We start from the raw sequence: 72,089 nt of genomic DNA, 5'->3' as shown, positions 1-72,089 counted from the left end.
AGACACATTACAATGCGAACAAAACATTTAGATTAGCATTCCTCACAATCAAATGCCGGCCATATTACCTTCCAAGAGAATTCTGGTCAGTTATCATCACAGCTGTGTACATTCCCCCTCAAGCAGACCCCACGGTGGCCCTAAAGGAACTTTACGACTCTATGTAAACTGGAAACCATATATCCTGAGGCTGTAGATGGGGATTTTAACAAAGCAAATTTGAGAACAAGGCTACCTAAAATCTATAAGCATGTTGATTGCAGTACACGCAGGGGTAATATACTCAACCACTGCTACTCTAACTTCCGCGATGCATACAAAACCCTCCCCTGCCCTTCCTTTGGCAAATCCGACCATGACTCCATCTTTCTCCTACTGTCTTATAGGCAGAAATTCAAACAGGATGTACCAGTAACTAGAACCATTCCACACTGGTCTGACCAATCGGAATCCATGCTTCAAGATTGTTTTGATCATGCGGATTGGGATATGTTCCGGTCAGCCTCAGATAATTACATTGACCTAGCGAGTGAATTTATAAGGAAGTGCATTGGTGATGTTGTACCTGTGACTATTAAGACCTACCCTAAACAGAAACCGTGGATGGATGGCGGCATTCGCACAAAACTGAAAGCGCAAACCACCACATTTAACCACGGAAAGAAGTCTAGGAATATGCCTGAATATAAACAGTGTACCGTAATTGCTGGACTATTAAGCGCACCTGAATATAAACCGCACCCACTGAATTATTAAAAAATATGTATTTTGTACATAAATAATCCGCACATGTCTATAAGCCGCAGGTGCCTACCGGTATATTGAAACACATGAACTTGGTCACTATCTTCCTCCCCTGTGCACTGAAACCACTGAAGTCATCTCCTTCGGTGTCGGAGTTGAATAGCTTCAGAATTGCTTCATCCGATGTTGGATCGTTTTCATTGTCGCTCTCGTCACTTTTATCCGGAGGCAAATACCCCGCTGAGCTCATGCTGCCCCTTCAACACGCAGCAGTCCAGCCTTTCGAAACCCGTTGATGATAGTGGATTTTTTGACAATGCTCCACGCTGTCAGGACCCACTGGCAGACTAGACCATAAGTTGCTCTTCGCATGTTTTAGTGAAGGATTTCTCCCCACTTGTCATCCAAGCCTCCCACTGAACAAGGAGCGCCACCTTAAATACACGATCTACACTGATGTCGAGTGGCTGCAAATACTTTGGGCCATCTGCTTTTCTTCCCTCTGAAAGCTTTTGTTGTCTTTTTGCACTGAGTCAGTTCCTCACGCTGCTGTTTCCAACGTCTTATCATCGACTCATTAAGGCCAAGCTCCCATGCAGCAGCTCTATTTCATTTTCCAACAGCCAGATCAATCGCCTTCAACTTGAAAGCTGCATCATATGCATTTCTCTGTGTCTTTGCCATGATGAGGGTGACAAAATTACTACCGTAATCAGAATGATGGGAAGTTTGAGCGCGCTCGATTTACGTCACATTATGTGACGGTGCTCAGTTTTTGGCGGCATGAATCTTGTGAAAGCGGGAAAAATCCATAAATTAGCCACGTCATTGTATAAACCGCGAGGTTCAAAGCGTGGGAATAAAGTAGCGGCTTATAGTCCGGAAATTACGGTAGTTATTCCCTCCACAAGACAATCAAACAAGCGAAATGCCGGTACAGGGACAAATTAGAGTCGCAATTCAAAGGCTCAGACATGAGACGTATATGGCAGGGTCTACAGGAAATCACGGACTACAAAAAGAAAACCAGCCACGTCACGGACACCGGCGTCACTTTTCCAGACAAACTAAACACCGTCTTTGCCCGCTTTGAGGATAATACAGTGCCACCATCATGGCCCTCTAACAAGAACTTTGCCCCCCCCACCTCCTTCTCCGTGGCCGACATGACTAAAACATTTAAACCTGGAGGTTCAGATTAAAAATCCTAGTCTTCAGACTAAGCTATTTTGGCTCTGGGAGTGTATTGTCCACAGGAGAACGTCATAGAAAACGCAAGTATAGAAAGACAGCCGACTGAAGAAAGGTGAAAATGAATGCACCACCCAAACAGAGACTAGAACCCTGGACCCTCAGATTAAAAGTCTGATGCTCTACCAACTGAGCTACCCAGGTTCCTCATTTTTTTATTTTCATAAACCTAACCTGCTGGGCATAGGCATGTGCTGACGAGGGGGCATTGTCAGATGGTACATTTCCCCAGAGAACCAGGCCTTCATTCCAAATGATACAGTCAATGAAATCTGAACTAACCATCCCCTCCAAAGAAACATTTTGTACAAGACCTTGTGGCACAATGGTAGAGTGTCTCACTCCAGATCAGAAGGTTGTGTGTTCAAATAATGTAATTGTCAGGGTTTTTATGTGTGCAATCTCTGCCTTCTTTACACAGCGAAGTCAATGAATCAGCACAAGTATCAATCTCTCACGAAAACAACCAAGCCAATGTTATTTTGGCTCTGGGAGTGTATTGTCCACAGGTGAACATGTCAAGGAAAGTCATAGAAAATGCAAGTATAGAAAGACACTGATGGAAGGTGAACATTAAAGCAACGCCCAAACAGGGACTTGAACCCCGGACCCTCAGATTAAATGTGTTAACCCTCGCAAGGCTGCTGGCCCAGATGACATCCCTTGCCGCGTCCTCAGAACATGCGCAGACTAGCTGGCTGGTGTGTTTCAATATTAAATCGCTCACTATCCCAGTCTGCTGTCCCCACATGCTTCAAGATGGCCACCATTGTTCCTGTACCCATGAAGGCAAAGGTAACTGAACTAAATGACTACCACCCAGTAGCACTTACTTCTGTCATCATGAAGTGCTTTGAGAGACTAGTGAAGGATCATATCACCTCCACCTTACCGGCCATCCTAGACCCACTTCAGTTTGCATACTACCCTAACAGACGATGCAATCGCCATCATACTGCCCTATCCCATCTGGAAAAGAGGAATACCTATGTAAGAATACTGTTCATTGACTACAGCTCAGCATTCAACACCATAGTACCCTCCAAGCTAATCATCAAGTTGGCACCCTGTGCTATTGGGTCCTGGACTTTATGATGGGCCGCCCCCAGGTGGTGAAGGTTAGGAAACATCACCCCCTCACTGACCCTCAACACTGTGGCCCCACTAGGGTGCATGCTCAGCCCCCTCCTGTACTCCCTGTTCACCCACGACTGCGTGGCCATGCGCGCCTCCAACTCAATAACCAAGTGTGCAGACGATACAACAGTAGTGGGCTTGATTACCAACAACGACGAGACAGCCTACAGGGAGGAGGTGAGGGCACTCGGAGTGTGGTGTCTTGAAAACAACCTCCCACTCAACATCAAAAAAACAAAGGAGATGATTGTGGACCTCAGGGAACAGCAGAGGGAGCACTCCCCTATCCATATCGAAGGGACAGCCGTGGAGAAAGTGGAACGTTTTAAGTTCCTCGGTGTACACATCAACGACAAACTGAAATGGTCCACCCACACAGACAGTGTCGTGAAGAAGGCGCAACAGTCTCAGTAGATTGAAGAAATGTGGCTACTTTTTTGTTATTTTTCACTGGCTTTTTACTGTTGTTTTTATTTCTTTACCTACCTATTGTTCACCTAATACCTTTTTTTGCGCTGTTGGTTAGAGCCTGTAAGTAAGCATTTCACTGTAAGGTCTACACCTGTTGTATTCGGCGCACGTGACAAATAAACTTTGATTTGATTTGAATGTTAGCTAAAAATACTGGTAGCCTACCCAGACTACATATTGTGTATGTAGGCTACCTTTGGAAATATTTCATTAATAGACGAGTATACTGTGTCTGATCATCACACTGAACCTTGAAGAAAGGCATTCTTGGCATTTTATTCTGATCTCTTCTTTATAAATCCTACCGTTTATTATTTTATGTTGTGTTCTTCCTCCCCTTTCTCCTCCTCTGCCCAACAACTCAACTGGCCAAGCAGAGTAAATGGTCACCTGTGAAACATTTATTTTAAAAACAATTTGTTTGCGTACTGTAGGTGGTTGCTACACGGTGACTTTCACATATCTATAATTTAACATTTACACACACTTTAAAGACATATCTGTTTTATCGTTCCAGGGTATGTATCAATGTGTTTGTGCATGCGTAGGTGGGATGTGTGTGTGGGAGGGTAAGTGCACTGATGCTTGTTACAGTGTGTCTATTCATCCATACAACATTGAAACAGATATAACTGCTTGTTGCCTGTGTGGTTGAGGATATAGTATAGATGAGGAGAACACTGGGTTTCAGTACATCTGATAAGTCACTTGCTAGTTTTCATTAATGTCCTCTTGATTACAGAAGATCTGTAATAAAGCCAAGCAGGTATTTGTGTCTAGCACAGCCACAATGGTTAAATCTGACCAGACTAAGAGTTGCTCTCAGACCTGTTCATGCTAACTCAATGACGCAAGATAAGTCAATATGATCTGTTCTGAGATGCTAAATCAATGAGTCTAGGAGATTATCTGACCCTCAAAGACCTTAGGTCACAGAGTGGGTGACTAAAACCCACCAGCTATTCTCAGCCTATACCATGTGGATGAGCTCAACTCTCTCTCTCTCTCTCTCTCTCTCTCTCTCTCTCTCTCTCACACACACACACACACACACACACACACACACACACACACACACACACACACACACACACACACACACACGTTCAATTATTTTTGACTCTCTCCCCTGCCCTCTCTCTCCTTGTTCGACCACTTCCCCTCTCTCCTTCACTTCATCCCCCGTCTACCCCTCTTTCCCTCCTCCCTATTTCTTTCGCTTTCTCTCTTTGTCACTCTCTCTGTCTCTCTCTTCCTAGTTTGACACTTCTGTAACCTCTCTCTCAGGCACTGCTCATGACTCACCTGATGAATAAATAATGTGTGAAAAAGCATTGCTCTCTCTTCCCCTCCTCCTAAAAACACACATACACACACTCAAACACAAAACACACTCATGTGTGGGTAGGGGGATGTGGGGGGTGTTTGAAGCCTAAACATCAGTGACTAATTGGAACATAAAACGGTGGTGTGAGAAAGCGGAGGAGGGAGAGAAAGACGAGGCGGGCTGTAAACAATCACCACACAAATCTTTCTGTGTAGCCTTAAGGAATATAAACTCCAGCCCTACCACTGCCTGCTCTCTCTATGTTCATTTTCTCACCCTCTTTCCTTCTTCCTCTTTCCAACTTCCCCTCCTCACACTCTCTGCCCTCTCTCCCCCATTTGTCACTCTCTTCTACACTCCCTTCTGTCACAGCTCTCTCTTTTCTCTCCTTTAGTTCCATATAGCCAGCACTATTCCCCTCTCTCTTCAACCCTGACTCATGTTTCTCAATCTCATTCCCTCTTTCTGCTTCCCCTCCCACTCTATCACAGTCCTCTCTCCTCCTTTCATCCCTCCCTCTCCCCATCTGTCTCTCTCTGTGTGAAGGTGACCTTGTTGTCTCTGCTCGTCCATCGATTTCTGCACTCCTCGTCCATCAATCGCTGCACTCTGAGGACCCGGGGACTCCCACCCACTCATTTCCGGAAGAGAGATGGAGGGAAAGATGGAGGGATGGAGGGAAGAAAGGGCGAATATGCAAGGGAGCATACGGCAGTGCATAGGTGAATTATGTGCGGGAGTGTACTCAGTCCTGCATGTGTGTGTGTGCTGTGTGCACACGTGTGTGTGTGTGTGTGTGTGTGTGTGTGCGGAGATGTATCCAGAGGTTCAAAAAGTTGGAACCAATCTGAAATGGACCTGGGGCTTTCTCACCTGGACTCAATATGCATGAATGCGTATAGAGACCCGTTACAAACGGACCCGAGGAAAAATAGATCCGTTCTGTATAGACTTGGTTGGATCCAGATCCGGTTTGATCCAATCCAAGTGAGGGAAGCAGCAGAAAAGTAATTTTTCAAGCTACTTTATTAACCAGAGTTGATACAGCTCCAGAGGTAGAGAGAGGGGTGACTCTAGTAGGCGGGGAGGGGCCATACTGTGATAGGAGGAGCGAGGGAGAGACAGCAACCAACCAAGCCGATTCACACTACAGTACACTAATAGCTGCCACAGCTATGTTATTTATCATCAAACCAGGAAGAGCTAGCTAAGGTTAGGGTGTGCTAACCAGTGCGTGTGCTTTCTCATCCTATAGTTACAAATAACAACAAGTCCATTCAGAATAGCAGCCTACCTGTTGGATCTTGGTATAAGGGCACAGGGCGAGACCCAGATGCAGACACGGGAGGCAGATGGTTCGAGTCACTGATATGCATTATAATCCAAGGGGCAGGCAAGAGAATAGTTGTGGACAGGAAAAAGATCATAAACCAGGTAAGAGTCCAGGTGTTACAGAGTGGCAGGCAGGCTCGAGGCCAGGGCAGGCAGTATGGTCAGGCAGATGGCTTCAGAGTCAAGGCAGGCAAGGGTCAAAAACCAGGAGGACTAGCAAAACAGAGACAAGGAAAAAACAGGAGGGTGGAAAAACACGCTGGTTGACTTGACAAAACAAACTGGCAACAGACAAACAGGGAGCACAGGGGAACACAGGTGACATCTGGAGATGGGCAAAGACAATCACAAAGACAGGTGAAACAGATCAGGGTGTGACACTTGGTCGTTGTAGGTACTCCTTTTCCTTGTATCTTTTTATTCAGTAATTATAATTCCATCTTTTATTGATTAGATACTGTATCTCCTAACTGTAGCCAATTGCCGCTTTGATAACTTACGATTGGCCAACAACAACAACAATCTACACGCGTTAAGTGTGCAAAAGCAACAGCAGCAGCATAAATTATAAAATGTCTCTCTCTACTGCACGGGCCCCTTCGGACAAGTCAGTTAAAATTGCACATACCTGAGAGCTGTGACAATCAGATCAGATATGACGCAGACCAGTGATATTATTTCACATTATGAATCCAGACCCGCTTGAATCCCCGATTGGGTCTCGGGTATTCAGGTACAGGTGGATCCGTGAAGACCTCTGATCCATACTGCTTTCTGTGCTCCAGCTTGCACAGAGCCATCAGATAATTGAGTCGAGCCTCCCTCTGAAAATTACAATGCCAAGCTAGCCCCTACCCTCCCACACATACAGTATACGCACATATTGAGAAGGTTTTGGGTGAAATACTTTCCATCTCTTCCAGAAGAAGGTTAGCATTAGCATCTTCACTAACGGCTACACGAAGTGTAGACATACACACAGACACATGGTCATTCCTGTGCCGTTTCAGAAAGTTGCAGGACAATGCAAATCAGTGATGCATTTTGTTTAACATTTTAGGATTAACTTGGGCAAATTAATACATTTTCAAAACTGTTGAACATCAATTAATGTTGTTTAATTCCAGTTTAAAGTCTGGATTCTGTGATTCTGTCCACATTCTCCCCAATGGCCCTATATGCCATTGTTGTACTTGGCCCCACTTTGACGGGAACAGGCATGGGCCATTTATGATTCAGTGTATTACTTATTTCACATAGGATTCATGGTATGTTGTCTGTAAAAAATCTATTTTCAAAAGCTGCCAATGTTTTAAAGAACCCAATTCTTACAGTCCCATTTTGACCACATTCTTGCCGGGATAAGCCTTTTAAACCTCCGGTGCACATGCCGGCACATTTAGGAGTGTGAGTAGGTGTGAGCCGATCTGGCTGAGCTTTTATTTGTACAAATTCAGTGAATATACACCATCATAAAGAAATCCAAATATTCGTTCTTTTAGTCAGGTCCTAAGAAACATTATAAGACTAATAACATTTTCAAAAGAGTAGAATAACATAATTTCAGTGTAATTATGTTACTGGTCTATGCAGCCTACGTGGCTGCACCATGCAAATGAAATCAATTGTTTTTTGTTTTGTTCATTAAACAGACAAGACACACTTACCTTGATCAGAGTCAACATACACATATTTTATACTAATAATATAATGGAAAATAACAGAATAAAAAATTAAAGTGTGGAACCGCTGTCATATAACAAAAGCACTGTATTTTAAAACATTTAGCAGATGCTCTTATCCAGAGCAACTTACAGGAGCAATTAGGGTTAAGTGCTCTGCTCAACAAAAAAAAAAGCAGTATCAGCTCAGGGATTTGAACCACCAACTTTTAATTACTGGCCAAATTCTCTAACCACTAGGCTAACCTACCACCCAAGCAGATGCCATTTTGATCGACGTTTCATCTCTTTCCTACCCTTAGGCCAACTCTGCTTTGTTAGGGAGCAGGCGTAGGGTCTCGCATTGAGAGTACCTTCATCATGATACCGTTAGAAAATAATAGCAATCTATATTTTCAAAAGCATGTGAGTATTGTGTTCATATTTCACAACCTGTCGCAGGCTTTCACAGTTGCCTATACGTGATCAAGCAAAATAATAGACCTACAAATGATTTAGGCTACATTATTGCATGCTAAATGTTTCTGAGCAGTGATAGATGAGAAAACAAATAGATTAGCTATAGGCCTACCACCTCTACTTATTTGCCCAGCAAGAGACCAATTAACCAAATACACAGACGGAGACTCGGTGAAACAAAATCACATTGATTGATCAGGCAAGTCACAGACTTTTGGTTGGGAGTAGACATTGGTTATTAAGCGACTGCGAGTGAAGAGCAAAATAATCCACTTGTTAATTAAGCTATATAACATACTGGCAACATTTCAGATTAGTTATAAAATAATAAAATAAATGAGCCAACTAGACAAGATGATCATGAGCATACACTCACTCACCTCAACTTAGCTAACATTTTCTCAGCCTAATTGCAGCCTATAACCAATATCCAAATGCAGATTCAGTGAAAACACGCTTGTCTCAAATCAGCATGATGGCGTTGTCCCAATCAAAACGGTGCTGAAATTATCATCTACTTGACCCACTGGAAGTTTTAGTAATCAACAATTTGATACATGCCTTCAATTTAATTATTAACCTATTTTATTCCTATAATTTAATCATTCAGTGATGTTCATTCCCACAGTAGTTCTTTATAGATCCATCAAGTTGCGATTAAGAAAACAGTGCATGCTTAGTGGTCTGCTATGCGAAGAGATGGGCAAAGTGACATGCCTCGCAATGCTTCGAATTGTCAGGAGGATGGTAGCAGCCTAGTAACGGCTGCTGCCTAGCAACCATCAAGAGCATAAGGGCATAGTGCGTGCCAATGCAGCTTCAGCATTACAGCTACATTTATACTAAGCTGTAAGCAGAACTTTACCGCAATCATGAATAGGTCGCTTGGCAGAAAATAAAGAGAAGTTGGCAAAACGTTGCAGGCATGCTAAAGTTGCTGATAAATGTATTGGTTTGAAAGGTACTATATATGATAGATGACTTGAGGCACAGTGCAAATAGAGCTGAGGCCAGTCTCTTTCTGTTTGCCAAGAAAACATCCTGTTGGGAGAGACTCCCTCATCTCTGACCACCCAGCCCCCAGTCTCAACCCTCCCTTGGAGCCCTCACCCACTATGCAACAATCACAATACACACACACACTGCATTCACTGCCTAAACTGTATTGCCTAGAAATCAATTCACGTGTTTAAAAACTTCTTATGGCTTGGGGCAGTATTGAGTAGCTTGGATGAATAAGGTGCCCAGAGGTGCCCAGAGTAAACTGCCTGCTCCTCAGTCCCAGATGATAATATATGCAGATTATTAGTATATTTGGATAGAAAACACTCTGAAGTTTCTAAAACTGTTTGAATGATGTCTGTGAGTATAACAGAACTCATATGGCAGGCAAAGATCTGAGAAAAAATCCAACCAGGAAGTGGGAAATCTGAGGTTGGTCGATTTTCAACTCATTCCCTATTGAAGATACAGTGGGATATTGGTCATGTTGCACTTCCTAATACTTCCACTAGATGTCAACCATCTTTAGAAACTTGTTTGAGGCTCCTACTGTAAAGGAGGTGCTCATAAGTGGTCTTTGAGTCAGTGGTCTGGCAGAGTGCCACAGGCTTGTGACGCTCGTTCACGTGCGAGGTAGCTCCCGTTCCATTGCTTTTCTACAGACAAAGGAATTAGAAGTCTTAGAACAACCGTGTTTACATGGTATATCCAAAAATGTACTATTATGAAAGAAGTGTTTTGCCATTTGATGCAAATGCTTCATTCTGACATGTGTTTATGGCATTTTGAATGCAGTGTTACATTTTTAAGGAGATGTGAGGCATTTTGCATTTCGTGTGTGCAGTTTTGGGAATTGTGTGTAGAGTTTTGAAAAAGGGAGACAGTTTTGAAAAGGTATATAAGCAGTTGGAAAAAACTGTATGTGACAAACTCATTCCACGGCTGGCCGAGTGTCTGGGTTTTCGCTCCTACCTTGTACTTGATTGATTTAAGGTAACTAATTAGTAAAGCGCTCCCCTCACCTGGTTGTCTAGGTCTTTATTGAAAGGAAAATATAAAAACCTGTAGCCTTGGAATGAGTGATACCTTTACGCCATCAATTTCCATAAAATAAATCACAAACATTTGCAAAATGGGATTGAAATGTTGCAATGTATTTGAGTAGTGGTTGAATGTGTCAGCATGTGTAGTTATTTGCTGGGATATTGTGGATATCACAGGCACTATGTCGAATGATGGAACTTCAAAGTAGACATTAATTCTGCAGTGCTCACTTGTATCAATGTCCCCAGTCGAGAGAGAGAAGAAAGGAGAGAGGGGGAGGAAGAGCGTAAGAGAGAGGGGAATGGTATAGGGAGAGAATATAAAGAAAGAGTGGATGGTGTATGAGAGCAACAGAGACAGATTAAGAGAGAGAAGAGGAAAAGAGAGGGAAAGGAAGACTGCTACACTGCTGGAAGGTGCGTGGGAGGATGAGTGGGTGTGTTCAAGCACATTTACAATCAATAACAAAGCACAGGAGCGGACAGAGGGAGAGTGAAAGGGAGAAGGGGAGAGAAATAGAAAAAGGAAGATCAAGAGAGGGGGAGATGCAGAGGGAGATATGCAGAGAATGAAACAAAACTTATTTGCGTTAAATTCACAATACTCATCTGAGGGAGTAGGTAAGTTCCCTCGTATGACACTAGATTATATGAGGGAAAGAGTGGTGGAGGAAGAGGGAGAGAGAGCAGGGTTGGGATATAGATTGAGTTGGAGTGGGCGAAAGGGGGAAAAGGAAAGGACGAGAGAGAGAGAAAAAAGTATTCCCCCTGGTGAAGTGCAGTGGAAAGTAGATGTATTTCTTTGATCGTGAATTTGTTTCAACAAAAGTTTTTAAAAAAGGAGCTATATAGATATCAAACGATATTCAAATCACTCAAATCATCAATCATATTCATCCATGTCTGATGACGTCGGGAGATGACGTGGAACCCGGCCACTAGGGGCAACAGTGAGAGCTGTTAGCTTCAAGTAGATTTCGGTTTTGCTGCGGCGTTGTGGACGGGTCATCTGATTCCAAAGGTTGCAAGTTTCAATCCAGCGATAGTTGTTTTTGATATTTTTGTTTTAAACCTTAAATGAAGACTTTTAGTTTTTATCAAAGATTCTCTATAATTAGTATTACGCGATTAAACTGATTAATCATGTAACTGTAACTCGGAAGTCGGATCACCAAGGAAAATATTCAGATTACAAAGTTATAATTTCCTAAAATAACTTTTCAGATATTTTATATCTGATCAAATAGTCTTGTGATTAATTAATTATTTACTTTACCTCACGTCTCATTCCAAACGTCGTAAATTGTTGGTTATCTACACGAACCCAGTCTTCACTATGAGTCATCCATACATCAGTTAATAAATACATTATTTAAGACAATTAAGTAATTCACAGAAATACATAAACAAAGTAAATATGGTTACAAGAAATGATAGGAGAATGTGCCCTAGTGGGCTAAACCGGCATGGAGGCAAGTTAGACAAAGGAGAAGTGGGGGTCAACTAAAGAAGTCACTACAGAGTTAATAATTATAACAATTGAAATGCTAATCCTTTACAAATGACCGCTCACTCATTCGGGAACAATTGCAATCAATATATATATTTACGCTCAGTGTGTCGTCTTGATATCTGTTAAAGTTTGTTTCTTTTGTAGAGTTGTCCGTCTCTCTGTCGTGGTTATAGTGGATAGTTCAGAGTGACATTCATTCATGTTGTAGAATGGATGTTTCGGCGTTTGTCGTTCTTCGTGTTCAATGATACCGAATTACTAGCTGCAGACTAGTAATTAATATCAAATACTTGTTCTTATTCTGTCGGTATCGATAGTCTAAGAGTTTAACCACATGGTATTGTTAAAAGATTCAGCAATGGTCTGCAACCTTCGTCGTCCTGGGATTGAAAGAAACATGGTCTACTTGAGGAATTCTCAAGATTGGGGTTTTATTCGGAATTGCAGAAAAGGGGCTGTCCCAGGATGCCTGACCCTAACTGGGCTCATTGACGGTCCTCTGATTTAGTTCAACTCAAAAGGGAATTGGAGTTTCCTTCATTGAACAGTCCAATATCACATTACACAATTCTACAAAGAGTATCATACTCACTCATTCATCTTATACAACAATTAGATGTAAACCTCATATCAGAGGCTATTATATAAACAGCGTTATGTTAATGTGGCCGCACCGTCTCCCATGAGCTTCCCCAAGTTGTAACAAACGGACCAGTTCGTAGCTGGATTCTTCACCAATCTTTTATACCTTCTCCGGAACGTAAACGTTGTTCGGACCTCAAGTTCTGTGAGGTGGAAGAAATTCCTTTGTTCTCTATGAAACTTCACACTATCTCTATACTGTGTGGCCATGAGGAGATCCCCTCCTCAGGAATTTATGACCTCTCTCTGACCACAGCAGCCTAGTTGAAGGAGGCAAGGGGGGCAGGGAGAGGGGGATGGGGCTTACTGTACCCAAAGAGGGCAACATCATGACATGAGGTAGTATGTACATGTAGATATGGTTAAAGTGACTATGCATATATGATGAACAGAGAAGCAGTAGTGTAAAAGAGGAGTTGGTGGTGGGTGGGACAATGCAGATAGCCCGGTTAGACAATGTGCGGGAGCACTGGTTGGTTGGCCCAATTGAGGTCGTATGTACATGAATGTATAGTTAAAGTGACTATGCATACATGATAAACAGTAGCAGCAGCATAAAAAAGGGGGTTGGGGGGTACACAATCCAAATAGTCTAGGTAGCCATTTAATTACCTGTTCAGGAGTCTTATGGCTTGAGGGTAAAAACTGTTGAGAAGCCTTTTTGTCCTAGACTTGGCACTCCTGTACCGCTTGCAATGTGATAGTAGAGAGAAGTCTGACTGGGGTGGCTGGGGTCTTTGACATTTTTTAGGGCCTTCCTCTGACACCGCCTGGTGTAGAGGTCCTGGATGGTAGGCAGTTTAGCCGCAGTGATGTACTGGGCCATACGCACTACCCTCTGTAGTGCCTTGGGGTCAGAGGCCGAGCAATTGCCATACCAGGCAGTGACGCAATCAGTCAGGATGCTCTCGAAGTTGCAGGTGTAGAACCTTTTGAGGATCTCAGGACCCATGCCAAATCTTTTTAGTTTCCTGAGGGGGAATAAGCTTTGTCGTGCCCTCTTCACGACTGTCTTGGTGTGTTTGGACCATTCTAGTTTGTTGTTGATGTGGACACCGAGAAACTTGAAGCTCTCAACCTGCTCCACTACAGCCCCGTCGATGAGAATGTGGGCGTGCTCAGTCCTCCTTTTCCTGTAGTCCACAATCATCTCCTTAGTCTTGGTTACGTTGAGGGATAGGTTGTTATTCTGGCACCACCCGGCCAGGTCTCTGACCTCCTCCCTATGGGCTCTCTTGTCATTGGTGATCAGGCCTACCACTGTTCTGTCGTCTGCAAACTTAATGATGGTGTTGGAGTCGTGCCTGGCCATGCAGTCATGAGTGAACAGGGATTACAGGAGGGGACTGAGCATGCACCCCTGGGGAGCTCCAGTGTTGAGGATCAGCGTGTCAGATGTGTTGATATCCTTCCTCACCACCTGGGGGCAGTCCGTCAGGAAGTCCAGGATCCAGTTGCAGAGGGTGGTGTTTAGTCCCAGGGTCCTTAGCTTAGTGATGAGCTTTGAGGGTACCATGGTGTTGAACATTGAGCTGTTGTCAATGAATAGCATTCTCACAAGTGTTCCTTTCCAAAAGTGTTGAGTGCAATAGAGATTGCATCATCTGTGGATCTGTTTGGGGGGGTATACAAATTGGAATGAGTCTAGGGTTTCTGGGATAATGGTGTTGATGTTGGCCATTACCAACCTTTAAAAGCTCTTCATGGCTACGGACGTGAGTGCTACGGGTCTGTAGTCATTTAGGCAGGTTGCCTTTGTGTTCTTGGGCACAGGGAGTATGGTGGTCTGCTTGAAACATGTTGGTATTACAGACTCAATCAGGAACATGTTGAAAATGTCAGTGAAGACACCTGACAGTTGGTCATCACATGCTCGGAGCACACGTCCTTGTAATCCGTCTGGCCCCGCAGCCTTATGAATGTTGACCTATTTAAAGGTCTTACTCACGTCGGCTATGGAGAACGTGATCACACAGTTGTCCGGAACAGCTGATGCTCTCATGCATGCCTCAGTGTTACTTGCCTCGACGTGAGCATTGAAGTGATTTAGCTCGTCTGGTAGGCTCGTGTCACTGTTCATCTCGCGGCTGTTCTTCCTTTTGTAGTCTGTAATAGTTTGCAAGTCCTGCCACATCCGACGAGCGCTGGAGCCGGTGTAGTATGATTCAATCTTAGCCATGTATTGCCGATTTTCCTGTTTGTTGCAGGGCATAGAAGGATTTCTTGTAAGCTTCTGGGTTAAAGTCCCACACCTTGAAAGCGGCCGCTCCACCCTTCAGCTCAGTGCGGATGCTGCCTGTAATGGGGGCTGTGCTTTGGCAAAGTGGGTGGGGTTATATCCTTCCTGTTTGGCCCTGTCCGGGGGTGTCCTCGGATGGGGCCACAGTGTCTCCTGACCCCTCCTGTCTCAGCCTCCAGTATTTATGCTGCAGTAGTTTATGTGTCGGGGGGCTAGGGTCAGTTTGTTATATCTGGAGTACTTCTCCTGTCCTATTCGGTGTCCTGTGTGAATTTAAGTGTGCTCTCTCTAATTCTCTCTTTCTCTCTTTCTTTCTTTCTCTCTCTCGGAGGACCTGAGCCCTAGGACCATGCCTCAGGACTACCTGACATGATGACTCCTTGCTGTCCCCAGTCCACCTGGCCGTGCTGCTGCTCCAGTTTCAACTGTACTGCCTTATTATTATTGGACCATGCTGGTCATTTATGAACATTTGAACATCTTGGCCATGTTCTGTTATAATCTCCACCCGGCACAGCCAGAAGAGGACTGGCCACCCCACATAGCCTGGTTCCTCTCTAGGTTTCTTCCTAGGTTTTGGCCTTTTTAGGGAGTTTTTCCTAGCCACCGTGCTTCTACACCTGCATTGCTTGCTGTTTGGGGTTTTAGGCTGGGTTTCTGTTTAGCACTTTGAGATATCAGCTGATGTACGAAGGGCTATATCATTTTTTTTTATTTGATTTGATTTGAAATCCATGGTTTCTGGTTGTGGTATGTATACACTGTCACTGTGGGGTGAGTTCCTTGATGAAAACCTGCTCCAGAGTGCTCAGGACCTCGGACTGGGGCGACGGTTCACCTTCCAACGGGACAATGAGGATCAGCGTGCGGATGTGCTGTTTCCTACCCTTACCACCCGGGGACGTCCTTAGCTCACTGATGAGCTTTGAGGGCAGTAAGGTGTTGAACACTGAGCAGCAGTCAATGAATAGCACTCCCACATAGGTGTTCCTTTTGTCCAGGTCGGAAAGGGCAATGTGGAGTGCAATAGAGACTGCATCAGCTGTGGATCCGTTGATGCAGAATGCAAATTGGTGTGGGTCTAGGGTTTCTGGGATGATGGTGTTGATGTGAGCCATGACCATCCTTTCAAAGCACTTCATGGCTACAGACGTGAGTGCTACGGGTCGGTAGTCAGTTAGGCAGGTTACCTTGGTGTTCTTGGGCACTAGCACTATGATCGTCTGCTTAAAACATGTTGTTTATTGCATACTTGGACAGGGATAGGTTGAAAATATCAGTGAAGACACTTGCTAGATGGTCAGCGCATGCTCGCAGTACATGTCCTGGAATCTGTCTGGCCCTGCGGCCTTGTGAATGTTGACCTGTCTAAAGGTCTTACTCACACCGGCTGCGGAGAGCGTGATCAGTCTTCAGTTCAGCTGGTGCTCTCATACATGTTTCAGTGTTATTTGCCTAGAAGCGAGCATAGAAGTTGTTTAGCTCGTCCGGTAGGCTCATGTCACTGTGCTTCCCTTTGTAGTCTGTAATAGTTTGCAGGCCTTGCCACATCCGACGAGCGTCAGAGTCTTTGTAGTACGACTCGCTTTTAGCCCTGTATTAATGCTTTGCCTGTTTGATGGTTCGTCGGAGGGCATAGCGGGATTTCTTATAAGCTTCCGGGTTAGAGTCCCGCTCCTTGACAGCGGCAGTTCTAGCCTTTAGCTCAGTGAGGATGTTGCCTGTAATCCATGGTTTCTGGTTGTGGTATGTACGCACAGTCACTGTGGTGATGACGTCATCGATGCACTTATTGATGAAGCCATTGACCGATGTGGTGTACTCCTCAATGCCATTGGAAGAATTCCGGAACATATTCCAGTCTATGCTTGCAAAACTGTCCTGTAGTTTAGCATCTGCTTCATCTGACTTTATTGATCTGACTTTATTGATGTAGTCACTGGTGCTTCCTGCTTGTAAGCAGGAATTAGGAGGATATAATTATGGTTAGATTTGCCTAATGGAGGGTGAGGGAGATCTTTTAACTTCTTGACGCTACCTACCCATCCCTGTCGCGGGATCATTTTCGTCAACAACCGCTGAATAGCATAGCGCAACAGTCAAATAATATTACTAAAAAATATTAATATTCATGAAATCACAAGTGCAATATTGCAAAACACAGTTTAGCCTTTTGTTAATCCACCTGTCGTCTCAGATTTTGAAATTTTGCTTTACAGCGAAAGCAATCCAAGTGTTTGTGTAAGTTTATCGATAGCCTAGCATAATTATGTACACATAGCATCAGGAAGCTTGGTCACGAAAATCAGGAAAGCAATCAAATTAACTGTTTACCTTTGATGATCTTCGGATGTTTTCACTCAGGAGACTCCCAGTTACACAACAAATGTTCCTTTTGTTCCATAAAGATTATTTCTATACCCAAAATACCTCAGTTTGTTTGTCGCGTTATGTTCAGAAATCCACAAGAAAGAGCGGTCACGACAACGCAGACGGAAATTCCAAATAGTCTTCATAATGTCCACAGAAACATGTCAAACGTTTTTTATAATCATTCCTCAGGTAGTTTTTAAAATAGATATTCGATAATATATCAACCGAGTTTGTAGGTTTTTCAATAACAGCGGGAGGAACAATGGTGGCTTTACTCTGTAGCGCAAAAACTCACTCTGAGAGCCCCCACCTATCCACTTTCGCAATGTGATCTTTCACGCTGATTTTTCAAAATAAAAGCCAGAAACTATGTCTAAAGACTGTTGACACCTAAGGGAAGACAGAGAAAAAGGAATCTGGTTGATATAGCTTTAAATGGAGGATAGGCATGCATAGGAACAGAAGGGTTTCAAAATAAGAGGCACTTCCTGATTGGATTTTCCTTAGGGTTTCGCCTGCAATATCAGTTCTGTTATACTCACAGACACTATTTTGACAGTTCTGGAAACGTTAGAGTGTTTTCTATCATTAGCTGTCAATTTCATGTATATTCTAGCATCTGGTCATGAGAAATAGGCTGTTTACTTTGGGAACGTTATTTTTCCTAACATAAAAATAGTGCCCCCTAGCTGCAAGAGGTTAATGACTCTCTGTGTGTGGAGTATAGCTGGTCCAGAGTTCTTTTCCCTCTGGTTACACGTTTAAAATGTTGATAGAAATGAGGTAAAACTGATTTCAGTTTCCCTGCATTAAAGTCCCCAGCTACTAGGAGCGCCACCTCTGTGTGAGCGTTTTGTTGTTTGCTTATGGCGGAATACAGCTCATTCAATGCTGTCTTGGTGCCACCCTCTGACTGTGGTGGTATGTAAAACAGCTACAAAGAATATAGACAAAATCTCTCGGTAAGTAATGTGGTCTGCAGCTTATGAGAAACTCTACCTCAGGCGAGCAATGGCTCGAGACTTCCTTAGATATCATGCACCAGTTGTTTACAAAAAAACGTAGATCGATGCCCCTTGTCTTACTACACTCCACTGTTCTATCCTGCCGGGAACATTGTATAACCAGCCAGTATGTTGATGTCGTCATTCAGCCACGACTCCATGAAGTACACTGCTCCAAAAAATAAAGGGAACACTAAAATAACACATCCTAGATCTGAATTAATGAAATATTCTTATTAAATACTTTTTCTTTTCATAGTTGAATGTGCTGACAACAAAATCACACAAAAATTATCAATGGAAATCAAATTTATCAACCCATGGAGGTCTGGATTTGGATTCACACTCAAAATCAAAGTGGAAAACCACACTACAGGCTGATCCAATTTTGATGTAATGTCCTTAAAACAAGTCAAAATGAGGCTCAGTAGTGTGTGTGGACTCCACGTGCCTGTATGACCTCCCTACAATGCCTGGGCATGCTCCTGATGAGGTGGCGGATGGTCTCCTGAGGGATCTCCTCCTAGACCTGGACTAAAGCATCCGCCAACTCCTGGACAGTCTGTGGTGCAACGTGGCGTTGTTGGATGGAGCGAGACATGATGTCCCAGATGTGCTCAATTGGATTCAGGTCTGGGGAACGGGCGGGCCAGTCCATAGCATCAATATCTTCCTCTTGCAGGAACTGCTGACACACTCCAGCCACATGAGGTCTAGCATTGTCTTGCAGTAGGAGGAACGCAGGGCCAACCACACCAGCATATGGTCTCACAAGGGGTTTGAGGATCTCATCTCGGTACCTAATGGCAACCTCTGGCGAGCACATGAAGGAAAGAAATGCCACCCCACACCATGACTGACCCACCACCAAACCGGTCATGCTGGAGGATGTTGCAGGCAGCAGAACGTTCTCCACGGCGTCACGTCTGTCACATGTGCTCAGTGTGAACCTGCTTTCATCTGTGAAGATCACAGGGCGCAAGTGGCGAATTTGCCAATCTTGGTGTTCTCTGGCAAATGCCAAACGTCCTGCACGGTGTTGGGCTGTAAGCACAACCCCCACCTGTGGACGTCGGACCCTCATACCACCCTCATGGAGTCTGTTTCTGACCATTTCAGCAGACACATGCACATTTGTGTCCTGCTGGAGGTCATTTTGCAGGGCTCTGGCAGTGCTCCTCCTTGCACAAAGGCGGAGGTAGCGGTCCTGCTGCTGGGTTGTTGCCCTCCTATGTCCTCCTCCACGTCTCCTGATGTACTGGCCTGTCTCCTGGTAGCGCCTCCATGCTCTGGACACTACGCTGACAGACACAGCAAACCTTCTTGCCACATCTCGCATTGATGTGCCACCCTGGATGAGCTGCACTACCTGAGCCACTTGTGTGGGTTGTAGACTCCGTCTCACGCTACCACTAGAGTGAAAGCACCGCCAGCATTCAAAAGTGACCAAAACATCAGCCAGGAAGCATAGGAACTGAGAAGTGGTCTGTGGTCCCCACCTGCAGAACCACTCCTTTATTGGGGGTGTCTTGCTAAATGCCTATAATTTCCACCTGTTGTCTATTCCATTTGCACAACAGCATGTGAAATGTAATGTCAATCAGTGTTGCTTCCTAAGTGGACAGTTTGATTTCACAGAAGTGTGATTGACTTGGAGTTACATTGTGTTGTTTAAGTGTTCCCTTTATTTTTTTGAGCAGTGTATTAGATGTTACAGTTTTTACTGTCCCGTTGGTAGTTTAATCCTCTCAATAACTCATCCATTTTATTGTCCAAGAATTGCATGTTTGTGAGCAGAATTGAAAGGATTGGGGGTTTATTCGATCACCTCCTACTCCTCAGAGGGAAGCCTACCCTCCGGCCTCTCTTTCTCTGCCTCCTCTTCACGCAGATCACTGGGGTCGGGGGCTGTTCCCGAGGGAGCCATATGTCCTCTGCCTCAGGCTTGTCAGAGTCGTGAATTGAAGAAAAAGGATTCTGCTAGTCCGTGGTGATTAATCACTGTCCTGATGTTATTTTCAGCCATAAGAGACGGTAGCGGCAACATTGTACACAAAAATAATTGTAAAGAAAGTTACAAACGCAGATAAACAAAGAATTGGGTGACGTAAAATGTCTGCCTTCTGTTCCGGCACCAAGTCTCTTCTTATTTTTGCAGTCCTATAATAGTGGTTTCTTTGCAACAATTCAAACATGAAGACCTGATTCATGCATCTCCTCTGAACAGTTGATATTGAGATGTCTGTTACTTGAACTCTGTTTTTATTTTTAAGCTTTTATTTGGCTACAATCTGAGGTGCAGATAATTGTTGATTTCTGAGGCTGATAACTCTAACTAATTTATCATCTGGTGCAGACATAACTCTGGGTCTTTCTTTCCTGTGGCGGTCCTCTCTCGCCAGTTCACCATAGCTCTTGTTGGTTTCTTTAAAAGTTCTTGAAATGTTCCAGACTGACTGACCTTCGTGTCATAAAGTAATGATGAACTGTCATTTGTCTTTGCTTTTTTGAGCTGTTCTTGCTGTAATTTGGACTTACCAAATAGGGCTATCTTCTGTATACCACACCTACCTTGTCACAACACAACTTATTGGCTCAAACTGTCAGGGTTTACCAGAATTGGACCCAGAAGCAGACCAGGACAAGGTGAGTATAAAGATGGTGAGTATTTATTAATTAATGAGAACGTGGAGGTAGATAGTTCCGGGTGGAGGAGCAGGCAGCGGAGGTGGGTTGATGGGAGTGGATAGGCAGATCCAATGGATAACAACACACTGGCGACGAGCAGACATGGATGGGGTATGGGTTCCGGGTGAATGGCTGTAGACAAAACAAACGGCAGTAAGTTAAAGGCAAGCAAGACGTACAAAACAATAAAACAAAACAAACTCTATAAACTGGAGGCTGGTTCGTGGGCACAACATACTGTTCATGGCTAATGATCCAGCAGGGAATGGATGTCAGGTCAGAGCTTTTGAAGGGGAGAGGTGATGATCAGGACAGGTGTGCAGATTACTGATGGGATACAGGTGCGGGTGAACATGATCTCCCAACAAGCTAATTCGCCCGGCAACCAGACAGGGTGCGTTCCAGGACACCGGAAACACACTCCAGGACAGAAACACAGGCAAACACAGACTCAGGAAGCGGGATTCGTGACACAAACGGATTAAGAAGGAAAGAAATTCCAGAAATTACCTTTTTACAAGGCACACCTGCTAATTTAAATATATTTTTTGATACTTAAAGGGTTCCTAAAATTCTAAATCAAATAGCTAAATGAGTTTTGGTATGACCATCTTAAAACAATTCCATATGTTAGCTTGCTAGAAGTGGGTTAAACTGGAACCCGGCTACCTTCAGGCAAGTCTTGTATGTGTTCGTGAGAAGATGCACGTGTTCGTGGGAACATGCACGTGTTCGTGAGAGTCTCATCTTTCCATACAGTGGTCATATTAGTTTGTAGATCAAACCATTCAGATGCTTCAGACATTTTCATTGGAAGACTGATTTTCGGAATGTCTCATGGTCTGACAAACACCGCTGTAGCTCGACCACCTTCCACCGCAGATGCAAAAGGCTGCCATTGGCAGATGTGGTGGATATAGAGACGCATCTCTAGCTTAGGGATGGATTGAAATTTACAGAATCGGTACCTGCATGAAAATATGGGAGGGTCATGCTTTTTCAATTTCAATTTATTAAAATCTAGACCAGAGGATTTTTATGTAATTTGTAATTGAAATGTCAATATTTCTCAGTATTTTAGAATGAGTTGCTTAGGCTATATATCGATGTATGCCCGTTGCCACCCCTTATCTCTGATTTTCTGCTGTGCGCGTAATATTCAGTGTTTCTATAGGCTATTTAGTGTGGTCACAATCAAATGATCCATAGCCTATAGGTTATAGGCTATGAAGTGCATGCTCAGAGAAGCACAGAGCAAAGTTATATTTTGAAGAAAATGTACTTCCTTCCTTAGTCTTTTGCACTGCTTGGATGGCCTAAATCAGTGGTCACCAACCTTTTCTGAGTCAAGGTAAATAAAAATGTAACGCAAAACTTTGTTGGGTTTTTTACAGAAATGTTTGCTGATCATCTGGGAATGCCTTGGAGATCGACCAGCCGAACATGGGGCATTCCTCCTTTGTTAGTGAGCATTCCTCCTTTGCCAAGATCCATCCACCTAACAGGTGTGGCATATTAAAAAGCGAATTAAACAGAATGATGATTACACAGGTACACCTTGTGCTAGGGACAATAAAATAACTCTAATTGTCTAGTTTTGTCAAACAACACAATGCCACAGATGTCTCAAGTTTTGAGGGTGTGTGGAGTTGGCATGATGACTGCAGGAATGTCCACCAGAGCTGTTGCCAGAAAATGTCATGTTTATTTCTCTACCACAAGCCGCTTCCAGCTCCATTTTTAGAGAATTTGACAGGATGTCCAACCAGCCTCCTAACCACAGACCATGTGTAGCCAGCCCAGGACCTCCACATCTGGCTTCTTCCCCCACCGGGATTGTCTGAGACCAGCCACCTGGACAGCTGATTAAACTGAGGAGTGTTTCTGCCTGTAATAAAGCCCTCTTGTAGGGAGAAAACATTGCGAATGGCTGGTCCTGGCTCCCAAGTGGGTGTACCTATGCCCTCCCAGGCCCAAACATGGCTGCACTCCTGCCCAGTCATGTGAAATCGATACATTAAGGCCTTTTTTTCAGTTGATAGATTTCCTTATATGAACTGTAATTCATTAAAATTGTAGACATTGTTGCATGTTTCATTTATATTTTTGTTCAGTATATATTAAACACAGGAAAATCACATTTTTGCCTGCACTGGGACTTGAAGTTAGAACATTTTCCTATCAATCTAATTTGCATAACATTGTGATTGGATGATAGCTGTGAGGGTTCAGGATCAAACACTTTTATGTTCATATTTGAAGACTGCCAAAAGGCCAGTCTCTGGCAAATTACAGGAGTGGCAAGGTGTGGAATGAAATAGCTGAACAGAGACAGCAGCCAGGCTAGTCAATATGGTGGGTACCCCACATCTCAGAACATTGCTTTGAATGGAAATGTCTTTTCACACAGTCTTTCTGTTCAGTTGGGTCCCTGGCCAGCAGCCACCATTCAGAAAACCTAAGGAGAGATCGCCCTCAGGTGGTGAGTTAATGCATCCACACCCACGTGGAGAGGCAATAAGAGCTGTGAAACCTTATCAATTTGGAGATTATTTGAACATGATCATATCTTAAAACAATGCTTTAATTTGACTTGTGCCAAGACGATAATTGTAATTGTTATTACCCCCCCCCCCAAAAAAAAATGAAATGCAAATGTGCCAATGACACAGAACTACACATCCTGTCATAAGCTAAAACGTCATCCCTCAAGGCCCATTTCTCCATGCAGTAAGCTAGAAAGTATGCAGATAGCCTTTTTACTTTGATATTGTGTACTTCTCATGTGTGTTGTTGTTTAGCATTTTTCAAATTACCTAGCTTGTTACCTAGAATTAATTACCCTCTGGCCTTTGTAGTGAACAAGCTAACCTAAGTTCTCTCTGTTGATCTGAAGCCAGCTGCCAGGATGGTTCTGTGCAATGTATCGGATTGTAACCACTAAATCATATCAAATTGTATTGGTCACATACACATGGTTAGCAGATTCTATTGCGAGTGTCGAGAAATGCTAATGCCTCTAGATCCGACAGTGCAGCAGTATCTAACAAATTCCACAACAAAACCTAATACACACAATCTAGTAAAGGAATGGGATGAGAATATATATGAATGATCAGTGACAGAGTGTCTAAGATGCAATAGATAGTAAAGAATAGATAGCGAAGGTAACTTTTATCAATAAGCTGATTGGAGAGTCACTGCCACTCTGATATCCATAAGTTACTCCCATAAGCACATGTGCATTTTAGTGTTTTCCGACCTCTTTAATTCAAGAGGCGTCACTGGAGCCGCATGACAAGGTAGACCCAGTTTGCTAGCTGCACAGAAGCTGTTTTGGTTATGTCAATGATCTGTGGTTAGCTAGGTGCTTATGATTCGCTAGATAACCACTAACTGTAGTTACGTGTAATACGCACTTTACCTTCCTTACAAGTAAAAAGAACCAACAAAAGCTAGCATACTGGTTTATTGACAAGTATTTAGTGAGCTAGCCAGCTAGTTAATGTTAGCGCACGGTTAGGTAGCAATTATTTTTAATGTGGTGACATGCTAGCTAGCATTAGCCCACAAGGGAAGGCATATTTAGCTAACGTTAGCTAGTTTACGTTAACTCACTATTCGTGTAGTCAGACTTGCTAGCGAACGTTAGGCCGACACCATGGCAAGGATAGTTGGTTAGCTAACATGTCACCACTTAAAAAAGTCTGACTACACATACCGTGAGTTAATGTTCACCAGCTAGCTACCTAAATATCGCCTGGCGGACTAGCTAGTTAGGCACATTTGTTAGCTATATTAGCCAAAGTTGGCTAGCTAGCTCACAAAGGACTTGTTATTACATAAAGCCGGAAATAACTTTTGGATATCAGAACGGCGGTAACTCACCAGTATTACGACTGGGAATACGGCTTTCCCGAATTGGATCCTTTGTTCGCACCCACCAGGGCAATTGAACTGATTCCGGAGGCTGATCCAAAACACTGAGGAGAGAGGCTGATCCAAATAGAGGAGAGATATTTGGAGTGGACTTCTAGTCCAACTCAGGAGGCATGCACCCCATCCATTACTTCCAAGTATATTTCTCGCTAATGTTCAGTCACTGGATAATAAGGTAGACGAGCTCAGGGCGAGAATCCCCATTCAGAGACATCAGGGATTGTAACATGGTCTGTTTCACGGAAACATGGCTCTCTCGGGATATACTCTTGGGATACAGTCTTTGTCCATACAGACCTGGGTTCTCAGTACATCGCAAAAAAAAGATCTCTGGCCTTGTGAGTGGCACAGTGGTCTAAGGCACTATTCGTTGTTAGCTGTACCACTAGAAATCCTGGTTTGAGTCCAGCCTCTGTCGCAGCCGGCCGTGACCGGGAGATCCATGGGGCGGCGCACAATTGGTCCACCGCTGTCGGAGCTAGGGGAGGGTTTGGCCGGCAGGGCCGTCTTTGTCCCATAGCGCTCTACTGACTCCTGTGGTGGTCTGGGTGCATGCACGCTGACATGGTCGCCAGGTGTACAGTGTTTACTTCAACACATTGGTGTGGCTGGTTTCCGGGTTAAGCAGACATTGTGTCAAGAAGCATTGCGGCTTGGTTGGGTCATGTTTCGAAGAACCCATGGCTCTCTGTGCGGGAGTTTCAGCAATGAGAAAAGACTGTAACTGCCACTTGGATATCATGAAAAAGGGGTAAAAGTAAAAATAAATAATTTATTATAAATTATTAAATAAATAATTTATTAATTAAGAACACTCTGGGAAGAAGAAAGGTGGGGGTGTAGGGTTCATGATAAACCACTCATGGTGAGATTGTGATAATATACAGAAACTCAAGTCTTTTTGTTAACCCGACCTTGAATAGCTCACAATCAAATGCCGACCGTATTAGCTCCCAAGAGAATTATCTTGGTTATGGTCACAGACATGTATATTCCCCCTCAAGCCAATACCATGACGGCCCTCAAAGAACTTCACTGGACTTTATGCAAACTGGAAACCACATCCTGTGGCCGCATTTATTGCATCTGGGGATTTTAACAAAGCAAACTTGAGGAAAACGCAACCGAAGTTCTACCAACACATTGACTGTAGCATTCGTTAGACCACTGCTACTCAGCTTTTCAAATTGCCTGCAAGGCCCTACACCGCCCTCTGTTCAGCCAATTTGATCATGATTCCATTTTACTCCTCCCTTCCTATAGGCAGAAACTCAAACCGGAAGTACCTGTGCTAAAGACTATTTAACGCTGGTCTGACCAATCGGAATCCACACTTCAAGATTGTTTTGATCACATGGACTGGGATAAGTTCTGGGTAGCCTCTAAGAATAACATTGCCAAAAACACGGATATGGTGACAGAGTTTATCAGGAAGTGTATAGGAGATGTTGTATCCACTGTGACTATTAAAACCTACCCTAACCAGAAACTGTGGCTGGATAGCTAGTTGTGTCATACTGCGGCACACCTTGCGGGCTGCTGCAGCATTCTGTGGCACATTATCTATTTGTCAACCATTTTTCTGTTAGTGCTAGTTTGACCACCAGAGGGCATCTTTGAGAGGCATTTGATAGTCTTCCGTATTGGCATTACCAGAGAAGGGGAGGGCACGCGGGAGACCGGGGTTCAATTCCCCGACGGGGAGGAAGGAGTAGGCTGTCCTTGTAAATAATAATTTGTTCTTAACTGATTCCGTATGTGTTATTTCATAGTTGTGATGTCTTCTCTACAATGTAGAAAATAGTAAAAATATAGAAAAATCCTGGAATTATTATGGTGTTTCTATTCCATTAAAAAAAAACCTCTGGGTAAATTCAAACCGTTTCACTCTCGGAGCGCACACTGGACGTTTGGCCCAAGGATTAGGGTTGATTTTGAGAGTTCTGGCCTTACAACGGCAGACAAGCGCCCAAGCTAATGCTGGCTAGCTTGAAAGCTACTTCCAGACACAAATGAGACCACTCTGACCATTTTACTCGCCCTTGCAGAGCTGGTTAAGATTTGGTGACTAACTGTGCTGCAATTTAATTGTTGAAACTGGAGCAGCAGCACGGCCAGGTGGACTGAGGACAGCAAGGAGTCATCAGGCCAGGTAGTCGTGAGGCATGGTCCTAGGGCTCAGGTCCTCTGAGAGAGAGAGGGAGAAATAAAAAGCGAATTAGAGAGAGCATACTTAAATTCACACAGGACAACCGGATCAGATAGGAGAAATAGTCCAGATATATAGATATATATTCACAGTTCTTTTGAGACGACTGTACAACCATCAAGATTAATTGTCAGATTCAACAGAATATCTCTTTGTTTCTTGAGACCTAGAACAAGCATCTCTGTTTTGTCGGAGTTTAAAAGTAGAACATTTGCAGCCATCCACTTCCTTATGTCTGAAACACAGGTTTCCAGCTAGGGAAATTTTGGGGCGTCACCATGTTTCATCGAAATGTACAGCTGTGTGTCATCCGCATAACAGTGAAAGTTAACATAATGTTTCCGAATGTAATCACCAAGAGGTAAAATATATAGTGAAAACAATAGTGGTCCCAAAATGGAACCTTGAGGAACACCAAAATTTACAGTTGATTTGTCAGAGGACAAACCATCCACAGAGACAAACTGATATCTTTCCGACAGATAAGATCTAAACCAGGCCAGAACTTGTCTGTGTAGACCAATTTGGATTTCCAATCTCTCCAAAAGAATGTGGTGATCGATGGTATCAAAAGCAGCACTAAGGTCTAGGAGCACGAGGACAGATGCAGAGCCTCGATCTGACGCCATTTAAAATGTAATTTACCATCTTCACAAGTGCAAACGCTATGAGCGTTTCGAATACATTGTTTGTCTTCAGTAAGGCACAGAGTAGCGGCACAACAGCTTTCTCAAAATTCTTTGAGAGGAATGGGAGATTCAACATAGGCCGATAGTTTTTTATATTTTCTGGGTCAAGGTTTGACTTTTTCAATAGGCTTTATTACTGCCACTTTTAGTGAGTTTGGTACACATCCGGTGGTTAGAGAGCTATGTATTATGTTCAACATAGGAGGGCCAAGCACAGGAAGAAGCTCTTTCAGTAGTTTAGTTGGAATAGGGTCCAGTATGCAGGTTTAGAGGCCATGGTTATTTTCATCATTGTGTCAAGAGATATCGCACTAAAACACTTGAGTGTCTCCCTTGATCCTAGGTCCTGGCAGAGTTGTGCAGACTCAGGACAACTGAGCTTTGGAGGAATATGCAGATTTAAAGAGGAGTCCGTAATTTGCTTTCTAATGATCATGATCTTTTCCTCAAAGAAGTTAATGAATGTATCACTGCTGAAGTGAAAGCCATCCTCTCTTGGGGAATGCTGCTTTTTTGTAAACTTTGCGGCAGTATCAAAAATACATTTTGGATTGTTCTTATTTTCCTCAATTAAGTAGGAAAAATAGGATGATCGAGCAGCAGTGAGGGCTCTTTGATACTTTCCAAGCTAGTCGGAAGACTCCCAGTTTGGTAAGGCGCCATTTCCGTTCCAATTTCTTGGAAGCTTGCATCAGAGCTTGGGTATTTTCTGTATACCAGGGAGCTAGTTTCTTATGACAAATGTTTTTTTTTAGGGGTGCGACTGCATCTAGGGTATTGCACAAGGTTAAATTTAATTCCTCAGTTAGATGGCTAACTGATTTTTGTACTCTGACGTCCTTGGGTAGGCGGAGGGAGTCCGGAAGCCCATCTAGGAATCTTTGGGTTGTCCGAAAATTAATAGCACGATTTTGGATGATCCTTGGCTGTTTTTTTTTTTTTTGTAAATTGAAATTTATGAATGTTAGCAACACCTCCGCCTTTGCGGGATGCGCAGGGTATATGGTCACTAGCGTAACCAGAAGGTGAGGCCTCATTTAACACAGTAAAGTCATCAGGTTTAAGCCATGTTTCAGTAAGGCCAATCACATCAAGATTATGATCAGTGATTAGATAATTAACTAGAACTGCCTTGAAAGTGAGGGATCTAACATTAAGTAGCCCTATTTTGAGATGTGAGGTATCACAATCTCTTTCAATAATGGCAGGAATGGAGGTCTTTTGTCCAGTGAGATTGCTAAGGCGAACACCGCCATGTTTAGTTTTGCCCAACCTAGGTCGAGGCACAGACACGGTCTCAATGGGGATAGCTGAGCTGACTACACTGACTGTGCTAGACTCCACTAAGCTGTCAGGCTGGCTATCTACATGTAGAGCTAGGGGAGTTAGAGCCCTGTCTATGTTCGTAGATAAGATGAGAGCACCCATCCAGCTAGGATGGAGTCCGTCACTCCTCAACAGGCCAGGCTTTGTCCTGTTTGTGGGTGAGTCCCAGAAAGAGGGCCACTTACTGTATCTACAAATTCTATCTTTTGGGAGGTGCAGTGATTGAGTTGTGAGACTCTGCTGTAGAGCTCATCACTCCCCCTAACTGGGAGGGGGCCAGAGACAATTACTTGATGCCGACACATCTTTCTAGCTGATTTAGACACTGAAGCTATGTTGCGCATGGTGACCTCTGACTGTTTCATCCTAACTTCATTGGTGCCGAAGTGGATAACAATATCCCTATACTCTCTACACTCGCCAGTTTTAGCTTTAGGCAGCACCATCTTCAGATTAGCCTTAACGTCGGTAGCCCTGCCCCCTGGTAAACAGTGTATGATCGCTGGATGATTTGTTTTAAGTCTAATACTGCGGGTAATGGAGTTGCCAATGACTAGGGTTTTCAATTTGTCAGAGCTAATGGTGGGAGGCTTTGGCGTCTCAGACCCCGTAACGGGAGGAGTAGAGACCATATATGGCTCGGTCTCTGACTTCGCTGCTTAATTGGGAGAACCGGTTGAAAGTTTCTGTCGGCTGAGTGAGCGACACCGGTTGAGCATTCCGACAGAATTTCCCTTCACAAGCCATGAGAAAGTTGTCTTGGCTGCAGGGACTGTGCAAGGGGATTTATACTACTATCTGTACTTACTGGTGGCACAAACACTGTTTCATCCTTTCCTACACTGAAATTACCCTTGCCTAACAATTGCGTCTGAAGCTGGGCTTGCAGCAAAGCTATCCTCGCTGTAAGACGATCGTTCTCCTGTATTATGAGTACAGCGACTGAAATTAGAATGCATCATGTTAATGTTCCTACTTAGCTTCGGCTGGTGAAGGTCCTGAAGAACCATGTCCAGAAAAAGTGTCCGGAGAGAAAAGGCTGAATTTAAAAAAGTTGAGCAAGGGAAAAACAAAAGATTTAAACTGTAATTAAAAAGTTAAAACCGTAAAGTTGTCAGGTAGCAATGTAAGGTTAGCAACAAAATGCACAGCAGCACCTAAACAAGTCTACAAGTTGTGTCCGGAAATTACGTGAAAAATTCAACTGAATCTGATCACAATATGTCTGTAAGGGAATGCTATTCTGATATGTCAGATGAAGAGTTAGACCAGAAAGTCAGGGTCATTAAGGCAAGGATGCAGGCTTTAGAATGGTCAAAAGAAGTCTCCAAGCAATGGGCCATCGTGTACAATGGCGAAGAGTTAGGGAGTCTTTGCAACTTGTAGATGGTGCAGGTATCATTGCCAGAATGTTCCAGCTTTGTTGCATTGCTCAGCAAAATTACTCAGTTCCTGTTCCTCTCGTCCACATTGATACAAATCATAAATTGATATGGTACTAAGATGTATAATGTCTCCATCAAATCTAAGAAATTATTTAAACTTTTTTATTCTTACTTATACATAGACAAATTTTCAGTGATGTATGAAATTGGAGTCCTTCAACAACTGATAAAAATACTGATATAAATAATGAAGCAAGTTAACAGGTTAATTAACCTCTCTGGGATAGGTGGGACACCTGGCCAAAAGCCAGTGAAAATGCAGAGTGCCAAATTCAAATAAATTACTATAAAAATCTAACTTTCTTGAAATCACACGTGTAAGATACCAAATTAAAGCTACACTTGTTGTGAATCCAGCCAACATGTCAGATTTTAAAAAGGCTTTTCGGTGAAAGCAAACGATGCTATTATCTGAGGGTAGCACCTCCTTAAACAAAGAGAGGAAAGCATATTTCAACCCTACAGACGCGACACAAAACGCAGAAATAAAACTATAAATCATGCCTTTGACGAGCTTCTTATTTTAACGTAAATAATCTATAAAATTGAAGACGGGATGATCTGTGTTCAATACCGGAGGAAAACAAACTTTAGCTAGCTTTCTGGTCACGCGCCTCTATCTAACAGTACACTTGAAGTGACCCTCGTTTTGAACAGGGCTACTTCTTCATTACACAAAGGAAAAACCTCAACCAATTTCTAAAGACTGGTGACATCCAGTGAAAGCAGTAGGAACTGCAAGAAGGTCCCTTAGAAATCTGGAAATCTGAATGGTTTGTCCTCTGGGTTTCGCTTGCTAAATAAGTTATTTTATAGATCACAGATATGATTCAAACAGTTTAAGAAACTTCAGAGTGTTTTCCATCCAAATTTACTAATAATATGCATATATTATGCATATTGGCTAGCAGCATACCACCCTGCATACCACTGCTGGCTTGCTTCTGAAGCTAAGCAGGGTTGGTCCTGGTCAGTCCTTGGATGGGAAACCAGATGCTGCTAGAAGTGGTGTTGGAGGGCCAGTAGGAGGCACTCTTTCCACTGGTCTAAAAAATATCCCAATGCCCCAGGGCAGTGATTGGGGACACTGCCCTGTGTAGGGTGCCGTCTCTCGAATGGGATATTAAAATGGGTGTCCTGACTCTCTGAGGTCATTAAAGATCCCATGGCACTTATCGTAAGAGTAGGGGTGTTAACCCCGGTGTCCTGGCTAAATTCCCAATCTGACCCTCAAACCATCACGGTCACCTAATATCCCCAGTTTACAATTGGCTCATTCATCCCCCTCCTCTCCCCTGTAACTATTCCCCAGGTCGTTGCTGTAAATGAGAATGTGTTCTCAGTCAACTTACCTGGTAAAATAACGGATAAATAAAATAAAATAAAAAATTATCTTCTGAGGATGAGTAGCAGGTGTTTGAATTTGGGCATGCTTTTCTTCCGGATGTGAAAATACTGCCCCCTGTCACCAAGAAATTAAACATTTCACTTTAATTCCAGTGCTTTTTTCCAAGATACAACATTGTCATCTTTGGTGGTATAGATGGATTTTCAAGGAAGGTAAGTATATTATTTTGTATACATATTGTTCATTAGGTGATGGGAAATATGCAATCACAATACCAGTCTGGGGTTAAGCTTTCTGTGCTCTATTGATGTATCCTGAAAATGACATCTGCTGCTTTAAATTGTAACGGTCATATCTCAGTTATTGTTTTCATATCTACAAAAAATAAGCTATTTTCTTTACTTTCAGAGTGCGAGCTGATCAAGGGGTCAAAATTTAGATATTGCCAGATGTTCAATGTCTGAGGAACAGGCGAAGAGCTTTATTGTTGGCAAAAGTGTCCACAATCAGAGGTAATTAAACTGTTCTGTGTTTTTTTCTCTCTTCCTCTCTGCCTGTCTTGTTGTACATGGAACCTGTCTCACATGCACAGTTTGGAGGAAGAAAGATACCTTGACCTGTCAAATTCTATCCACCTCTTCTGTTTGGGATATGTGTTCCTACCTCGTCTGCGGGCAGATCTGCAGCATTTCACAGAGTTGGAATATTCACCCTTTTTTAAGTACAGAGGCGAACCAGACCACGTGACCTTCTCCCATTCCTCCTCTGGATCATCCAGATGGTCATTGGCAAACTTCAGACGGGCTTGGACATGCGCTGGCTTGAGCAGGCGGACCTTGCGTGTGCTGCAGGATTTTAATCCATGACGGCGTAGTGTGTTACTAATGATTTTCTTTGAGACTGTGGTCCCAGCTCTCTTCAGGTCATTGACCAGGTCCTGCCGTGTAGTTCTGGGCTGATCCCTCACCTTCCTCACGATCATTGATGCCCCACGAGGTGAGATATTGCATGGAGCCGCAGACCCAGGGTGATTGACCGTCATCTTGAACTTCTTCCATGTTCTAATAATTACGCCAACAGTTGTTGCCTTCTCACCAAGCTGCTTGCCTATTGTCCTGTATTCCATCCCAGCCTTGTGCAGGTCTACAATTTTATCCCTGATGTCCTGACAGAGCTCTCTGGTCTTGGCCATTGTGGAGAGGTTGGAGTCTGTTTGATTGAGTGTGTGGACTGGTGTCTTTTATACAGGTAACGAGTTCAAACAGGTGCAGTTAATACAAGTAAGTAGTGGAGAACAGGAGGGCTTCTTAAAGAAAAACTAACAGGTCTGTGAGAGTCGGAATTCTTACTGGTTGGTAGGTGATCAAATACGTATGTCATGCAATAAAATGCAAATTCATTACTTTAAAATCATACAATGTGATTTTCTGGATTTTTGTTTTAGATTCCTTCTCTCACAGTTGAAGTGTACCTATGATAAAAATTACAGACCTCTACATGCTTTGTAAGTAGGAAAACCTGCAAAATCGGCAGTGTATCAAATACTTGTTCTCTCCACTGTACATGCAGACAAAGCATAATTCAAAGAATGGAGTTTGATACACCCGGTATTGGATAAAAAGAATGTTTCACAGAGATTCATACCTGTAACTTTATTTGCCAAAGAAGAGTACATGATCAGTGAATATATTCAATATATAGGCTACAATGTGGGGATCTCATTGGTGGTAATAACTACAGTACATGTATTAAAGGACTTGCATCCTTGGCACAACAAAGTTATTATATTCTACTCTAACCACAGGCTTCATTAATGCCATTCAGACTTGAAGTTGATACAACTATGATAGCTGAGGTTCATAGATTGGTATGAATATTAGTTTAGAACCTAAATACTGTAGCTAGCTACACATCCATAGGCATACAGTTATTTTTATCCTCCACTACACAATAAGAAAGTAAATAGTTAGCTAGCTACGTTACTTCAGCTGCATTGCAAGGCAAGCTTACGCAACTGTACATTCAATTGGCAGTAAATGCTTTAGCTAGCTAGATTATTTACATCCACTGTTTCGCAAGACAAAAGCCTGGTTTGCTGGTTTTCTCAGGAGTCCCTAAAACATAAAACAACACGAATTACAAATTCATACTCATGTCATAACACCAGCTGGCTAATGTTAGCTAGTCAGCTAACTTGCTAAATAGCGATTTTCGTAAATGAACTTTATGACCAAAAAATATGCACAATCGTTTGTCTCTACATTAACTAACATATTGCTCTCAATAGTACACTTACATTTGCTTCCACCGTAATGTTTTGTCAGCCATCTTTGCTGAAGAGTGTCACCAGGGACGGGTGGCTCGCGTTAAATTTGTCAATGGAACCACTCAATATGATTGGTCATATAAAAGCCTTTGGACCCAAATGCATAATGAGTGCTCTAACTCTCCCTTGGGGTGGTCTGGAGCAATGACGCTGCCGTGATGCTGGGTACCTCTAAGTCCCACTGTGAAAGAACCACAATTTTTAAAGGAGGAACCACTATGTGGCAGGGCCTACTGACAATCACGGACTACAAAACGGACTTCTTGCTTCCAGACAAGCTAAACACAGAATGCAATGGTACCTGGACTAAATGACAATCGCCCAGTAGCACCCACTTCCGCCATCATGAAGTGCTTTGAAAGGCTAGTTAAGGATCATATCACCTCTACCTTACCTGACACCCTAGACCCACTTCAATTTGCTTACTGCCCCAATAGATCCACAGACGATACAATTGCCATCGCACTGCACACTGCATGATCCCATCTGGATAAAAGGAATACCTATGTAAGAATGCTTTTCATTGACTATAGCTCAGCATTCAACACCAAAGTAACCTCCAAGCTCATCACTAACAAGCCCTGGGTCTGAACCCCGACCTGTGCAACTGGGTCCTGAACTTCCAATACCTCTACTTCGCTGATCTTCAACACAGGTGCCCCACAAGGGTTCGTGCTCAGCCTCCTCCTGTACTCCCTGTTCACCCATGACTGCGTGGTCACGCACTCCAACTCAATCATCAAGTTTGCAGACGACACAACAGTAGTAGGCCTGATTACCAACAATCACGAGACCGCCTACAGAGAGGAGGTGTGGGCCCTGGGAGAGTGGTGACAGGAAAATAACCTCTCACTCAATGTCGAGAAAACTAAGGAGCTGATCGTGGACTTCAGAAAACAGCAGAGGGACCACGCCCCTATCCACATCAACGGGACCGCAGTGGAGCAGGTGGAAAGCTTCAAGTTCCTCGGTGTACACATCACTGGCAATCTGAAATGTTCCACTCACATAGACAGTGTGGTGAAGAAGGCGCAACAGCGCCTCTTCAACATCAGGAGGCTGAAGAAATTTGACTTGGTACCTAAAACCCTCCCAAACTTTTAGAGATGCACAATTGAGAGCATCCTGTCAGGCTGTATGACCGCCTGGTACGGCAACTGCACCGCCTGCAACTGCAGTTGTCTCTAGGGGGTGGTGTGGTCTGCCCAAAGCATCATCGGGGGCAAACTACCTGTCCTCCAGGACACTTACTGCACCCGATCTCAGAGGAAGCCAGAAAAATCATCAAGAACAACAACCACCCGAGTCACTGCCTGTTCACCCAGCTATCATCCAGAAGGTGAGGTCAGTACAAGTGCATCAAAGCTGGGACTGAGAGACTGAAAAACAGCTTCTATCTCAATGCAATCAGACTGTTAAATAACCATCACCGTAGAGGCTGCTGCCCCCATATTCATAGACTTGTAATCACTGGCAACTTTAATAATAGATCATTATTCACTTTAATAATGTTTACATATTTTTGATTTACTCATCTCATATGTATATACTGTATTCTATTCTACTGTATTTAGTCTATGCCACTCCGACATTGCTCATCCTTATATGTATATAATCCTTAATTACATTATTTTACTTTTAGGTTGTGTGTATTGTGTGTATTGTAGTGAATTGTTAGATATTACTGCACTGTTGGAGCTAGAAACACAAGCATTTTGCTACACCCACAAAATAAAATCTGATAAACATGTGTATATGGCAAATACAACTTGATTTGATTTGGGATACATTTTTTCCCCCCATGCAAAACACAAACTCATTAAATATGATACAATATTGTGTAAAAAATTGCATTTGTAGAATTTGACTTTGTTTCCTTTTCCTCCATGTTTTAAACATGAGGCGTGACATGCGGAACATCAGGCTCACCCCATGAAAAGCAGTGCATGATCAATGCCAGCCCGTGCTGGATCCAGATCTGCTGGAAGTGATGTACTCTCTCTCTCACTCTGGGGTAAGACATAATTCAAACATCACAGATATACATTCCCACTGTGACCATGATAAAATGTTATGTGAATTTTTATATACTCCTGAATAAAACTGTGAGGAGATGCTCTCAGACCAGCCTTTGTGATTGAACTTATGCTAACTACATTACTTTAGTTGGCTGCTTTGACCAAACGTTTAATGTAATATAACCTATTCTAGGTATCTATTGTTTGTCTATGATCTTTATTCATTGTACGCTTGTTTTTCAACAATGTCCAGTACAGACAGGGATAACAGAGAGGGCAGCGTTGTTCTGGCTCAGGTTCCAGGAGCCAGGCCATTCCACTGAACCTGCCCCAGAGATGGTTCCTTAGCCACTGAAGATCCTCCTCTGTGGACAGATGGTTGTAGTCTTTGGCCGGGTACAGGTCCTCCACTGACTGCACCTGGTTTGGCACGGCTGGCTTCGTCCACTAGCATTCCACTTAAGTACAGTCGATATTGTGAACTGCAAAAAAAATTGCCAATGCAGCTGCATGGCTACACTTATGAACTCCACGGAGTCATCCACATGTGGTAGAGAGAATCCCCTGGTCACCTATAGATACCTGTTAAGAGCTACATGCCTTTCAATGCATGACTTTGAACACCTTGAAATGCATTTGTTGTAAGAAATGTGCTACATGAATAAAGTTTGATTTAATTGATGACATTACAGCTGTAGAATATGTAATCAACTGTAAATATCACATGAGGACAAGTGCAGTTTTTCCATGAACTTTTAATTGATCATTTGGGATTTTATCACTTGACATAGTGGGAAGGATCATATAAATCAAGGCTGTGTGAATGCATGTACCACCACCAATAAACAATACTGCCTTTGAAGATTTGTCTCTGGTCATGAACCTACAATACAGGATGGATGTCAAGACAAAGTCAATTATGAATGCCAATGGATTTTTAAAAATTCATTCTCCTCATTGACAACATTCTAGAACTGAGTTATCTCTCATCCTCCTCTGGTATACGGGGAAATCTGTTTAATGATTATGTACATTTTTAAGTGGCTCTTTCTTTGTAGAAAGTTGATAGCTGTATAGAACATGTATTGTATATGTATTGCTATGATGCTCAAACTTAACTTAATAACTACAGACACAGGATAAACTTGCTGGCCCTGACCAAACCGGCAAGTTGCCCCTCACTATAGCTGCACTGCTCCACATGGCCAGACTTATATTGGTCTGCTCCCCTTTTAATGCTCTTATGCTCATCCTTGAAAAAAAGATTGGAATCATTATCGGGTTTTGTCACTAGGTATTATGGGTATTATGAAATGTCCACTGTGTAGACTATTGCCCAGAAAGAGATTTTGTTTAACAATATTTGTTTATTCTAAAAAAGGTAGGAGTCAAAATCATTGACACTCTTTTTTTCAGTACCTTTCAATACCTCACGTTGCGAGGATAACAGCACTGAGCCTTTCTTTTAAATGTTTCATGAGTTGGAGGGATCTTAGACCATTCCTCCATACAGAAACCTTCCAGATCCTTGATATCTTTTGTCTGCACTTACTCATTTGAAAAGAAAACAACATTCACAATATATTTTTCGCTACATTTTTTAGGATACATGCAAAATATTTAAATCGTTGTTACGAACGCACCATAACACCGCTAACCATCCACTGTAGAGCCTTATAATACAACTCATTGGAAGCATACGACATAGAGCTTCACTTTGACATATTGTGGAGCATTGTAGAATGTATAGTTTTTGTTTAAATGTATTTCAAAAATGAATAATAAGAAGAACATCCTAGTGCCCGATCTCTCCTTATTTAACTAAGCTGAAGAAAGGCACTTACTATAGACTTTTTTTTACCTCTTGAGATGGGAAAACATGTAAAAAAAAAAGACATTTAGTTGGACGTTTTCTCTTTATGATGGAATGTTAAAATGTCCCCTTACACTGTGTATAAGACAGTAGTTTTTTGGAATTGTTAGTTAGATTACTTGTTGGTTATTACTGCATTGTCGGAACTAGAAGCATAAGCATTTCGCTACACTCGCATTAACATCTGCTAACCATGTGTATGTGACAAATAAAATTTGATTTGATTTGATTTTGTGAGATTTTTTCTCACCCCCACAATTTAAATTATATCGCTGCCAAAGTTTTAACTTGGTGGCACAACAAATTATCCCCATTGATCAATATGTAAAGAGTAATTTAAGAAGCCACTTTAGTCACACTGTACACTAGATGCATGCATTTTGAGCGAAGCTCCAAATGTACAGTGCATTCAGAAAGTGTTCACACCCCTTTGTTTTTCCCACAGTTTGTTGTGCTACAGATTGAATATAAAATAAATTGAGATTTTGCGTCAATAGCCTACACAATACCCCATAATGTCAAAGTGGAATTATATTTTTAGATATGTTTACAGGCGTCCTTCCTAACTCAGTTTCTGGAGAGGAAGGAAACTGCTCAGGGATTTCACCATGACGCCAATGGTGACTTTAAAACAGTTACAAAGTTGAATGGCTATGACAGGAGAAAAGAGGATGGATCAACAACATTGTAGTTGCTCCACAATACTAACCTAAATGACAGAGTGAAAAGAAGGAAGTCTGTACAGAATAAAAATATTCCAAAACTTGTGTTCTGTTTGCAATAAGGCACTAAAGTAATAATACAAAACATGTGGCAAAGAAATTAACTTTATAGCCTGAATGCAAAGCACTATGTTTGGGGCAAATCCAACACAACACGTCACTGAGTACAACTCTTCATATTTTCAAGCATGGTGCTATGGCTTCATCATGTTATGGGTATGCTTGTCATTGGCAAGGGCTAGGGAGGCTTTTAGGATAAAACATAAATGGAATAGAGCTAAGCACAGGCAAAATCCTAGAGGAAGACCTAGTTCAGTCTGCTTTCCAACAGACACATTCAGCTTTCAGCAGGAAAAACACCTACAACACCAGGCCAAATATACACTGGAGTTGCTTACCAAGACAGCATTGAATGTTCCTCAGTGGCCTATTAACAATTGTGACTTAAATTGGCTTGACAATCTATGGCAAGACTTGAAAATGGCTTTCCAGCAATGATCAACAACCAACTTGACAATACTTGAAGAGTTTTAAAAATAGACTTTCCCTAAAGGACTTGCCATTGTAATCGGGTTGTGCAAATACTTATATTTATGTATTTCATTTTCAATACATTTGACAACATTTCATAAAACATGTTTTTACTTTGTCATTATGGCGTATTGTGTGTAGATTGGTGAGAAGACATATATTTAATCAATTTTGAATTGAGGCTCTAACACAACAAAACGTGGAATAAGTCAAGGGGTATGAATACTTTCTGAAGGCACTGTATTGAAAGACTGTGAGGAAAAGAAAATGGAAGTGTGTAATCTGACTTAGAATTATTATTTTGTTGACTACATGGAAAAAAATAGTAGGTGACTGTGAAGGCTTCTGTGGGCATAATGTACCTTAAACAAGACTTGGCACCGCACTATCAAATGTTAATCGAGGCCTTTTCACCACAGATAGTTCATATGGAAATCCAAAGAGATCCACCGCTGTAAAGATCTGATCACCACATAGTTTGCATTCAATTCATATCTATGTCATCAGTCTCTTCGCATAGCTAGCCCTCTACACACTATGCACTTGTGGAGATCTGAGAATATTGGGGAGGTAAAAGCACTTTGGCGGAAATTACACCTAGCCAATCAGTAGGGAAAGTGGACCAACACTAAATTGTAATCGCTCCCCACAGATCTACACAAATGCATAAGGGACAGGGGCTATAGGGTTCAATTTGCGATTGGTAGATGTTTCTCTCTGACTTCACTGCTGTTTTACTGAACACAACCCAGTGATGAGATAATAAATGGAATTGAAAATAAACCAAATACAATATCATGTTGATCTGGCTACTCTACCTTTAAATTATATTAATACACGGGAAGTGACAATAATGGAGCAGTGTTTATACTTTAATTTATTAATTGACATTGTCGATTAACAGCCAAACCAAGTGAATCACAGTTGTTTTATTATGGTCAACCTATAATAAAGAATGACGATTTCATTGTGAGGCGACACACATGTTTCAGTTGGTCTAAAGTAGCAGTCAAACAGGTAGACATACAGACAGTCGATGCAGTGGCAGCTGTTTTTCTCTGCCCAGGTTGGATTTCAGCGTGATTGATATCTGTCAGGTGCAAGCAAACGGCCCCTCATTTATCTGGCCATCTGCCAATCAATCATTCAGCCTCTTACTGGCATGACATCACAGGTGTCTCAGGATTGAGTTAGCAGCTAATATTAAAGAGATAGCGAACCAGAATAGAATTAACAACTCCCCCTTTCCATCCTTCCTTTCCCCACCCCTCACACTCATCTCTGTCTTTGATTTGCTTTTTTAAAATGAATATTTTCTCTTTCCTTTTCCTCCCTCACCCTCCCTACCACCGCCTTTGTAGACCCATCCCTGCCTCCTTCTCTGCAGAGCCCCTCCCTGGGCCCCTCAATGCTCCCCTCAGTGACTCCCGATAGGCAGGCGAGGCAGGCAGATGTAGGACGAGGCAAACAGGTTGATGTTGACAGGGTTTCCATCCAGCCTGATGTCCTCCAGGGAGCGTCGTATGTAGTTACGGTCGTGGCTGTTACAGAATGTGTCCACATGAAGATTCTGGATGTTGTTGTTCTGGTGGGGAGAGGAGAGGAGGAGAGAGTGAGACAGAGAGACAGAGAGAGACAGACAGACGGACAAACAGAGATACGGGGTGTGGGGGGGGGTTATGTGTTACTTTGAGGAGGAAATTAAACTGGAAGAAGCAGAGACATGATGGCAGACGTCATTAGAGTAATTAATTTCATCTGGAGAGCTGCTCCAATTTGACTCTGTGCCCGTTGAGAATCCATGACTACAGAGGAGAGGAGAGAGAAACCAGGTCGTCACTATCTGACCAAGTTGCAATGTCGGAAGCTCCTCCTAGTTCTACAATTTCTCTTTTTAAATTATGATTTTAAACCTAACGCTAACCCAAATCTTAACCACACTGTTAACCTTATGCCTGCCTAAATTAAGACCAAAAAGCTAATTTTTGTTTTCAGAAGTCATTACGACTTTGCAGCTTGGCCATTTAGTGGTTATCGAAAAGCCAGGATATTATACTGGATCTGAAACAGTATGGGGGACAGCCTGAGGATTGCTGTAGAGATGTGTGGGGTGAAAAGTTAGTCTCCTCTATTTTCAGCCCTCAGAGAATACTAGGTTTGAGACAGAGTCTGCAGAAATGTGTACGCTAGTCTGGTTGTGCTGGGTGTGGGGAGTATCACAGGAATTTTGTTTTTGAAGTATACAGTACTACTATATTTGTATATTATACTATTCACTCTAGTGTTTTTGCACAGTGTTTTTGTACAAAAACATTAAACTGAATACTGTAATATTTAATTTAGTGTTTTTACAGATATGACTAGTATATTGCAGTGTTTACTGTGTTTTTTTGCAGACATTGCTGTAGTATTTACAGTAGTATTATTTACAGACATTATTGCAGAATACTGTAGGACAGTACTATTTTTTTGCTATCTTTTGAGGGATTTGTCCTTGAGTGAAACCTACTGAAGAAATACAAAAATAGAAAATTGTCCATAACCCGTAAGGAGTTAGAATTGGGAACTGAACGGCTGCTCCTTTCAGTAATCTGTAGGTAGGTAGGACTAGAGCCTGATTGGATAGTTCAAAGCTACTGCTCTTTTCTATCCATTTCATCTCATGGGATGAGAGGAGGAGGCAAGGCAGGCAGGGGCAAGGAGGGCGTGGTTGACTTAAGGCTTGGTATTAAGTGTGCATTGAAGTGCGGGGGTCGCAGGAGTTTGCAGATTCTTTTTTAACAGTACGGCCTTTTCTTAGTAATTCTCTATGCGTTGACCCTGTGACCTCAGTGTCGGGATTGTGTTGTCCTTTGTATTTCCATTAAGACTCTTTATTGTCTGCCAGAGATGCATGGGTTGGAGTCTTTGCCAAACTGTTTCTAGAATGAGGTCCAGGTATTCTGGCTCTGCCATTCTGGTAAATTGTTATTTGATATGTTTCTGAAGCTGGTTTATTTATGATTTGGTGTGGGGGGATCTGGTCTTGATGTATTTTCTCCTTAATTATATTTGGACAAGGTAAGGTGGGATTTGTTGTTTTGGTAGCCTGATGGTAGTTAGAGAGATCGTATCCTCCCATACCTGGATAAGGACATTCCCCAGCCTCTCCACCAGCTGATACAGCAAAAATTGGGATATGGGCAGGGGAATGGGCAGGGTATATGCTAATGAAATATTAGCATATATGTAGCCATGAAGTGCTTTGAACGGCTGGTCATGGCTCACATCAACACTATTATCACAGAAACGCTAGACCCACAAAAATATGCATACCGCCCCAACAGATCCACAGATGATGGAATCTAATTTGCACTCAACACAGGGGCCCCTCAGGGGTGCGTGTTCAGTCAGGGGTGCAGTCAGGGGTGCGTGTTCAGTCCCCTCCTTTACTTCCTGTTTACTCATGACTGCACGGCCAGGCACGACTCCAACACCATCATTACATTTGCCGATGACTCAACAGTGGTAGGCCTGATCACGACAACGACGAGACAGCCTATAGGGAGGAGGTCAGAGTCCTGGCCACGTGGTGCCAGCACAACAACCTCTCCCTTAACATGATCAAGACAAAGGAGATGATTGTGGACTAGAGGAAAAAGAGGACCAAGCACGCCCCCATTCTCATCGACGGGGATGTAGTGGAGCAGGTTGAGAGCTTCAAATTCCTTGGTGGCTACGTCACCAACAAAATAACATGGTCCAAATACACCAAGACAGTCGTGAAGAGGGCACAACAAAGCCTATTCCCCCCCAGGAAACTGAGAAGATTTGGCATTGGTCCTCAGATCCTCAAAAAGTTCTACAGCTGCACCATTGAGAGCATCCTGACAGGTTGCATCACTGCCTGGAATGGGAACTGCTCGGCTTCCGACCGCAAGGCACTACAGAGGGGAGTGTGAACGGCCCAGTACATCACTTGAGCAAAGCTTCCTGCCATCTATGACCTCTATCTCAGGCGGTGTCAAAGGGAGGCCCTATAAAAATTGTCAAAGACTCCAGCCACCCTAGTCATAGACTATTCTCTCTGCTACCGCACAGCAAGAGGTTTCGGAACGCCAAGTCTAGGTCCAGTAGGCTTCTAAACAGTTTCTACCCCCAAGCCATAAGACTCCTGAACATCTAATCAAATAGTTACCCAGATTATTCCCCCCACCCCGCTTTACACCGCTGTCATCTATACATAGTCACTTCAATAACTCTATCTACATGTACATACTACCTCAACTAACCGGTGCCGCCACACATTGACTCTGTACCGGTACCTCCCTGTATATAGTCTCGCTATTGTTGTTTTACTGCTGCTCTTTAATGACTTGTTACTTTTATCTCTTATTCTTGTCCATATTGTTTGGAAACTACATTGCTGGTTGGGGGCTCGTAAGTAATTATTTTACTGTAAGGTCTAAACCTGTTGTATTCGGCGCATGTGACTAATACAATTTGATTGTATTAGTCACATATAGTATTCTACAATATACTACAACTTTCTATAGTAAGCACTACACAATCGAGGGATACTACAGTATAATACAGTGTGCAGTATTCTACAGTATTCTTCAAAACGCTACAGCAAGTACTACACGTGATCGAGGGGTCCTTTTTTGTTGTTGAGGATTTTAAAGTATACTAGAGTTTACTACAAAATGCAATAGAATGATATAGTAAGTACAATAATATTCTATAGTAACCTGTAGTATTTTTATGTGGGGCGTGTGAGGTGTAAGAGCGGTGTGTGTGGGATGCATGAGGTATGTATGAGAGGTGTGTGCGGTATGTGAGGTGTATCAGGGGTGTGTGTACATGCATGTTGATACCTGCAGGTGTAGTACTCGGAGGCTCTCAGGTAGTGGGACAGGGATGTAGTCCAGCTTGTTATCAGACAGATACAGGAACTCGAGCAGGCTCATCTCCTGTTTAGGCCAGATGGAGTAAAACAACAATGTAAAACATCAATAAAAGCCACCAGAGGGAGCTCCATCTCTATTCAGTCAAGAGGAACTGTATCCTACAATACTGCTTCAGCTACTTTGGTATTTACTGTTCAATGATGTTGTCAAAAGGAATTCCTTCTGGCATTTACATCAAAGAATTAAATAAAATTACAGCTAGAGTGTGTGTGCGCATGCGAATGTATTTATGTGTGTGTGCAAATGTGTGTGTGTGCACCTTAAACCCATCTGTATGTAGTCCATTGCTGATCAGTCTGTTGTTGCGCACATCAATGTATCTGAGGGTGGGTGGGAGTTCTGGCAACGCCTGCAGGTTGTTATCAGCCAATAGGATGTCCTGGAGCTGTGATAGGGGGCGGAACGCATCTTCATCCACACCAGAGATCTGGTTCCCTGTTAAATCGATGCTCTTCAGCTTGTCTGGAACGCACAGACCAGGGGGTTGAGGTGAACATATACTCTATCACACACAGTGTTGGGTAGGTTACGTTCTGAATGTAATCTGATACAGTTACTAGTATACAGTTACTAGTTACCTGTTCAAAATTGTAATCAGTAATGTCATTTTTGGATTACCCATACTCGGTAACATAATCGGATTACTTTCAGTTACTTTTGGATTACTTGTATTATGCCCCCCACACACATGCTCACCTCCTTCTTTGACTTTTCCTAAGTCTGTTTAACAAATGTATGTTAGAATTTCGACATCACAAACAGAATCTGTGGTATAAGCAGTCTTAAGAGGACATTATTTTCCCTGAGTGCCAAAAAATTACTTTTTCAAATCTTTCTACATGCAGGTAAGAAGTATTGATTTCTGTATATTTGATTTGTACATATAGTATCCGAAAGATCAGAGGATAAGGTTTCCAAAAGACTTGCCGTTGTCAAATAACTCTCAAAAGTGAAGAGATGAGCTCTATTTCAGAATATCACTGCTTCCAAGAATAACTGCTGTTCCCACTCCACACATGTCAAAAGACAGGCTACAGCAGGGGTACTCAGCAGGGACCCTACGAGGTCCGGAGCCTAATTAGCATAATACAAACATCTCCATAAGAATCTGTCAAATTGACCTTTTCACGTGTGAGTTCCAAATATCTCTAACGGTCGCCCCCAGCTTGAGTTGTTTAATTCACATGTCAGAATGCACTCACCGTTCCAAAATATGATTATTTGGACAGTTAACATGTGCTGCCTGCTAATAATGTTTCAACTTGCTAATAAATGTTTCAACTTGTCAATTTCAAATTATTTTCTAACAAGTTGTATTTTCTAACAACAGTTTGAATTGAGGTGTGTTCCGCCGTCTAATTAATTCACATAGAAGTAGCCCATTTCAGCATCCCGGATAATTTATGTTTGAGGCTTTACTGAGCCAGATCAAATTCTCTCTTCCAGGAGAACACACCAAACTTCACACGTTTGCACAGATCAAGTATGCAAATAATAGCGCAGTTTTGCAAGAATTTGAAAATGTTCTTGCTGGTGCTCGCTTTCCCTTCCTTGTTGTTTTCCTTATTTTCTGTATGTCGTGTTCTCGTTTCTACTGTAAGCGCATACAGTATGTATGTACAGTTGAAGTCAGAAGTTTCAATACACTTTTGTTGGAGCAATTAATACTCATTTTTCAACCACTCCACAAATGTATTACTAACAAACCATAGTTTTGGCAAGTCGATTAGGACATCTACTTCGTGCATGACTCAAGTCATTTTTCCAACAATTGTTTACAGACAGATGATTTCACTTATTATTCACTATATCACAATTCCAGTGGGTCAGAAGTTTACATACACTAAGTTGACTGTGCCTTTAAACAGCTTGGAAAAGTCCAGAAAATTATGTCATGGCTTTAGAAGCTTCTGATAGGCAAATTTACCTAATTTGAGTCAATTGGAGGTGTACCTGTGGATGTATTTCAAGGCCTACCTTCAAACTCAGTGCCTCTTTGCTTGACATCATTGGAAAATCAAAAGAAATCAGCCAAGACCTCAGAAAACAAATTGTAGACATCCACAAGTCTGGTTCATCCTTGGGTGCAATTTCCAAATGCCTGAATATACCACGTTCATCTGTACAAACAAGAGTACGCAAGTATAAACACCATGGGACCACGCAGCCGTCATACCGCTCAGGAAGGAGACGCGTTCTGTCTCCTAGAGATTAATGTACTTTGGTGCGAAAAGTGCAAATCAATCCCAGAACAAAGGACCTTGTCAAGATGCTGGAGGAAGTACAAAAGTATCTATATCCACAGTAAAACGAGTCCTATATCGACATATCCTGAAAGGCCACTCAGCAAGGAAGAAGCCACTGCTCCAAAACTGCCATAAAAAAAAGCCTTTTTTGCAACTGCACATGGGGATATGTGTATCGTTCATATCTGCTGGATATATGCGACACAGTCCCTCTCCAAAAGAACACATATTTGGTTAGTAGAGACCCTACTGAGTTTCTTCCACCCCACTTTAGCTAAGACAGGTAGAAAAGTTTACACTCTACTGTTTGGAATTGAAAACCTGGTCTAGGTGTGGAGAAATGCTAGATGCGAAATATAAGGCAAACAACTTCTATATTTAAATGTTTAATAGACAAATACAGACAGAGACAGACAAATACAGACAGACATAGACAGTATAGTATCCCGGGAAGTCTACCCTGGGGGTTGGTGATAGAGGGAAGGTACATGCCGCGACGTTGGCTCCTTCTGCTGGGAGTACACGGGCTGGGTACCCCAACGCGGATGGCTGCATGTAGAGGTAATTAGGGGAGAGTGCCAACCAGCCGTGCAGGCCACATAAAGGGAGCACCATGGCACACCGCGAGGAGGGACAGAGAGACAGACAGAGCAGAACCTGAGAAGAAGGACCGAGCCAAACCCACGTTATTTTGTGATGTTTATTTTGTTGCCTTGTAAAGTCGTGTTTTCTGACTAGAACCTCCCTTTCTCTGTGTTAATCTATGCGCGCACAACCCAAACCCCACGGTTTACCACAACAATTTGGACAGACGTAGAAAGACAAATACAGACATAGACAGACGTAGACAGATGTATTGGAAGACAGACACATTCCTCGAAAGATTTGTTCACAGCACATCTCTCCCTCTCCAGCTGGCAGGGCTGACCTAAATACACTCTTGCCTTAGCTGTTTGCTGTTTCACCCTTTTGTGCCTGGTGCCAAAGCATTAAATCAAGGCTGAGATCTTGGGGTTGAACAGACTATACATTTGAAACATAATTGCTTAAGGACACCTATGGCTGTTTTTATGGCTCAGGGGCCCATATACATGTTACTGAGGCCTGCTTTACGGTGACCTCTGTCCTGAGAGAGGGTACCTAGAGGCCAAATTCGAATAGGGAATAAATATTGGAAAATATAATTATTAACACTACAAGCCAATTTGTATCCCATGTACAGTCCATTGGTGGCTGTGGAGAGGGTGGAGAATTAAGTGCTACTGGATATATACGACACAGTCCCTCTCCAAAACGACACATATTTGGTCAGTAGAGATCCTACTGAGTATTTTCTAACCCACTTTAGCTGAGACAGGCAGAACATTTCTCTCTCTACAGCCCAATATTCTCAACATAAGTGTGAACCTACACTGATTGTACAAAACAGTAAGAAAACCTGCTTTCGATGACACAAACTGACTAGGGGATTGCAGGTGAATCCCATATTGATGTCTCTTGTTAAATCCACTTAGATCAGTATACATGAAGTAGAGGAGACAGGTTAAAGAAAGAGTTTTAAGCCTTGAGACATGGGTTGTGTATGTGTGCTAATGGAGGGTGAATGGGCAAGAAAAAATATTGAAGTGCCTTTGAACTGGGTATGGTAGTGGGTGCCAGGCGCACCGGTTTGTGTCAAGAACTTCAACGCTGCTGTTTTTATTTTACACTCAACTGTTTCCCGTGTGTATCAAGTAATTGTCTACCACCCAAAGGAGATCCAGCCGACTTGACTGAACTGTGGGAAGTATTGGAGTCAACATGGGCCAAATGAACATGACGTCATCAAGTCATCCCTTTTAAAGCCTGTGGGGAATATAAAACGCCGTACCATGAAATGCAATGGCACAACCAAAGAAATCTTTTTCTAGACTGAAATATAGGTGCTATGGTCAGAGGTCGAGAACAACCAAAATATAGTATTTTATTTGGCACGCTCAGTTGTGACTTGACAAGTAAAAATATAAAACATAGCTATAAAGAGAGGACCATTAGGACAAGTTGCTTTACATTTGGCAAATATACTTCAAATTAGTAGGCAAATGAGTAGGCAACTAAGACATCCATTGTAAACAGCTCCCTCCTGTAGTCGTATAGGCAAACATTTCCATTCTTAGGCCAAATTGCTGTTCTGCAGAATGAACGAGTCATGCGTTCCACCTGGCCACCACATTCAGCAGTGTATTTTGCACATCACCTAACCTTTCACCTGCATATTAAGTGAGGGGAAGCGTTTTCTGTTCACATATTTTAGCTTGTTTTGGGATACTGCTTTTATGGAGATGTGGGTGCCATCTATTGATCCATTTATATATGGGAATTGATTGACGCAACCTGGACTCAGGGGTAGACCCATCATAGTAAATATAAATACAAGACACGCCAATTAGAAGTTATGTTTCATATTGGTAAGTATTAATTTGTGGATGTTACAAATTTGTACAATATGTTTCGAATTAGCAAAACGTATGATATGTAATGAATTCCCATTTGTTGTGGCTAACGTTAGCTAGGTGGCTAATGCTAACATTAGCGAGGTTCTAATGTTAGCTAAGCTAGGGGTTAGCATTAGGGGTTAAGGTTAAGATTTGGGTCAGGAGTTAGGTTAAATGGTTAAGGTTTGGGGAAGGGTTAGCTAACATGCTAAGTTGTTGAAAAGTAGCTAAAAAGTAGTAAATCGTTGCAAGTTGTTAATTAGCTAAAATGGTCCATGATGAGATTCAAACAGGCAACCTTTGAGTTGCTAGACGTTTGCGTTATACAGTCGTGGCCAAAGGTTCAGTCCTGTGTCATGCCAACAGTAAAGCATCCTGAGACCATTCATGTGTGGGGTTGCGTCTCAGCCAAGGGAGTGGGCTCACTTAACAATTTTGCCAAAGAACACAGCCATGAATAAAGAATGGTACTAACACAACTTCTGAGAGCAACTTCTCCCGACCATCCAGTAACAGTTTGGTGATGAACAATGCCTTTCCTAGCATGATGGAGCACCTTGCCATAAGGAAAAAGTGATAACTAAGTGGCTCGGGAAACAAAACATTGATATTGTGGGTCCATGGCCAGGAAACTCCCCAGACCTTGATCCCATTGAGAACTTGTGGTCAATCCTCAAGAGGCGGGCTGGACAAACAAAACCCCACAAATTCTGACAAACTCCAAGCATTGATTATGCAAGAATGGGCTGGCATCAGTCAGGATGTGGCCCAGAAGTTAATTGACAGCATGCCAGGGCGGATTGCAGAGGTCTTAAAAAAGAAGGGTCAACACTACAAATATTGACTCTTTGCATCAACTTCATGTAATTTTCAATAAAAGACTTTGAAACTTATGAAATGCTCTTAATTATACTTCAGTATTCCATAGTAACATCTGACAAAAATATCTAAAGACACAGGCAGCAAACTTTGTGTAAATTAATATTTGTGTCATTCTCAAAACTTTTGACCACGACTGTACACCTAACCATCCACCCTGACTAACCACCCTACTTTAGTTTGCGCTTTAAGTAACCTTCTGTCTTATGTAACTAAACCAAAGGTAACATCATACTAACTTGAGTGTCATAAATTTACATTTACTATGTCATGTCTAGTCTATGAGACCAGGCTGATTGATGGCGTGGTCTCTCTATTAGACCAGGCTGATTGATGGCCTGGTCTCTCTATGAGATCAGGCTGATTGATGGCCTGGTCTCTCTATTAGACCAGGCTGATTGATGGCCTGGTCTCTCTATGAAACCAGGCTGATTGATGGCCAGGAAACCTCTCTTCACTTCAACCTGTTTTGCGATGGTCTATGGAAATTGTATGTAACTGTTCATTTTGCTGATGATTGCATCCAAAACATCGGCTCATCGAGGGCTGTGAAATACCCATCGTCAAGTTCCAGCTGAAAAGTGCTTGTTGACAAAAACCTGAGGGTGGATATAGCACTTGGATGTGCACCGGAATGGCATGCATGTTTGTCTTTCTAAAGTAGGTTTTAAATCCTCGCAAAAATATTGGTTTTGGGAAACGATAACTGATGAGCCAATCCCACCTTTCTCTAAAAACGGGCTCTCTGCGAAATGCAATATGTGCAAGATCTCCCAACAGAGAAAGATCAGCCATCTCTCATTCAATGCTCCATTATCTCAGTCTTTTATAATATTTCAACAATAAATTAACTTTCACACGTGCCTCTAATTTTAAGAAGTTGCTGTACTTTACATGGATTATTATTTAAAAATGTAAAATTATTTACTCTCACAATTTCACACATGTTCAACATACATTTTCCCCATTCACTAGGCTATGCTTGACAAGCAGTCCCCCTATTCCACCACTTGGCACTGTGCGTCACGATCATGGCTGTGAGTAATTTATGCACACACTCAAGCAAACGTTCATAGTGATAGATCTCACACTTTGTAAATGATCCCATTCATGGTATCACTCAGATATAGGACAGACACTTCAGGGCAAACTTCCTTTTGATTTTCTTTGGGACTATCTGTTGTGCTATGTTTGTAAGGACTAATAGCAGTAAGGCCAATAAAAATGTTCATCAAATATTTTTTATACAGTGCATTTGGAAAGTATTCAGACGCCTTGACTTTTTCCACATTTTGTTACGTTACTGCCTTATTTTAAAATATATTCAATTGTTTTTTCCCGTCATCAATCTACACACAACACCCCATAATGAGAAAGAAAAAAACAGGTATTTTATGTTATTAATGTTAGCAAATTTACAACAAACCCCCCCGAAAAAAATCACATTTACATAAGTATTCAGACCATTTACTCAGTACTTTTCGGAAGCACCTTTGGTAGCGATTACAGCCAGTCTTCTTGGGTATGACACTACAAGCTTGGCACACCTGTATTTGGGGAGTTTCTCACATTCTTCTCTGCAGATCCTCTCAAGCTCTGTCAGGTTGGATGGGGATTTTCGCTGCACAGCTATTTTCAGGTACCTCCAGAGCTGTTCGATCAGGTTCAAGTCCGGGCTCTGGTTGAACAACTCAAGGACATTCAGACACTTGTCCCAATACCACTCTTGTGTTGTCTTGGCTGTGTGCTTAGGGCTGTTATCCTGTTGGAAGGTGAACCTTCGTCCCAGTCTGAGGTCCTGAGCACTCTGGAGAAGGTTTTCATCAAGGATCTCTCTGTACTTTCTGATCTGCTCTGTTCATCTTTCCCTCGATCCTGACTAGTCTCCCAGACCCTGCCATTGAAAAACATCCCCACAGCACGATGCTTCTACCACCATGCTTCACCGTAAGGATGGTGCCAGTTTTCCTCTACACGTGACGCTTGGCATACAGGCCAAGGAGTTCAATCTTGGTTTCATCAGACCAGAGAATCTTGTTTCTCATCATCTGAGAGTCCTTAAGATTCCCTTTGGCAAACTCCAAGGCGGCTGTCATGTACCTTTTACTGAGGAGTGGCTTCCATCTGGCCACTACCATAAAGGCCTGATTGGTGGTGTGCTGCAGAGGAGGTTGTCCTTCTGGAAGGTTCTCCCATCTCCACAGAGGGACTCTGAAGCTCTGCCAGAGTGACCATCGGGTTCTTGGTCACCTTCCTGACCAAGGCCAAGGCCCTTCTCCCCGATTTCTCAGTTTGGCCTAGTGGGTAGCTCTGGGTAGAGTCTTGGTGGTTCCAAACATCTTCCATTTAAGAATGATGGATGCCACTGTGTTCTTGGGGACCTTCAATGCTGAAGAAATTTTTTGTACCCTTCCCCAGATTTGTGCCTCTACAGAATCCTGTCTTGGATCTCTAATAATATTTCCTTCCACCTCATGGCTTGGTTTTTGCTCTGACATGCACTGTCAACTGTGGGATTTTATATAGACAGCTGTGTGCCTTTCCAAATCATGTCCAATTAATTAAATTTACCAGAAGTTGTAGAAACATTTCATGGATGATCAATGGAAACAGGATGCACCTGTTTTGTGTCTTATGTCAAGGGGTCTGAATACTTATGTAGATAAATTATTTCTGATTTTATTTGTAATACATCTGTTTGCTCTTTGTCATTATGGGGTATTGTGTGTAGATTAATGAGATAAACAATTGATTTAATTTGTTTTGGTACTAGGCTGTAATGTAACGCAATTTGTAAAAAGGGAAGGGGTCCGAATACTTTCAGAATGCAATGTATATAAAAACAAAGATCTAAATTCAGTAGCAAAATTATCCTTGCTATGACCTACCTAAAACAATTCCATATAGCTTAGTAGAACCCCCCCCCCTGGACAGTAATGGGTTAATCATACAAAGAGCATCAATGTCTCCACCACCACTACTGACCCCATCGTAAACCTTAGCACGCACTGTGTCAAAGGTGCACTTGGTAGAGACGGATTCCTGCTCTTTCAAATCTAAATCAAACTTGGTGCCATCCTTTAGAAGTATGGCTGCAGTGCCATACTTGTGTCCAAACTTACTAGTAGCATCAGTGCAAAGGGTGAGCTTATTCAAAGCATCCTCCAGATGTCACATTGAAACCTGTCATGCCTCCAAAACCATGTGAATGCAGAATATTGGACCTGGTCACCTGTCAACCTGTGACCCACCAAGTTTTTCCAAAACAACCTTGACAACCTGTGATGCTTTTACTGAAACAACACACATGGTAGTGATAGAATCCATACAAACCTCTCTAACAGCATCTGTGTAACAGCTTCAGCCTCATCTATCCTTTCCTTGTACAGACTCTCTCCTCCCTGAGACGCTCACACTCCTTTTCCAGGTTCCTCCTACCACCAAGTTCCCTATCTAACTCCTCTACAACAGAGTCTGTCTCCTGAGCACATTCCAACACAGCGACACTGTCATCTTCATCACAATCTCCTACAAAAAAAGTATATCCTGACTCTAGCATCTTTTAGGAAGATGAAACACTCTCTTATCAAAACCCCCCTGTTTCAGTCCAGCTAAACGTTTCCTGTTTGCTTTCATTCAATGTAGACATCAATCCACTGATAGATTGCGGAGAGTTACTGTCATCAGCAATGTAAGCCCCAAGATCAAAGTTTTGCTGCAGCACATCTAAAATCAAGTTATTACATGACTCTGACTGTGGGACAGTCACCTGAGCCCGGTTGCTTATCTCCAGCATAATGCCATTAGTCAACTGGTCAGCACCAAACGTACATGGTCCTTATATAGACAAATAAAACTCAATTGCAAAATCCTGACTTCCCCTACCGTCCATACTACAACTGCTGCTGTGTCTCCACCTCCCCACAGGCCGAAGTAACAATTATCCCTGGCAGTGCATTCCATTAGCTGGACACATTGTGCCTCATTGGCTAAAATACAGACAATTAGATCATAAAAGCCAGTGGTATAGACCTGTAAACACAGACAACCCACTACTCTCTTCAAACACACACCTGGCAGTTATTTGGGGAAAAAGTTCAACAAAATGTAGCTGTGAGCAGTAGGACCTGGGGTTCACAGGATGACAGAAAGGACACAGGAAGTGTAGGATAACAAAACGAGCACTTTATCGTGTATGAACTATCTTCAAATATGTACAATCAGTGAAAGCATTACTATGTGTACCCCGTCTATACCACAAGGATGACGCAAGTGAAGTTTAGTCTAGTGCTTTAGGTTGGTTATCTTTGAATGCAGCAGGTAATCATTCTTAAAGTCAATACTTAATGTATTGAGTTTATTTTCCAATTCTGGGGTCAATTTGACTAATGTTTTCTGTTAATATTTGTGTAATATGTTCAGCATTACTTTGAATTCAGCAGCGAATCATTCTTAAATTCATTAGAAGCTAATTTGTTGAGTTTAAATACCACATGGAGTCCATTTCAAATCAAATCAAAATGTATTTGTCACATGAGCTGAATACAACAGGTATTACCGAACAGTGAAATACTTACTTTACAAGCCCTTAACCAACAATGCAGTTTTAAGAAAAATACGTTAAGTAAAAAATAGATAAGTATAAAATAAGAAATAAAAGTAACCGCTTTACATTGCAGTAGCAGAGAGAAAAGTCTATGACTAGGGTGGAAGGAGTCTTTGACAATTTTTAGGACCTTCCTCTGAAGCCGTCTGGTATCGAGCATGGCAGGAAGCTTGGCACCAGTGATGTACTGGGCCGTACGCACTACCATCTGTAGTGTCTTGCGGGCAGAGGCCGAGCAGTTGCCATACTGCGATGGTGCAGCTGTAGAACATTTTGAGGATATGAGTCTCCTGAGGGGGAAAAGGTTTTGTGGTGCCCTCTTCACGACTGTCTTAGTGTGTTTGGCCTATGATAGTTTGGTGTTGATGTGGACACCAAAGGAGTTGAAGATCTCAACCTGCTCCACTACAGTCCCGTCGATGAGAATGGGGGCGTGCTCTGTCCTCCTTTTCCTGTAGTCCACAATCATCTCCTTTGTCTTGATCATGTTGAGGGATAAGTTGTTGTCCTGGCATCACACAACCAGGTCTCTGATTTCCTCCCTATAGGCCCGTCAGGAAGTCCAAGATCCAGTTGCAGAGGGAGATGTTTTGTCCCAGGGTCCATAGCTTAGTGATGAGCTACAAGGGCATTATGGTGCTGAACACTGAGCTGTAGTCAATTAATATAATTCTCACATTGGTGTTCCTTTTGTCTATTTGCGAGGTCAGTGTGGAGTGCAATAGAGATTGCATCATATGTGGATCTGATGGGGCGGAATGCAAATTGGAGTGGGTCTAGGGTTTCTGGGATAATGGTGTTGATTTGGGCCATAACCAGCCTTTCAAAGTACTTCATGGCTACAGATGTGAGTGCTACGGGTCGGTAGACTTTTCGGCAGGTTACCTTAGTGTTCTTAGGTACAGGGACAATGGTGGTTTGCTTGAAACATGTTGGAATTACGGACAGACAAGGTGATGTCACTTGCCTTGTCTGTCACTTGCCTGTTGGTCAGCACACTCTCAGAGTATACTTCCTGGAAATCCGTCTGGCCCTGCGGCCTTGTGAATGTTGACGTGTTTAAAGGTCTTACTCACATCGGCTACGGAGACGTGATCACATAGTCTTCCCAGAACAGCTGATGCTTTCATGCATGTTTCAGTGTTACTTGCCTCGAAGCGAGCATAGAAGTAATTTAGCTTGTCTGGTAGGCTTGTGTTACTGAGTAGCTTGCGGTTGTGTTTCCCTTTGTTATTTGTAATAGTTTGTAAGCCCTGTCACATCCGACAAGCGTCGGAGCAGGTGTAGTACGATTTGATCTTGGTCCTGTATTGACGCATTGCCTGTTTGATGGTTCGTCGGAGGGCATAGCGGGATCTCTTATAAGCTTCCGGGTTAGAGTCCCCCTCCTTGACAGTGGCAGCTCTAGCCTTTAGCTCAGTGCAAATGCTGCCTGTAATCCATGGCTTCTGTTTGGGGTACATACGTACATACGTGTACTCCTCAATGCCATCGGAAGAATCCCAGAACATATTCAAGTCTGTGCTAGCAAAATAGTCCTGTTGTCATGACTTCCTCCGAAGTTGGCCCCTCTCCTTGTTCGGGCGGCGATCGGCGGTCGACGTCACCGGTTTTCTAGCCGCCACCGCCACTTTTCATTTTCCATTTCTTTTGTCGTCATTGTACACACCTGGTTTCCATTCCCATAATTATATGTTCCTTATTTAACCCTCTTGTTCCCCCATGGTTTTGTGCATGTTTGTTCGTTGTAAATTGGTCTGTATTTCTGACCTTATTATTATTTATTTTTATTTTCCTTCTTGGAATATTTGATGTTTTGAGTAAAATTACGTGAATTAATCATCTCTGTGTCCTGCGCCTGACTCTGCCTTACCTGCTACACCTAGACGCCTTACAGAAACACGCACCTTAAAATGGAGTCAGCAGGTGCACAAAGCCCTCCTTTGTTAGTAGAGGAGCGTGTCCAGCAGCACTCGACCATGTTGCATAGTCTCGGCACAGCCATGGATCGTGTTGGACCACTATGAGGATTTCACCCGCCGCTTCGGGGTAGTTTTCGACCATCCGCCTGAGGGTAGAGCGGCAGGGGAACGCTTGTTTCACCTCAGGCATAGGTGATATTTGATGTTGTTTTGAGTAAAGTTACGTGAATTACTCATCTCTGTGTCCTGCCTCTGACTCCGCCTTACCTGCTACACCTAGATACCTTACACCTGTAGCTTAGCATCTGCTACAACTGACCACTTTTTTATTGACTGAGTTACTGGTGCTTGCTGCTTTAGTTTTAGCTTGTAAGCAGGAATCAGGAGGATAGAATTATGGTCAGATTTGCCAAATGGAGGGTGAAGGAGAGCTTTGTATGCGTCTCTGTGTGTGGAGTGAAGGTGGTCTAGAGTTTTTTTCCCTCTGGTTGCACATTTAACATGCTCGTTGCTTCGAGGTGAGCAAAACTTCGAGAATTCCTTAGATGTCGTGCACCAGCAGTTGTTTACAAATATACATAGATCTCCACCCCTTGTCTTTACCAGAGGCGACTATTCTGTCCTGCTTATATAGTGTATAACCCACCAGCTGTATGTTATTAATGTCGTCGTTCAGCAACGACTCAGTGAAACATAAGATATTACAGTTTTTAATGTCCCGTTGGTAGTATATATGTGCTTGTAGTTTGTCTATTTTATTATCCAATGATTGTATGTTGGCTAATAGGACCGATCGTAAAGGCAAATGACCCACTCGCCGCTTGATCCTCACAAGGCACCCCAACCTTCGTCCTCGATATCTCTGTCTCTTTGTTCTGCGAATGACGGGGATGAGGGCCTTATCGGGTGTCTGGAGTAAATCTCCCTCCTTCGACTCGTTAAAGAAAATAATTGTCTTTCAATACGAGGTGAGAAATCTCTGTCCTGATTTCTAGAAGCTCTTTTCGGTCATAAGAGACGGTGGCAGAAACATTATATCCAAAATAAGTTACAAATAACGTGAAAAAACACACACAATAGCACAATTGGTTAGGAGACTGTAAAACGTCAGCCATTCTCTCCGGTGCCATTCTGACTAAGACAATTGGACTTACGGTTCATGAGAAGATTTTTAAAGTATTTTTAGAATTAGCATATGTGCATCTATAGGTACAGTGTGACCATATTTGAATGCAGGATTTTTTCAAATCAAAACCATAAATACCTAGTCATTTGCACAACTGCATCCAGCCAAAATGTGTCTTCCTCATTTATGCCAAATTGGCTACCATTAATCCACATAGCAGTTGTTGTTAGGGGTTAACTGCCCTGCTCAAGGGCAGAATGGATTGTATACCTTGCTGGCTCAGGGATTCAAACCAGCAACCTTTCGTTACTGGGCCAACACTCTTAATGCAACCGCTGTGTCAGATTTAAAAAAAACATAATCTGAGAACGGCGCTCAGAGCCCAAAACAGCCAGAGAAATATCCGCCATATTGGAGTCAACAGAACATTGCATATGGTTTTGAGCATTAGCGTTACACATGCTAAGAATGAGTTGTTAATAGTTTTCTTGTAATTTTTTTTAGGTATCAATACCAAATTCAGTGTGATCCATCTTTTACATGGACGAAGTATTTGAGATAATATACGACAATTACTTGAAAGAATTAAACATTATGAAACATCAAAGATACCAGGCCTGGTCTTCAGAGCAAATTTTGAAAAGACATTTGATAAAGTATGACTGTAATTGATATATAAATGCCTGGGTACTTTAATTTTGGTGAATCTCTTCTGCAATGGGTTAAAGTTATGTACAGCAACCCCATATGTAAAATAGTAAATAATAGTTACTTCTCAAAGTATTGAGCTTTTAAGAGGAGTAAAACAGGGCTGTCCATTGTCTCCATATCTATTTATAATGGTAATTGAAATGCTAGCTATTAAAATTAGGTCCAGCAACAACATCAAAGGGTTAGAAATCCAGAGATAAAACAAAAGTGTCAGTGTATGCCGATGACTCAAGTTTTTTTAAGCCCACAATCTGGATCCCTGCACAGTCTCATTGAAGATTTTGATCACTTTTCTAGCCTCTCTGGAAAAAAACCTAATTATACTGTATTAAGTTTTGGATTGCTGAAAGACAGTGTTTACACTACCTTGTGGTTTACCAATAAAATGGGCAGATGGTGAAGTAGACATACTTGGTATTCACATCTCAAAAAATATTAATTAATTTATCACAATCAATATCAATAGAAGGTTTGCAAAAATTGATACGATTCTGCAACCATGCAGAGGTAATTACTTGTCTGTTTGTTGGAAAATCTCATTGATTAACTCTTTGGTCCTATCACAGTTTACTTACTTACTAAAGGCGCTGCCTACTCCAGACGACTCATTTTTTAAATCATATGAACAAAATATATTTCACTTTATTTGGAATCCTAAGCCAGACAAAATTAAACGTGCCTAATTATATAATGAAAATTGGTTTGGGAGACAAACATTATTAAATATTAAAGCTTTAAACCTGTCACTAAAAGCTTCATTCATAACCCAAAATGGTTCTCTAGTAGATTATTAAGAAAGGCTCATTCTTTTGGCCTTTATACAGACTTCTCATTTCCGACAAATGGAAAATTAAATTTTGTTTAAAGTATCGCCCTTTCTTAAACAAGTCATACAAAGCTGGTTACAATTTCAGTTTTATCCTCCAGAAATGTTATGGTTAAACTCAAATACTGATTAATTTAAAAAAACATTCTTTATGGGAAAATGTTTAAAAAAAATGTATATGTATTAATTAAATTACGAATAGAAACGGTGGAGTTATGTCACATATGCAGATATCGGAAATATATGGGAATGTCTGCTCAATCCAAAATAGAGGAGGCAAAGTGGAAAATGGAGAAGGTAGGGTACTTGTTTGCCTGCCATATATTAAAGATACAAATTGGCTGAAATGAATTGGCATGAATAGAAAAATATACCAGTTTAATTTGAGGACAAAAGGTTGCAAAATAAATGGGAACAGATTTTCGATTACCGATTCCATAGCACATGGCTTATGAACTGGTACAAAAAACAACACTTGATTCAAAACTTGAGAGTTTTTAAATTTAAATTATGATATAAAATTCTTGCATCCAACAGAATGCTATATATATATGGGGCATACGACAATCTCAGCTCTTATATTGCCCTTATGTAGCTTGTTTTTGATCACAGGTTCCGTAATGGTTCAAAAATCACAACATGCACTTAAAATAAACCTTACAAATATCAGTTTTGAGCAATTTGGAAAGCCAGAGTCAGTCAAAAATAATATAATAATACTCATAGGAAAAGTTTTCAACTTTAGCTCATAATCTGTGGCTACTATACGATTATAAAGGTCAAATAATTATGTAAAACATCACAGCACAATTGAAAAATATATGGATAATGGAAATCATACAAGGGTGGTCTATAGTGATAGGTGGGACACACACACACAAACACACACACACAGTTGTTTCAATGGAAGGTCTTTCATGGCCATGCAAGTGCTAGAACATGCAAAACAACAAAAAAATGCTCTAAAACTTTAATACATTCTTACATTTTTATTATACTTTAATTCTCTAGCTATGATCAACAAACAATTTGAGCTTGAAGAATTTCTAAAATAACAAAGGGCAAATATTGTACAATCCAGGTGTGCAAAGCTCTTAGCGACTTACCTAGGAAGATTCACAGCTGTAATTGCTGATTCTATCATGTATTGACTCAGTTGTGTGAATACTTATATACAACTATTTCTGTATTTCATTTTCAATAAATTTCTAAGAACATATTTTCACTTTGCCGTTATGGGATATTATTTGTAGATGGGCATTTATTTAATTCATCTTGAATTTAGGCTGTAACACAACAAATACGGAATAAGTAAAAGGGTATGAATACTTTCTGAAGTTACTGTAGATTTGTGTTAAAAAAATACAAATATTTCCTAAGTGTTTTTAGATCTCCTGGATATAGGCCATACACTTCAAATCCTTATTCCTTAAGATGTATTTTTAGACTGTCTAAAAATGTATGCATTTGTATGGGCTATAGTAGTAAATTAATATTTTTCTCAAGTCATTGGATACCGAAAAAAAGTGCAGAGAAGCAAAAGATTGAACTTTCCCCCTTTAGTTAACACTATCAACGTTTCGTTCTACTGTGGGAATTGTGCTCAAATCATCACAATATTATCCACTTTCAATGTAACAAACTGAAACAAAACAAACTATGCAAGACTTATTTTGCAAAACAAACTGTGCAAGAGATTCTATTGCATTGACATGCAGGACTCATGGACCGACTCTACCATAACCAATCAGAGCTGCAGTACGACTATATGCAAATAACTATTGCCATATCTGGATCTGTGCCATTCATTTTGACCTGGACTGTGTTAAAAGCATGAGTGGTTGCGCTTGTTTTGAGATCAAAGCGAGAGCTACATGTAGTCACCTGTGCACATTTGTTAATATTCTTTGCTAGTTAGTGAGTTAGTAGCCCAGTTATAGCTAATTTGGAGTCAACAATGGGTGAGTGGTTTCTTCCTATGAGAGCACAAGATCTTTGAAAAGCAAGTCAGGTAAAGAGCTTTTTTTACATCTTAAAGGGGCAGTGTTGTATTTTGAGACTGTCTTTAATAAGCTAAGCAGCCAATAGGCAGAGGGTAGCATAATTTGTCTGATTCTCTGTAATAATGGTATGGGAATAATAATGAGTTTTACTTTGTAAAGTGGTTTCTTGTATCAAACAACACAACATTTTCAGCCACTGCCTTGTATGAAGGACAAGTGGATAAACAGGTTATTGTCAAGCTGTGTACGTTTATTTTCAAAAGTATCAGGGATTTTAGGCCTACATTGAACACCGCACCTTTTCTGCTGCTGTAGGCTGAATGATAGAACAGCTATTTCTATGTTCAAATGTTATGAGATGCATTTTTATCCATTGTTTTCCATTTTATCCATTGTAGGCCACTCTCGTAGATCTACATTATGATCAAATAGCCGCAGCAGCCCGTGTAATCACCCTCACTACTTGCAGGGTGATTTGTGTGTGTGTGTGTGTGTGTGTGTGTGTGTGTGTGTGTGTGTGTGTGTGTGTGTGTGTGTGTGTGTGTGTGTGTGTGTGTGTGTGTGTGTGTGTGTGTGTGTGTGTGCATGCCTCTGTGCCTGTGTGTGTGCGCGTGCCTGCATATATCTTACTGAGGTTGATGAAGTCAGTGTTCTTGACGTGTCTGATACTGTTGAAGCGTCCGTAGAAGTGTGTGGTATCTTTAGGCAGTGGAGGAATCTGCTCCAGGTTAGCATCATCACAATACACACTTCCACTGATGCACACACACAGCAAACATGTAGGCATACCTGCACAGAGACAAAGAGAACATTACACACACACACACACACACGCACACACTCCTACTGGTATGCATGCATGACTGTAAGTCACTTTGGATAAATATGATTTATAAATATTATTAATACTATTATTACCCATATTATTACCCTCTTGCTCTTTTGCACCCCAGTATCTCTACATGCACATAATAATCAGCACATCTATCACTCCGGTATTAATGCTAAATTGAAATTATGTTCACCTCTAGGGCCTATTTATTGCTTACCTCCCTACTCTTCTACATTTACACAAACTGTAAATAGATTTTTTTTCTTCCCTTTTGTACATTTGTTTATGTGTAACTCGGTGTTGTTGTTTTTGTCGCACTGCTCTGCTTTATCTTGGCCAGGTCACAGACGTAACTGAGAACTTGACTTGTTCTCAGCTGGCCTACCTGGTTAAATAAAGGTGAAATAAAACATGTAAAAAAATGTACGTGTCTGCTAAATGACATATTATTATTATTATTATTATACACACAGCAGACACGTAGGCATACCTGCACAGAGAGAGATTACATTTTGCGCACGCACGCACACTAGCACGCACGCACGCTACACACACACACACACACACACACACACACACACACACACACACACACACACACACACACACACACACACACACACACACACACACACACACACACACACACACACACACACACACACACATGTGGCTCACCCAGGCCAGTGTCGGGTCCAAACAGGCCTGGTCCTTTGAAGTCCAGAGTTACTGGAGCCAGGGGAGGGGTCGGCCTGGGGAACAGGGTCGTCTCCTCCTCATACTCAGGAGGGGGCATGTTGGCTGGGGGAGGGGTCTCAGGAGCAGGGGGGGCCACCGTCCCCACCTCGATCTGCTCTCACAGAGAAGAGTACATTAGTAGATTGACCAATTCACCTCTCTCAACCACTCTCTCTAGTTTCCCTTCTTTCACTCCCATCATTCCTCCCTTCCCTCTCACACCTATTCCTATCGCCCATATTGTCCACTCTTACTTTTCTTCTCTCTTTATCTTGCCTCTCCTCTCTTGTTCCTTCTTTCTCACCCTTTGCTAGTCTCTCCTCTCTCCTCCTCTCCTTCTCACCTCTTGGTCTAGGTCTTCATAGTCATAGTTTTCTCCATTGAGGTCCAAGTTTTCCCAGTCTGTCTCTCCATTCATATCAAAGTCATCCAGGTCATAGGGCTGTTCGTCTGGCTCTGCCCCCCCCTGAGGGGCACACACACTGGGGCAGGGGCCTAACAGAGTCAGGGCAAAAGCCACAAACACACACAGCAGGGCCATTCTCAGGCTACACACCTGTGAAAAGAGATTGTCAGTCAAAGCGTTAAATTCAGTAGGCTTTGGTTAGTGCTAATGCTAGCATCTAAAAATGTACCAAATCATCTTAAAAATACAGCACTTGGTTTCAATTCATATCACAACCATATCACCCCTTAGGATAAACAGTTGTGATAAAGCGAATGTTGTAAATTAATTCTGTATGATCGCAATCAGCGATAGTAACCTGGTAGATTTTTTGGTTAGTAAACCCCATCTGCATGGTAATTGATCTATATTTTACAGGCTCTTCTATTTTGTTTTTAACAAGGTCATTAGTCCAATGTTTGCATGACCTCTAGGGTCCACCTCTCCCTACTGCCTCCGGCCTGTCTAGCCTAAGTATAGCTGGAGATGTCTTGGTTCACACACACGCGCACACAGACACAGATACACACACACACACACAACTCCAGATGTCCACTGTCTCAGACACAACCCCCTCCAAGGGCAAATCAAATGCAACTGGATATTTCAAACGATGTACAGTCTTTTTAGGTTAGATCTCCACATTTCCCTGTTCTCCGAATGTGACCCTGTATGTTTTGGTGTTTGTTTCTGCACCTCAGATCTGACCTTAGATCAGACCTAAGGTTGCTAAGAGGTCACATCTAGGATCCCTGTTGCTTTGGAACCAAGGGAGTATTGTTGAGTTGTTGGTAAGAATGCAGATGGAATGTTTGCTCTGAAAGCAGACATGAGTGTGTGAGTCTGGCCTTGGGTTTGTCTGGTGCCAACAGAACTTAACACAAGTCATACACAAAACAGGATTATGCACCAGAAGTTATATTATTTGATGACCAATAAGGTCTATTGAATGTAATATTGAGATGACTGATATTATCAACAAACTGAGTGCTGATATTGTACTAGTCAAGCTACAGCTACAGAAACAGCAGGGATGAGTTTCAAGGGATGTCAATTGAATGACTTAAACATGTGCATAAATAGAAATTATATTGTACGTAATGAGTCAGCAAAATCACAGTAATGTTGTTGCCAATCAGACAAATATTCAAATCACACTCTGGGACATGACACTAACAAAAGTGGAATTACACCACTTTATGATGATGTGTACCGATTGACATGACCAGTTTATTGTATTAGTCCCTTACTAAAACCAAACCCCATTGGCCCTTGAGTCATTCTCTAGTGACAGTGGGGTTTAGCAGCACAAGAGTATGCTTAGAGAGAAAACCAAAAACACTGTGTAGTAGTCATGAAATAGAACTTACCAGTGTCAGGAGTTAACTAATCCCCTTTTATCCTCTCTCTTCTCCTGTTTTCTCCTTTAGAGTGCTGGTCCAGCAGGGTTAAATAATACCCTCTCCTCGTCTCTCCTATATTGTCTTCTCCTTTAGAGTGCTGGTCTAGCAGGGTTAGCCAGTGGAGGAATGGACCCCTGTTGTTCAGTTGGCTGGTGAGGGACGTGGCCAAAATAATGGGTCATTATTAGGAGAGGTACATGGGAGGGGGGAGAAAAGGGTGCATTTGAGGGAAGGCAAGGTCATTTAGGTCAACATGTACTCAGCTGTTACTAATCCCCCCCCCACCACACACACACACGTACACACTCTCACACATGCACACATTCCTACTTCTCCCAGACCCCCCCTCTAGTCTTTTTGAAGGCCTGATTACTCTAGCCGAAAGACCAATGTAATGTTTGAATAACACAAGGATTATATGGTTTATATGAAGAATTCCAGAACAATCAGAAACATTCACCTTCCCGAAATGGTTCTATACAGCTTCGTCCAATTTACGTCAACAAAGAAGGCACCATATGGGAGTTAAGGTTAGGGTTAGAGTTTTGCTAGGATTCTTGGACTAACTTTGCAATAGGAGATGCTCTACCTTGGCTGGAATCGGCCGGGTTCTAACCTGGAACTCCACATCCAAGCCTTTTCACCATTTACTGTACCTTCAGAAAGTAATCACAACCCTTGACGTTTTCAACATTTGGTTGTGTTACAGCCTGAATTTAAAATAGATTCAATTCATATTTTGTGCAACTGACTTACACACAATAACCCATAATGTCAAAGTGTAATTATGTTTTTATTAAATGTCACAAATGAATTCAAATGAAAAGCTGAAAAGTATCGAACCCCTTTGTTATGACAAGCCTAAATCATTTCAGGAGTACAAATGACCTTAACAAGTCACATAATAAGTTGCATGGACAAACTCCGTGTGCAACAATAGTGTTAAACATGATTTTTGAATGACCACCTCTTTGTACCCCACACATACAATTATCTGTAAGGTCCCTCAGTCGAACAGTGAATTTCAAACACAGATTCAAGACCAGGGAGGTTTTCCAATGCCTCGCAAAGGGCACCTAAATGTGTAAAAATGTAAAAAGCAGACATTGAATATCCATTTGAGCATGGTAAAGTTATTAATTACACTTTGGATGGTGTATCAATACACCAAGTCACTACAAAGACACAGGCGTCCTTCCTAACTCCGTTGCCGGAGAGGAAGGAAACCGCTCAGTGATTTCACAACGAGGCCAATGGTGACTTTAAAACTGTTACAGAGTTTAATGGCTGTGATAGGAGGAAACTGAGGATGGATCAACAACATTGTAGTTACTCCACAATACTAATATAAATGACAGAGTGAAAAGAAGGAAGCACTTACAGAATAAAAATATTCCAAAACATGAATCCTGTTTTCAATTAGGCAATAAAGTAAAACTGCAAACAAATTGGCAAGGAAATGATCTTTATGTGCAGAATACAAAGCGTTAGGTTTGGGGAAAATCCAACACAACACATCAGTGAGTACCAGTCTTCATATTTCTAAGCATGGTTGTGGCTGCATCATGTTATGGGTATACGTGTCATCAGCAAGGACTAGGGAATTTTTCAAATGGAATAGAGCTAAACACAGGCAAACTCCTACAGGAAAACTTGGTTCAGTCTGCTTTCCAACGGACACTGGCAAACAAATTCACCTTTCAGCAGGACATAAAATAAAATGGCAAATATGCACTGAAGTTGCTTACGAAGACGACATTGAATGCTCCTGAGTAGCCTAGTTACAGTTTTGAGTCAAATCGAATTGAAAATTGATGGCAAGACTAGATAATGGTTGTCTACCAACTTGAGTTTGAAGAATTTAAAAAATAACAATGTGTAAATTCCAGTGGTGCAAAGCTCATAGAGAAAGCCTCACAACTGTAATTGCTGCCAAAGGTAATTCTAAAGTATTGACTCAGGGGTGTAAATACTTATGTAAATTAGATATATATGTATTTAATTTTCAATACATTTGCTAACATTTCAAAAAACATGTTTTCACATAGTCATTAAGGGGTATTGTGTGTAGATGGGTGAGAAAAATGATCTATTTCATACACTTTTTATTTAGGCTGTAACACAACAAAATATGGAGTAAGTCAAAGGGTAGGAGTACTTTCTGAAGGCACTGTATAGATATTGTCCTGTGGATGATAACATTCTTGGACATCCTGGATGCGATTTTTGGATGAATATTTGGATGAATATGAATATTTATTTTTATTTTTGCCCACTTATTCTAAACGTCCTATCTAACCCAAATGTGTTGCAATGGGTTAGAAGAGGTTTCAAATGTACTATTCAACATTAGGTTTTTCTAAATGTCCCATCTTTCCAAATGTTTTATTTGTGACCATAGGCATCCCCCCCAAGGACTAGGGTAAGAGTGAGGGTTAAGGTTGCACTGAATGACCTAAATCTGTTTCAACACATCTCCCCCCGTGAACATGACCCAGGTCACCAGCACAAGGAACTCTAGCCAAACAGAACCCTTCTCTCATTCTCTTTCAGAAAACAAATGGATGTCATTGGAAGTTTAGTGGATGGCAGTGCATGAGGTGATTTCCCCCTCTCTCAATATAATACACTTTGAGCTCTTAGGAAAAACATGTGCTTTATGTATTTTACCTAATGGAGTTGTGAAAGCTGAACTCTCAAGCTAAACTCTAAACCTGTTCTCTTATCCGCAGACTCTCCTGTGGTCACTAGTCAAAGGGTTTAACATTAACCCTTGTGTGGTGTTCAAGTTTTTGTTATTCACCCAATGTTTGCGGGTCTGATGAACCTACAACATTATTGGGTTTTCAAAACAATACAGCCATAATAATTTATGTAAAAATACTTAATTCTTAATACATAGATGTTGACTTACATCAATTACAAGCAATATAGACACCATTAACTGTTAATATTTTCCATTTACCTCTGCTAGATCACATTTTTTTTAAAGCACAATAAATTAAATTATAATGAAGACATGGGTGGAATAAATCATGTTTGTCTTGAACAAACATAAATGAAGCAAGGTTTCCATCGCTATTGATGTTTTGCTTTGAACTGAACAAATTTTACATACAGTATTTTATGGAAATGATAAATGAGAACCGTTGAAAACAAATTAAGGTCAGTTTATAAACCACAGAGTTTTACTGGGTGTGTGTTGCAAATGTACTTGCAAGTGTACTGCAGTGCTTCTTCTTTTTGATACCGGATGAAAACACTTAGCTTAGGAATTTTACAAACATCTCACTCACTCACTCACTCACTCACTCACTCACTCACTCACTCACTCACTCACTCACTCACTCACTCACTCACTCACTCACTCACTCACTCACTCACTCACTCACTCACTCATATAGTCACAGCAGGTAGGAGAGTCAGACACACACACATGCAACAACATCACTCACGCTTACTTCTGGTATTGGAGTTGCTGGTTCTGTGGGTCGGGCAGATGGGGCACCAGCATCCTCTTCCTGAATCCTCCTCACGATGGCTGCAGAAGCTGGGGGTCATTGGGATATGTTACATTTGAGGTCTTGCCCAGCTCCTCAAGAAAGAGCCGTCACCTCTGGAGCTTTCCCTCTTTTCCAATCTGGGTTCAACGCCATCCAGATGATAAATGCGTTGTATGCCGAGATGTCCAGGATGCTGAAGAATATCCCAAGTGTCCAGTGTAGGGTCCTTCTTTTGCAGCTGTAGCCAGTCACTAGCCTGTCTAAATTGTCCAACCCTCCTTTTTGAGGTCCATTATGATTTCTGGTTTTTGATGTTCCTGGCCACAGATTCTCCCATCCATATGCAGCTTACTCATGAGTACCACATTTTTGCCTTTCTTTGGCACATAGTACACTAGGGACGTGTCGGCCATGAACACGGAACTTAGTGGAATCGATAGGCCTGTTCTGTGTAATCAACAGTTGAGTTGGGAGCTCTGGCTTGTTATATCGTACTGTTCCTACCATCATTTGCTTCCTCTTGAGGAGCTCCTGTCCCAGCTTGTGCGAAGTACAAAAGTTATTGCTTGTTATGTCGTGGCCACGGAGTCCCTGCTTCAAGTCCAGGACAACCCGCATCACTTGGTTCATCTCAGGGGCTCCTCCATCTTGCTTCCTCGTATACACTTGCAAGTTCGACGCATATGATGAAGCAGTATCACAGGCAGCCCAGATCTTGATTCCATATTTTGTGGGTTTAGACGGTATGTACTGCCTGAGGGGGCAGCGGCCCCTAAATGGCATAAGCTGCTCATCAACAGTAACATTGGGCCCAGGGTTGTAAAACAGGGGAAGCTGGTCTACCTACTTGTCCCACACTGACCTGATTGCAGCTAGCTTGTCTCTCTGCCGCCGAGCTGGTCTGGTGTCTCGGTCATCGAGGCGGATAATCCTGGAAATAATGTGGAAGATTTCCAGAGACATTGATGCACAGAAAAGTTCTATGTCAGTTTCTGCATCCCACAGGTATTCTGTGGATTCCCCATTGGATCTGAAAACACCAGCAAGGATAAGAACCCCAAAGTATGCATGTAAATGAGTTTGGTCCATCCCTTTCCATCTCTCTCCAAAATCACGCCTTGCAGTCCAGATTGATTTTCTGGATGGTTTCTGGGTTGAATAGTTCAAAAGAAGACTTTATGTCCTGCACATGAGTAACCGCCACCCTTGTTGGCCCTGGTTGCATCCTTATCACATTGGCAGCCATGTGGGGTGGTTCATTCCTTGGGCAAGAAGACTATTCAATTTCACAATTTTTTTACATCTAAATTTCTCCTTCAGGCTGCTGATGAGCTGGTTGCTGATGGGCTGGTCCTGGGGCTGGCTGAGGGTCAACCTCACCCTCTTCAACCAACTCACTGTCAGACTCCAAATTGACAGTGACATTATCCTCATATCTTCCAAAGTGGAAGACGCTCCTTCCACACTAACTTTTCTCTCTGCAATAAAAGGCCCTATGAGCAGAGATAATTTTTTTGCCATACCAATTGATAGTGGTAAGGAGCCACACATGCAACGCTATTTATTTGTTGTGTCCCTCCCCCAATTGGCACCTGGCTGGGGTACAGTGTGGGAAAATACAGATTTGTTTTTACAATGGTTGAAAATAATATATTGTAATAACATTGTGTAGGTTCCCACAAGACATTGTGTATAGTTTCACACACTACAAAGGGTAAAGATTGCGAGAAAAGCAGGAGACAGGCAGTGAGACAGACAGTTTCTTCATGCTATGTTGAAACAGCAGGTCCGGGGAGGAGGAAGACAGAGTGAAGGCACACAGCAAACCTTTTTGTTTCATTTTTACTTGTCTTCACTTACACACACACACACACACACACACACACACACACACACACACACACACACACACACACACACACACACACACACACACACACACACATTTCCACAATTTGATTACCCTCGGGTAATAGTGGACCCGAACATCACATATGTAGTATAAATGTGTAGGGGGGTGCACAATGCAAATATTTCTTTACAGAAAATGAGCCAAGGTCAATGAGTCTCAAGTTGAAAAAATAATTCATTGTATCATTTTTCTTTTAGGAAACATTGAAAATGGGTGCCACAGACCCGAACACCACCCAAGGATTAAGTTCCAAATCCATTCAACTAAAGTATGACAGACACTATGATGTGTGATTTGTTTTATTCTATTAACTTCATGTTGTTTTCAACTCACTTCATTTAGCTTTCTGTCTCAGTTTCTGCTTCACAACACTGTTCAATTGCTCTTTGATTTCCATGTTTTGGCTGCTGTAACTCGCAATACACTACCTCTGCATTCCCACAAAATCCCATTAGGATTACCATAAAATTGGAATTACTTACGAATCCAGTACTCACCTGTCACATCGATTACTTGAAAATATTCCAGTTATTCCTCATGATAGTTCTGTCAGACTCGAGTTCTAATAGAGAAATTGTGTGTGGTGCATGCATGCGTGCATGTGTGAGTGCGTACGTGTGTGTGTTTGGCTGGATTAGCCAAAGAATGAACTCAGCCCCCTGGCAGCAAAGAAAGCTGGGAACAAAGTAGAATATAAATGGGCCAATATGGCATTATGATTAGAGGGAGATTGAGAGAGACTGTGTCAAGGGCTATACTGATTCAGTAAATGTGACTGTTACTGATCAACTATTTCAAGAGGGTATCTAATACATTACGATTACTAGTGGTGTAAAGTACTACTTAAATCGTTTTTGGGGGTATCTGTACTTTTACTCCACTACATTCTTAAAGAAAATGTGTACTTTTTACTCCCATACATTTTCCATGACACCCAAAAGTACTCGTTATGTTTTGAATGCTCAGACAGGACCGCAATGTGGTCCAATTCACACACCTATCAATATAATGCGTTGTCATCCCTACTGCCTCTGATCTGGCAGACTCAGTAAACACTGAGTCTGTTTCTGTCCGTAAATTTTAAAACAAGAAAATATTGCCCTCTGGTTTGCTTAATTAAAACGTCTTATGGCTGGGGGGCAGTATTGAGTAGCTTGGATGAATAAGGTACCCAAAGTAAACGGCCTGCTCCTCAGTCGCAGTTGCTAATATATGCATATTATTATTAGTATTGGATAGAAAACACTCTGAAGTTTCTAAAGCTGTTTGAATGATGTCTGTGAGTATAACATAACTCATATGGCAGGCAAAAACCTGAGGAGAAATCAAAACAGGAAGTGAGAAATCTGAGGTTGGTATGCATTCAACACAGGTCCCATTGAAATCTCCTTCAGATATTGATGAACTTGCACTTCACTTCCTAGGGCTTCCACTAGATGTGAACCGTCTATAGAAATTTGAATGAGGCTTCTACTGTGTTGTGGGACTGAATGACAGCAGAATAATTCAGGTGTCTGGCAGTCAGCCATTTCCTGGTCACGCGCATTTCACATGATAGCGACCTGCGTTCCATGGATCCTCAAGACACAAAGGAATACTCCGGTTGGAACTTTATTGAAGATTAATGATAAAAACATCCTAATGATTGATTCTGTACTTAGTTTGAAATGTTTCGTCGACCTGTAATATAACTTTTTTATAAAGTTTTTGTCCGACGTAAAACTGAGCGAGCGTTTGGATATGTGTACCAAACGCGATAACAAAAGTAGCTAACTGGACAAAAATAAGGGACATTATTGAACAAATAAAGCATTTATTGTGGACCTGGGATTCCTGGGAGTGAATTCTGATGAAGATCATCAAAGGTAAGGGAATATTTAGCATGTCATTTATCGTTTATGTTGACTACAACATGGCGGCTAATTTGACTTGATTGTTTTGAGTGCCATCTCAGATTATTAAATGGTTTGCCTTTTCCGTAAAGTATTTTGAAATCTGACACAGCGGTTGCATTAAGGACAGGTATATCTATAATTCCATGTTTATAACTTGTATTATCATCTACATTTATGATGAGTATTTCTGTTGAATTGTTGTGTCTATGAAAAATGACTAGATGTTTTTGGAACTAGTGAATGTAACGCGCCAATGTAAACTCAGATTTTTTTAAATATAAATATG

General features: G+C 42.0%; 1 protein-coding gene and 1 non-coding gene across 3 annotated transcripts; both read right to left on the bottom strand.

Annotated features, from left to right (window-relative positions):
* Window positions 1-2,066: 2,066 nt before the first annotated feature.
* trnak-uuu lies at window positions 2,067-2,139 on the bottom strand. Its single transcript has one exon. It is a non-coding gene; the product is annotated as a tRNA-Lys (tRNA).
* A 38,053-nt stretch (window positions 2,140-40,192) lies between these two features.
* On the bottom strand, window positions 40,193-70,562 carry optc (opticin). Of its 2 annotated transcripts, none has more exons than XM_024412681.2 (8): window positions 70,406-70,562; window positions 64,461-64,642; window positions 62,989-63,201; window positions 62,586-62,757; window positions 61,706-61,864; window positions 44,542-44,744; window positions 44,190-44,285; window positions 40,193-40,918 (listed from the first exon to the last, which is right to left on the bottom strand). In XM_024412681.2, the coding sequence occupies exons 3-8, from the start codon at window positions 63,184-63,186 to the stop codon at window positions 40,751-40,753; spliced, it is 996 nt and encodes a 331-aa protein (XP_024268449.1). In that variant the 5' UTR covers window positions 63,187-63,201; window positions 64,461-64,642; window positions 70,406-70,562; the 3' UTR covers window positions 40,193-40,750. The 2 variants fall into 2 exon arrangements, with proteins under 2 accessions (XP_024268449.1, XP_024268450.1); XM_024412682.2 differs by lacking the exon at window positions 70,406-70,562 and adding an exon at window positions 67,955-68,322.
* Between the last annotated feature and the right edge of the window lie 1,527 nt (window positions 70,563-72,089).

This window comes from Oncorhynchus tshawytscha, linkage group LG02 (genome assembly GCF_018296145.1).
Source record: "Oncorhynchus tshawytscha isolate Ot180627B linkage group LG02, Otsh_v2.0, whole genome shotgun sequence".
NCBI classification, from domain to species: domain Eukaryota; kingdom Metazoa; phylum Chordata; class Actinopteri; order Salmoniformes; family Salmonidae; genus Oncorhynchus; species Oncorhynchus tshawytscha.
The sequence above is the reverse complement of the archived record's forward strand: the minus strand, read 5'-3'. Positions and strand labels throughout refer to the sequence as shown.

Excerpts from the sequence above, each read along its gene's own strand:
- optc (XM_024412681.2), bottom strand. The coding sequence starts at position 63,186 with ATGGCCCTGCTGTGTGTGTTTGTGGCTTTTGCCCTGACTCTGTTAGGC. Across the intron at positions 62,758-62,988 it reads ATGAAGACCTAGACCAAGAG|ATCGAGGTGGGGACGGTGGC; the intron begins GTGAGAAGGAGA and ends CTGTGAGAGCAG. Across the intron at positions 40,919-44,189 it reads TCCGAGTACTACACCTGCAG|AACAACAACATCCAGAATCT; the intron begins GTATCAACATGC and ends TCTCCCCACCAG.